General features: G+C 44.1%; 1 protein-coding gene and 1 long non-coding RNA gene across 5 annotated transcripts; both read right to left on the bottom strand.

Moving 5' to 3' along the window:
• Positions 1 to 9,599: 9,599 nt before the first annotated feature.
• Positions 9,600 to 13,124, bottom strand: LOC115598484. Its single transcript, XR_003987692.1, has 3 exons — positions 13,008 to 13,124; positions 9,948 to 10,113; positions 9,600 to 9,725 (listed from the first exon to the last, which is right to left on the bottom strand). It is a non-coding gene; the product is annotated as an uncharacterized LOC115598484 (long non-coding RNA).
• Positions 13,125 to 18,094: 4,970 nt separating this feature from the next.
• Positions 18,095 to 57,765, bottom strand: INF2 (inverted formin, FH2 and WH2 domain containing). 4 transcript variants are annotated; one of them, XM_030452005.1, is made up of 23 exons: positions 57,638 to 57,762; positions 38,668 to 39,076; positions 37,404 to 37,519; positions 36,734 to 36,893; positions 35,941 to 35,974; positions 34,770 to 34,911; positions 34,525 to 34,666; positions 33,160 to 34,005; positions 31,763 to 31,908; positions 31,616 to 31,677; positions 30,902 to 31,004; positions 30,732 to 30,817; positions 30,117 to 30,217; positions 28,738 to 28,808; positions 28,517 to 28,624; positions 27,464 to 27,534; positions 26,724 to 26,844; positions 26,045 to 26,209; positions 25,246 to 25,348; positions 24,277 to 24,429; positions 22,546 to 23,301; positions 21,032 to 21,088; positions 18,095 to 18,712 (listed from the first exon to the last, which is right to left on the bottom strand). In XM_030452005.1, exons 2-22 carry the CDS (start codon positions 39,059 to 39,061, stop codon positions 21,033 to 21,035), a joined length of 3,936 nt encoding a protein of 1,311 aa, XP_030307865.1. In that variant the 5' UTR covers positions 39,062 to 39,076; positions 57,638 to 57,762; the 3' UTR covers positions 18,095 to 18,712; position 21,032. The 4 variants fall into 4 exon arrangements, with proteins under 4 accessions (XP_030307865.1, XP_030307864.1, XP_030307866.1 ...); XM_030452004.1 differs by having other exon boundaries at positions 21,032 to 21,091; positions 57,638 to 57,743; XM_030452006.1 differs by lacking the exon at positions 21,032 to 21,088 and having other exon boundaries at positions 57,638 to 57,765.
• Between the last annotated feature and the right edge of the window lie 13,589 nt (positions 57,766 to 71,354).

Here is a 71,354-nt window from a genome sequence, read left to right as displayed (position 1 = left end):
GACAAAATATGTTTCTTTACATATAACTTTTAGGACATTCATTTCCTTTGCCCACACACAAAGCTAACTGGGCCTCAGGTTTCCTTGATAAGGATATGACATAATGTTAGAGAAGTGGAGGAAATCTTGGATGCTCCTTCCACCAGGGTGTGGGGGGAATGGAGTTAAGAACTCTTTCCCACAAAGCTCTATGTTCATCTGCAACCTGAGTTACAGTGTCTTTTAGAGTTTTAAAGAATTTAGGAAAAAGGATGGGAAGTGTGTCACAACCCATGTTACTTACTTGAACAGACTTTGCATGCTGTATTTTTAAATCCTCTGTCGCCAAAAATAAACGCTTCTCTATTTCCAAGAGTTTCTTCAAATTGGCACCTGCTTCAGCCCGCATAACATCAAAATGAATTCTGAAAGGTACATGAAAAGGACAGGACATTGAAGGGGAGAGTATTTTGTTTTCATTAAATTAAAAGATTATAATCTGTATTTTCTCTGCAAACGAATGTAGAATTAATCATCCAACCTGGACCCTGTTTTTGCAGGTAGCTCTCCATGTAAATCCTTTTCTTTATTCTCAAACCCTCATCTAAGAGAAAGTCTGTGCTTTTGCCCTTACAACCTCCCTGGAAGAACCACACTGGTCTAGTATTCAACAAACTCCTCCAAATTTTTTTATTCATAGGCAACACATGCTCATCTTCCCTGTGCCAATGCTGTCTTTACCATTCTTCTTACTCCTTGCCTTTCCTCCCTGATCTATTTTTAGTTTAAAATTATGTATTTTCTGAGAGTTCATTTAGTTCACTTGGAGATCCAAACATGTTACATGGCCCAACCAACATCTTCTATGGTTCTGCCCAGCTCTTTGTACCAGAGAAAACCCAAATTGAATCAGGAAAACCCAGTGAGTTGTTCCATGGTGCATGCAGAAATGAGAAGCATCAAGAGTTCCTTGCAGGATTTGCATTGCAAATGGCTCTCTGCAGCTTGATTAGTAAATCAACTTTGTAACTCTGAGAGTTTGACTAAACTAGAGAGCAATTACTTACTAAAAAGAACACATTTATATTGCTGTCCATCAAGATTTAGTTTCAGGTAACAAATATTTCTATTATGATGCAATGCAAAAATAAATTGATATTTCGGAATAACATCCAACTTAAATTCTGCCCAGTTAACTCACAAAACCCATAATATTTTCTGTTGCATTACTGAATAAAAATATTACTTAGTAGCTACTTAAAATATGTAAATCCTTCTCCAGATTTAAAACTTACTCCAGCTTCTTTTTGCAAGGAAATTAAAACACAGCAAAGTTCCTGTGAATTCATAACAGGATTAAAAAATGTTAATCCTGGTGTTATAAATGTATATTCTGATTAATATATTTTAACATATCTCTATGTGATTTTTCTGAGCTAAACAGAAAGAACTGGTGTTAGGCTCATGAATTTTTCAGACACATGGGTGAAAGTCTGCAGAAACAGATCATTTCTTTCTACCCACATATACTGGAAACTTGTGCTGACACTCAGCTTGGAGAATCCTGAGGTCCTGCAATGGCCATCACCCCAGTCCTTCCCTCCTTAAACCAGTTCTGTGCACGTGTCTCCTGATGTACTTGTATGTGAATATGAGAAATTTCAGGGAAGATACATTTCTGTTGCAATATGTGGAAAAAGCATCTGGTCCTTGAAAATGAGTGAATTCACTATTTACACAGTTTTACTTCTAAGTTATTACTGGAGTGGCTGAAAGAAAAATTACCCTGAGCTCCTCATAAAAAGTCTTAACCAAGTTGATTTACAAATCTCAACACTGTTTGGTGTTAGAAGGGAACCTCTTTCTCCCACAGCAGAAAAGTTCTGTGACCTTATTAAACCACTATAAAATGACTCAGCTCCTTGATGGCTTTAAAGAGGTTGGCAATTCATACATGACAAAAACAAACAATAACCTCCTACCCTGCTGCCTTGGAAACAAAGTCAAGATCTCTGGGAAGCTGCAACAGATCTGTATGGTTTTTTTCAACCTCCTAAAATTGAAGTGAAAAAATGGTTACCATACACAGTCAATCAAAGGGTATGATACTTTTTCAGCTGGACAATATCATGCCTGAAAATTTACCACTCCAGTTTCCATTCTTATAAAAGCAAGGGTAAATTTAGTCTTGTTCATTTTTTCTCTCAGGTTAAGACCCACAGAGAGTTAAAAAGAGAGAAAAAGACCCTTAACAGTTCAGACTTACATCCCACATGCTGCCACAGCACACAAGCTGACCTGAGATTCTGTCTTTGTACCGCTAAAATTAATTTAATTTCACAGATAAGTTTAGGAGCCATGTCAACACAAGAGAGCAATTGGAGAAGTGAAAGAAAACAGCAAGCAGACATGTTAAGTGAACTTGAGAAAGCAAACCTAGTGTTAACTCTCTGAACACTACTGCTTATGGATTTGATCTCATCTACACAGTGAACAGTGGAAAAAACTTAACCATATTTCAGGCAGAGAGGCTTACCCTCCAGATTTCTACAGTGGGATGCTACTGAGGTCAAAGCCCCTTAGTTTCTGAGGAATTAATATTTGAGAATAATGCATGCAGGAATAATTTCACAGTTTTGTTGTACCTCCAAAATATGATGCAGCAAGGTAATGTGGTTTTGGTTTGCTTTTGTTTCTGTTAGTTTGAGCAAGGCACTAATTTTAAAACCTCCAGCATCCCCAGCATGATGCCCCTAGAAGATACAGAAAAAAGTTCTTTTCTTCAGTTTCTGAGTCTTTTTTTTTAATTTTCTGTTATCTTTAGATTACAGCAATGAAAGAAATAATTTTACTTACATAGTTTAGAAAGTTTCCAACTTTAAGAATCAATTGGCAGAAAAGTGGCAGGCGGTGACTAGTAAGAAGTGCTGAAGAATAAAAAGAAAGACATTTTCAATAAATCACATTAAATGATCTGAAATAGGATTATCATTATCATTCCTAGCAAGAGTGAAACCAGAAGCTGAGCATTTTGGTGGGAGAATCTGGGGTAACAATGAAGGTGTTGGCAGCACTAGAGCAGAAACTGAGTCATGCAGTGGGCTGGAGGAAGGGACTGAGATGACAGGGTGGGACTGCAAAGAGATATTAATGGCAAGACAGTGAAGAGTAACTACAGCACTGACACCAGGCAGCCAGGTATAGTCAAGTGTTATGTACAAACATAACCCAAAGTTTTGCAGGTTAACTGTTCAACAGATCAGTGACTCTCTAAAACTACTGAACTGACTCTAGAATCCAAGAGCAACTTCAAGAAAGACAACTTCAAACTAAGACCAAGGCTAATTTTGTATGGAGTAGAGTCCTGAAACACTGGTGAACATCATCTGGGACCATGCATTTTGGAAGCCAAACCAGGTTCTGGTATAGCAGTGTGGCCTGATTAACTGCAGAGCTAAGCTGGACTGGAACCACTGTGCACTAGAGGAAAACCAGGAACCAATTCATTGTTATGGATAAAAAACTGCACACAAAAATTTAACTTCTATTCAAACAGAACCTGGTACTGACATAAAGGAAATTTCCTTTTTCTCTGCAGAACCACTGACAGGGACTAGTTCTGTGGTTTTGATGTCAACAGAAACTCTACTATAGAGTAGAGCAAAATGAATTCCAGAAGCAGGAATCTACAGAATAATTTTGACATTTGCTATGTATTCAGCAGTTAAGAAGTTTATTTTGATTAACCTATAGCATACACTACCACTGATGCTATTCAAGTAGAAGCTTCTTATGACTGACCCTGTGCATAGGCACAGCACAGATGTACTTACTTTCACAGGCTCTCCTCATGGCTTGTACTTTTGGCCACAGACACTCCAGCAGAATTTTTGTTTCCTCACAAATCAGCATACATTCAATCCTCAACTGGTAGCTAAAAGAAATCCGTGGGAAAAAGTCCAAAAAACAGCAGAAAAAACAAAGCCAAAAGGCCTCATTAATTGACTTGTGTTCAGCAAGAGAACTACCCGTTTTAGGCAAAGAGCAGTACTGACATTGTTATGTTCTCTTTAGTGCTCTGACATAAGCCCTGTATTATAAATAAATCAAACACTTAGATATTTCCAATGATGTCCTAGAAACAGTTGTCATATCCTCTTTCAGAAAGTAATGTTGCACTGGCATCTGGCAGTGACTTCCTTGCATAATGAGGCCATAATTTTTTATAATTCCTGGGCAGCAGTGGCCAGGATTTTTGTTCTTCCTTTTAACTTCCCAAACAGAAATTTGAAATATTTTTGCAGTGATGTCCTTGAATGATATTTATGCCTCACCATGGATACTTGTAGCTGAAGAGGCATGCAAACACTTTCTAAAGCACTTCTAAAGCTAGCTGTAAGTTTGAGGAAATTAAATCCACATTTTCACCATGGTTGTCTCTGGTTGTGGCAGGGCAACTCATCAGATTAATGGAGGGCTATTGCTATGAATTATAACATATCATCATGTTTTTATGAACAACATAAAGATTTCTCTGTGTGTGTGTGTCTCATCTGACTTGGCAAAGTGAGGGAGGTGGTGAAAGCACAGGCACTGCTGTGACTCACGCATGGATTTGTGGGCTCTCTTTGGCAGACTGGAATGCCTAAGCCAGGAGTGGAGTGAATCAGCAGCCTGGTGGCAGGATTCAGTCTGCAACTTCACACTATTCAAAGAAGAGTTGTGCCAGTCAAAAGTTTTCTTACACCAAGGTTAGTCATCTCTAGTTTGCCAAAAGGGCCTGAAAGCCTCTTTGGACTTTGGGAAGGAAACATATCTCAAAGCATCTCTACAAAAAGCTGTCAGATCATTTATCCTGAAGAAGGAACATCAGGAACATAGAACAGAAGCCTTAATTCTTATGGATAAATATTACAAGAACCATACTCATGGGTGGACGACAATGAACATTTTGCTTACCTTGGAATTTCCAAGAGATGGAGATAAAACTGATCCACATTTGTTAGCACTGATTTGTCTTTGCAAGATTTCAAGCTGTTTATCTAACAGGGAATAAAACAGTAAAATAACAGCATAAATATTTTGGGTGTCCATTGCTTCTTACAGGCATGAAAAAGTGGCTTTTCTGAACTCACTGGTCATGGGAATGGGGTCGATGAACCATAAATTCCATTTATGAACTGGTTTGCAAGGCAGCCACATAGGTTTTGTTTTGACTGGAATGTCATCTGCATTTGTACAGCATCTTGTAGGATGATCCCTGATCCACAGGCAGGAATTCAGCAAGCTATAGCACATGGAAGTCCAGCAACCCCTATAAAAGTTGGGTCCTTTCATTTCTCCTTATTGAAACCTGCTCTGAAGGGCTGTTCATTCACTTAAGTCCACAAATACTAATAAACTTCATCCCTCTAATTAAAATGATGGGAGTTCATCCCTCTAATTAAAATGGTGGGAGTAGAGAGCAGCACTTGTCCTACACTTGAGCATCCTAGTGTGCTGTTGCCTGACCTCCACTAATAGATCTTGTTTTAGCAGTGGAATGGTTCAGGAATGGTTATCCTGAACTCCATCAGGATAACACACTTAATAGATACCTCCTGGTCTTCAGGCAGCAGTTTAAGGAGCTGCTTCAGTATTTCAGCATCCAGCTTGGATTTATCCCCTTTCTGAATCATGGCAGCAATCTCTTCATTCGAGCTGTAGGAAATAGAGAAGTGCTGTGGAACAACAGCAGAGAGAGGAGCTGTGGGACATACAGAAGAAACCCCAGTCTCTCAGCTGGCATTGTAGGTATGCCTCCCATTGCATTTTGGATCTTAGCCTTTAGAAATACCATGAAATACCTTTCATAAAGGTATTAGAAATACCTTTAGAAATACCAGAAATATGAAAAAGTGAAGGTTTTTCTTTTTTTTTTCGTCTTTTCTTTAAGCCATAAATAAAACAATATTCCATACAATATTCCATAAAACAATATTCCATACAATAAAACAATTCCATACAATACAGGGCTTTGCTCTTCTTTACACAAGGAGCCCTGAAGGCTTTCCTTACTGTGAGTGTCCAGGGATGATATTTGCTTTTGAATTTCTCCACTGCTTGCAGCAAAGTCAGGGCTAAAACTAATGGGTCTTCTCCTGCTGAGAAGTATTTATATCCCAGAAGGTTTTACCCAAAATCTTTCCCTGAAACTTTGGCCGTCTTTGAAATGAGTTCAGACTGCTTTGGTTGGGGCTCTGGAAAGCTCAGCTCCCTGCAGCCACCAGCACTGACAGAGGCTGCACCCAGCTGCCAAGGGGCCTCATCCCTCAGGATTGCAACTGAGGGATTGCAACTTTGATCCCAGGGTCACTGCCTGCCCTCAGGAGAGCTCAACCACTGCCAAGAGAATCACAGAGAGAGGAAGCAGCAACCCAAGGAGGCTCTGCAGAGCTCTTCCCCACTGAGAAGCAGTTTGTTTTGTTTATTCTTTCCATCACAAAACAAATTCCTCTGATTTATTCTTAACACAAAGGAACTTCTAGGCTGGGTTTCTTTTTGAAGCCCTCATAACATAAGCCACTGCACAAAGGGCAGGGTGAGAGCAGAATATCTGTCTTCATCCTGCAGTAGTTTCAGGGAATATAAGAGTAAAGGTACTTTGCAAAAAAAAACTTTGCTTTTGTTTATTCCCTTCCCTGTGAGAACTGTGACTTGGTAAATTTCCCTTTGTTATTGAAACTCCTTCCTATTTATAGAAAAACTGTGAAAAAAACTATGTACAGTTTTGGGTGTGAACCCCTGGAGATGACTCTTTAAGATCAATTAAGTAAATCGAAACTTCCAGCCAGGAACTTCACTGCTTGCAGTTGATATTTTTATCAATAATACCAAAGAAAAACTTGTTTCCACATGATTCTGTTGTTATTTATAAATATTGTCTCTTCAGGGATTAGTTGTGCGTTTTAGGTTTAGTACCAGTTTGAGACATGATATTAATCATCTGGAAAGAGACTGACATATCTCATTAGTTTAAAAAAAAAACAAACAAACAGAAAATTCCTTGCTAAAGAAAGGTAGTGGTTGTAAAGTATTTCTGTTAATATGATTTAATTTAATGTCTGAATAAACACATCAAATAAGTAATTCAAATTATACTCTCCAAATCTTACCACTTCAATTGCTTCAGAACTATACTCAGAAGGAGACTTTTCTTTGGACCTATGAATGTGATCTGTGAAAAGGGAAAAAACCAATTAGAAATACATTTACCATGATTTTAGTAGAAATTTAAGAGCTTTTGTTTCTTTGTTGGGCAAGACTCATTCTTCTCTGGTAATAACATTATCAGCAGTTTTCACTGATCAAATTCAGAGCAATTTACAACAGTTCACATCATTAGTTTTACTTAAGAAAAAGTCAAAGGCACAGAGATTTGTCTAGAATAATCCAGTTTAAAAGAATTAATACTGAAATTCCCATGTCCTCCCTCTCTTAGACGTAGACCTTTCACTCAGCAGAGTTATTTCAACATGTTTAATTTTAAACCTCTTCTGTGTTTTTCTTTTAGGTAGTTTTAAGCAATGGATATCAAAATATCTCAAACTTTCTTACTATAAATGATGACTGCACAACAATAGCGAGTAAATAAGCCTTTCACTTCCAAGAATACTGCCAGGCTCTACAGAAAAGAAGCGGTCCAAGTACCTGGTTTTTTTTATTTAATTTTGTCACAACTTTCTCCTTAGGTACTGTTGGTTGGACAGAGAAAAGCTGCTCCAAGCTTTCATAGTCAGGCTCCACAAGCTTCTTGCTGCTGTTTGGCATCACAGCCCACATGGAGCCACTTTCTGGAAGAGAGTAACACTTCAAGATGGACCACAGAGGTAAAGGAGCTCTTTCAAGGCAGTGTGATTTGTGGAAGGGAAAATGCTTCAGAGGATGAATGAAATACATTGCTCATTAGTCCTGGACAAATGTTAATTATTTAAGGGTGGCAGCTTTCACAGACAGGATCCCAAGGGTTTGAAGGCTAATTAAACATGGAAAACTATGGCCACATTCTATTCACTGAACTGAAGGCAGCAGATGAACTTAATGGGCTGTTCCAAATTCTTTTTGCTATTGCTGAGCTGTTACACATCACAGAATTGTGGTCCCCAAATAGGGGATGTTGTGTCCAATTAGGCAAATATCTCATTTTGCAAAAGATAAGGGCTCCCAAGCCCAGCATTGTTACCATAATCACCAGGAGCCATCTGAATAACACATGGCACTTCAAAACATGAACTTGTCTATAACACGGGTATCTATGACAAAAGATCTCCCCTCCTTTTTCTCTAGGAGGGATTGCAACAGTGGCACTGAAGATATTAGAGCTGAAGCTGAATTTCAGGAAGGTACACGAGAGCTCCAACTAGGTTTTTACATGTGTGTATGTATTTTATTGTAACAGCAATTTCTTACCCCCCAATATCTTCCTTTCTTGATGATAAGAGCAATAGAGAACAACTGAGATCTGTGCTGTGTCAACTGAGTATTAAAAGCTGCAGCATAAATGGAAACGTGTTCACAGTCTCCTTGCTGAGGTTGAACAGGACTTGTAAACTCCTTTGGCAGAACACATCTTAACCACAGACCATAGTGTTATTTTTTTCTGGGGGAAGAAACCCACACAAATCACATGTGGTATGAAATTAAATTGGAGGCTACATCATACCCTGAGGATGTATGATCCCTAGGTCTATTGACATGGGTTTTCAGCCTTGGATCTTGGCTGATGTATTTTCTGGCTGTGCAAGAAAATGAACAAAAAAAAGAAAAGTAAAAGCTTCAGCTGAGAAGACACTCACCAGTGATGTGCCAGGAGCTCATTAGAAAGAGCCACAGAGAATGACTCCTCAACACATCCTTCCACGCAACACACTCAGGGTATTTTGCAAACCTTAATTAGTGCAGACTCACATCATCACTTTTAACAAGTAACAACTAGAGACTGAGAGATTAGAGAAGATAATTTTAGCAGCCACAAGAGCCTCAGTTCAGTGCTTTTCTGAACTACCATTTCCTTCATTTGCTAGTGAATGCCTGGCTTTCCATAATTTTAAGTGATTACCATTTTTTGTAGTATTAAGAGCAAGCAATGAGATGACCTGTGTGACCTGACTCATTGAGTCAAGGCCTAGCCCCCCCAACATAAGCATTTTTATTTGGATGTGAAGCAAATTAACCCATCAGCCCAGTGTTACAAACAAGCACGTACGTCTCACCACATCAGAGGACAGCTTCTGCCAGTGAAACACCTTCATCCTCAAGGTTGGAGTCTTCTTCAGTTGATGCTGCTCCACACATCCACAAGTATTATAATTGCACCCAGGATTACTGCAGGGCTGGGGGAGTGTTGGGGTGTTAATGCCAGGCATGGGAAGGGGGGGAGGAGGCACCTTGTACCCAGGGGGCAGTGGCGGAGGGGCTGGTAGCAGGGGTAGCAGAGCTGGCATGGCAGACTTTCCTTGGGAAGGTGAGGAAACACCCTGCTGAGAAGGTGATGTGTCCCTTGGAGAATGCTGAGGGTTCCCAGAAAGGCCAGTTGTTGTAGAAAAGGTCAGGTCTGTACTGGGGTTCTCCTCATCCAAGTCCATATGAACTTGAATGCCTTTGTTAAACCTTTCAACAGATTTTCTGGACACTGTTTTATTGTGACTTGGGCTCTGCATGCTTGATAGCAGGTTCTCCTTGGATTGCCTTGGTTCCATTTTCCTGTTCTACAACACAATGAGGAAGTGCATGGGTTAGCAAAGTTCCCCAGAGCAGAAACATTTCTATCTGTTTTCCAAGGGATATTTCTTGGTGGATTCAGCTCTGTGAGAAGCAAAGCTGTACTATCAGACATAAGGCTCCTTTTTGAGTTCTCTTGATCCTTTTACCATCTAATTATGACATATAAAGAAAGGAGGAGCAAATGCAATCAGATTAAAAAGCTCTACCTGGTTACTCTTCTCCCATTGTTGCTCAGCCATTCTGTGGAATTTCTCTTTCAAATGGGTAAATGGGTGCCTCCTATGGATCTTGATACAGGTACTCTATGCAGGGGACTTCTCAGACATCAAGAACAGTCACTTATTTCTGAGAAACCATGTTACCACAATTTACCTGGAGTGCAGAAGGGAGGGGATTTTGAGAGACACTCCCAAACAGCCTGATAAATTAAACAAGCTACAGCTGAGGACTCAGGCTGAGCTACCTGGGGAGCTGTGACCACAAAGGGAAAGGACTGGTAAGCATTAAAACAAGTAAGATAGCTTTACTTTGCATTTTAACCAAGTTTTCATCTGGAACAAATCTTTACTGTTGCCCTTAGACTATAGAGTTTATCTGGGAACCACTAGCAAAAACTATGAAGTTTGCACCTTGTACATATGCCCAGTTTTAATCATGGGAGTGGACTTACAAAAATGGCTGGGGTAGAGAAATTTTCCCCATTGTGGCCCTCAGTGCTGTGTTTCATACTGGAACCTAGGGGGTTGATAACACAGGAGTGTTTTGGCTACTGCTGAGCAGTTCTCTCAGAGCACCAAGGCTGTCTCCCCAACATCCAGGGGTTAGAGGGTACCAGGAGGCTAGGGTAGGAGGGGACATAGCCAGGACAGCTGACCCAAATTGACCAAAGGGATATTCCATACCAGATGAGGTTTACTCACCAATATATGATAAGAAAAAGGAGGAGAGAAAGGGGGAATAAGTTACTCCATTTGTTTTCCAGAGCAATCCCTATCCATAGGGAAGAGCTACTTCCTGGGAAGTGAATGGGCATCACCTAATGATGGGAAGCAGACATTAAATCTTTTGTTTTCCTTTCTCCTGTGTGAGGCCTTTGCTTTTGATTTATTAAATTGCCTTTACCTTGACCCATGACATTTTAGGACTGTAGGTCAACAAAGACCCTCCATCACCCCAGTCCTCATATAAGTCTTTAACAACACATTAGTAACACATTGGCTACTAACTGGCTACTAGTAGCACCATTGGCTTTAATGGAGTGAACTGGATAGAATACTTCCATTTTTATGTTTAGTGCAGAATCAGACTTATTTGGTGAATACAACACTTGTATGTTCCCTAAGGACTAGATTAATACTTATGAATGATCAAGTTCTACCAATTTTAAGTAATGACGTGCACAATCTCTCTAACTCTGTAAGGCAGATGGATGAAAACCTACAATTGATTCATTTCTAGTCCATAGTACACCTCTAAAGCACCTCCTAAAATCTGAAACATTTTGTCTTTGAAACCCAGCAGCTCATACTGATAATAGAGTGCAGCTTTTACAAGAGCCTCAGTGAAATTGTGAGCCTGTGGAGCCAAGGCTAAAGAAAGCAGTAAAACTGTTGATTGGTGTTTTTAATGTTAATTTAGTATGAATTACCTCCATTAAAAACATTAAATGTTATAACAACCAGAAAATAACACATGATTTACATACAAAATGGAAACTATTAAAATAGCCTAGCCAAAGGCCTAAGATAGAAGATTAGTATTAACTGTATTTGCTGTGTATTTGAATTAATTATTGGTTTCAATAAGCAGTTTTTTTCAACCATAAATACTCACGCTTTCCCAAAGGTAAAGCAGGCTTACATTTAATTTATGTCAACAACTTAATGCATCCCCTTTAGGACTTCACAATCTTTGTGCTAAACTTGTACAGATGTCTCTAATTACTCTAGCAGGACAAGAGAGGGATTCAGCACTATGGAAGAGTCTAATGAGAAATAAGCCACTTTCTGCTAGAAATATTAGAAGTAAAATGAGCTGATTAAAAAAAAAAACCTATTAGACACGATCATATTAAAATTCTGCTGCTTATTTTAATTAAGCTGTTGGAGGAATGAGTAAAAGAGTATTAATTAGGCAGCTCATTTTTTAAAAATCAAAGTGCTCTTCTAAATTGCTCCAGGGTTTGGGCAAAGGAAAGTCTTGTTTTTAAAAACCTTAATAAACCAGGAATACTACACAAGAAACAGCTAATATGCTTTGAATGATAAGCAGGCTTACATTAATGTATCTCCAAAGATTATACTTTTGAGACTGCCTAGAAAAATCATTGTTGTTAGCAAGATTAAAACTCTGATATTATTTCAGGGCAGCTGTAACTTACATTGCTGGTAATGTTCAAATAAGCTTGTGGGCAAATTTCTCCCTAAGTGCAAAAATACATCTCTGGTAAATACATACATACATACATACAAACACCTCTCAATGCAACCAGGCAAGGTCTAGCAGAAAGCTCCAGAAGCTTGGTAACTAGAAGCTGGTACCATTTAGGCAGGGCAGGGAACAGAGAGTGAGTCAATGCAGCAGCTCAACTCTGATGATCCACTTGAAATAAATTAACTTGCAATTAATGGTGAAGCTGTTCTCAGTGTTCTGCTACTCTGCCTTTTGTTTTATTGGAAAAGCTGCTGGTGTTTAAGAACTGCCACAATACAGGCTTTTGTTTTCCTCTACTAAATGACGTGCTAAAGATAGGCACACTTCTCATTAGCCTAGAAAGTACGCTTCAGAAAATCTGGTATTTCCCTTTGCGTGCTATTCCTAAGGTTTTTTTGTAATGAGGGAAGTGGTGGTACTTAAAACTGTACCCCATATGCTTCCAAGGTAACCATCAAACCAGTAAGCACAAGAGTCAATATCTGCAACATAAGATACTATTGAGGGTAAGAAGATGTACTGCTTACCAAATGGTTGGAAGTGAGCTACAGGATATGTAAACCAACCAGGGACCTGGTTAGTCACTTAGTTATGCAGATAAATGGCCCCCAACTAGTACAGCTCTTTTTCATTACCTCCCAATGGGCTACATTTGCTATGGTTTGGGTTCAGGCTCCAAGTGTGATGTTCTTCACTGTTGACTTTTCATCAGGTGTAATTTATTCTGGATGTTTATGATTTTTACAAGGATAAAAATCAGAAGTAGAAGAAATAAGACATCCTGACTCTTTCTTGCACAAGCAATTTTTTTCCCATAAGGGTCACCTTCTTACTTGGAGATGCATTCCTAGGCGTTTCCAAGGGTTTTCTTCAATCTGGGTTCATAGAGGTCTTAAGGGAACAGTAGTTCTTTGAAAGTTGCCCTCTTTCTTTTGTTTTAAGTCTGATATAGCTGCAATGTCTTTTAAGACATAAAAGAGAAAAAGAATGAGTTTGATTGGGGTTTTTTGTTTGTTTTTGTCTTTTGCTTATTACTAACAATATTTCTGTTGTATTTTTCATCAACAGTCATCAAAGTGTTTCAAAGGATACCATTACCCCCAGTTTATGGATGTGTGTTATCCCAGTAACTCAATCCCTGGCATTCCATTTCACTGCTTCAGCAGTCATAAAACCTGCCATTGTTTGCAGTCTATCAAGATCCCTTATTAAGCTCCAGCTACTGCTGTGCCTTAATAAGCAGTAGGAAACATAGCAAAAGTGCTCACTCTCCTCTCTCCATAATTGCCTCTGCTGCTTGCTAGAGCATGGCTGTGAAGTCTGCAAACTTAATGTTTGTGGCTCAGTGATGTGGCTAGTGATGGAAAGAATGAAAAATCCCTCTAAGGGAACTGGCTTCACTTTTTGGCAGTTAGCAGGAGGGAAGGAGCCTTGGGATCTGCTGCACCAGGGATCTGCTGGACCAGCACCAGGAGCTGTGGGTGGCAGATGCTGGGGAAGAAAACTTCACTGGTCTTAGTGCCCCGTGGCAGAGTGGGGAGGGAGTTCAACCAAGGAACTGAGTGAAGGTGTATGTAGAGTTCAGGGATGGGGTGTGAAAAGTAGGAGGCTGGGAGGAGGTGGGTTGTAGGCCTAGTGGAGGGCTTTGTAGAGAGTAGTCATGAAATCTTCAAAATGGAAAATAATTTTTAGCAGATACTTTAATCAGGGCTTGTATAGCATAAAGGATTAGTGATATGGTGTGATAGCATTAATATTTGGACTCTTGCTAGGTTTGAGATAGGTTGTGGTTTGGAAGAGATTACCACATTGGCTGTACTTTGATCTAAATGGTTATGCTGTGATCTGAACTCCATAGACAGCTCAGTGTGTTACAGAACTTACCTTGTGAAGGTCAGGATCTCTCTTCCATCTTCCAAGCCTTTACAGGTGAAGTAGAGCAGCTAAAAGCACTTGGATGGAGAAAAACTCTTCTGTCCTCCTATTCTCCCTGGAATCTCTCAAACTAAGGATATATTTTAGAAAAGCAAATCCTGTGATTCAGCATGGTTTTGTAGATTGCTATTATGGTGAATGTAGTCACTGCTCCTGGGGCATAGTCTTCTGAGTGTATGATATTGGTTCACCAAAGAGAACTAACATATAGACCTGAAAGGGTTTCTGAACTACTCCTCCTACATTTTCTGAACTACTCTGCTTCTCTTCTTGTATCTGGTTCTTGCTGAACAGAGAACCATAGTAATGTTGGCTGAGGGAGATCCTTGAATACATCTTGTCTAGTCTCCCACTACCACCATCCCCACCATAGATCAGCTCAGCTGTGGTTTTGTCAATCTATGAAAACCTTGAAGAATGGAGAAAACAAAACATGGAAAAATGTATATAGAAAGTCTGTTGGCCTCAAAGGATTGCTTCTGGAAATTGTGTGCTACTGAGGGTTTCATTTAAATTACAAAATCAAGTTGTGGATGTCCAAGGATCTCAGCAGCAGACATTTTAGATCTGTTACATTTTTTGCCTGTGCTGCCTCTTCTTTGGGTAAACCTTATCTCTCTGTGGGTAGCTCTGACTTTCTCCATCTATTCTGACTGATGGATTTGGTAATTAATTTTCACTAATTCATGACTGAACTCACTGCAAATTATGTTGTATGAAGCTGATTAGGTACTAAACAAGCACATCAGGTTCTGCATGCCCAGAGCAGGGCAAACCAACCGTAACCTCACTGTAGGTGTCATCAGCAAAGACTGCTGAGCCAAGAAAAAACTATTTTGACAGGCTGTGAGTGTATCTAATCTGACTTGACAGGATCTGACTGTCATAGAGTGATTTTTGTCTTTTGATTTTGAGTAATGCAAGCTGAGCCTGCTTAAAGTCTGCATCAGCAAAGAGCAGAGCTCCTGTTAATTCATACTGACACCAGGCTCCGTATGAATTGTCACAAGGGTTCTTGCAAGATTTGCTCATGCTGCAGCAAAGGCAACATAAGTCACCCATTGGTGTGCAGGGATCAAATTCTCCACTGGTATTTAAGGGCTGGTACCCAGAAACCTTTTTCTTTACTGTGGACCTGCACTGCCATTGCAAAAGCTGGAAGCAATGCAGCTATTTTTCAAGAATGTCACTGTGTGTTAATTGCCAGCATTTAGTGATGTCCAGTCACTACCACTGTCTCATTTTTAACCCCCTGTAGTCAAGTTTGTAGACATGGCAAAGCAGTTTTTCATTTCCACAGCTTGATTGTGAGGTGACCAAAGAAAACATGCTTCCTGATGGAGTTGGTTCATGACTCTATTTGTTTTCAGATACATTAGGTGAACATAACTCCATGACCAATATGTTCACCCATATTTCATGACTGTGACCATTACCTTGCTATACAGAGTGAGCTAGAATTGGTACAGTTCTGACTTTTAGTATTAATAAAATTGTATGTTGTACTCAGCTGACCACTGCGTACAGAAAACCAGAAATATGAAGCTATAGATCCAGGCTTTATGTTTAGACAGAATGAAAACTGGTTTATGTTGCTGAAACAGGCTCATGCATTTTTCTTTTATTTAAATGTATTCACTCTCTTTCAAACAAGAACAGAAGGGATTTATCATCCCCCTTTTCTCTACTGAACATAGGAGAGGACCAAATGTTTCATTCAAATGGAAAGACACTGGCATAACTGGACACTGAGATTTCAGCCATACTCCCAGTACAGTGCAATGCTGTGGTGCTGTGCTGTGGTGCTCATGTACTATATATAGGTCCATTTATACATCTCTGTTTCTTTGAAACAAAACAATGGATAATTAATTTTAAGCATATACAACAAAGATATGCTTAGGTGCTTTTGAACTATGGGGAGAATATAGGACTTTGATGGACAAAGCCTGGTGGATCATAGGCTCTCCTCATCCTCACAAAAGAAAGGAAACTTGTTAAATACTTATTTTCTTCTAAACTTTGAAATCTTTTCAGTGTTATAATTAAAAACAAAACAAAGGGAAACCTGAAAATCCATCCAATTAAACATATCTGAATTCTGATGTGGAATACTTGGAAAAGGCTTCTGCTAATTTCCTCCATAGATTTATTTTACCATATGGTCAATCCTTAATTAAGGAATATGCAATTGTTTGGCAGCTATAAACTTGTGGTGTTCACAGACTGGTTTATGTACTGGAGTCCATGTGCAGGCACTGTCATATACTACAAGAACTGTTTTTGAGGTCCAAAACCACTGTTGATTTTAAATGACCACAGATGCATTGAAATAGCAGCAAGTGGCATTGTTTTTACCAGCAATTAATTTGGTCTTGCATCCACTGAAAAATCTTCAGGATCATAAGCTTTATTTTGAATTCACAAAAGGAGCAAAACTGCACATTCCAGCTGAACAACTTTCTTTGACATGCTCTGATTCTGTCCCCCTCTTCTTCTTAAATAATCACCGTAATGGAAGCAGAGCTGCTCTGGAGTAATAAATTATAAATATTGTGCTGCAGCTCTGCTCATTGGGATGTGATTGAATAAATAATTTAATATAGTTTTCACAGACAACTATGGAACAAAAACAGGCAGTAATTCGAAATAACCCATTCTCCATAAATTCTGGAGGGAAGTGGAAAGATAATGTCAAATACCCCCTCTTTGAAGAACAAGGTAAGAATGCAGAGCCATAAAACCTCTGGCTGTGTGAAAAGAGCTGCTTTTGGTGGGAAGGGGGGGTAACTGAAAGACCCAGACAGAGAAGTGGACTCTTGTTGCCACATCTGAAGAGAACAGCCTGTGGAGCTTCAGCAAGTAAAGTTCTCTAGAACACCCAGAAAGCCTGTTTGTTCTTAAGTCCTGGATCTCCAAATGTGGCTGCTCCTATTGCTAGAACAGTGGGGTGGGGAGGAGCTCATTACTAGCCTGGGCTGCAGCCTCTTGCTGGAAACACTGCAAAACATGTTTGATACTCAGATTTTTTTTGGAGCCTGGAATCTAATGTGAGAGAAGATGAATTAAAGAGAAGAAGCACTGATGCTTGGGGGATGTGCTCTGAGACTGGAAAAGAGGGAAAAAATAAGGGAAACCTGCAAATCAAACCTAGGGTGGGTTATGGGATTCTGCAGGAACCAGCGGGACTCTGCCAAGTGAGGATGGGATTTCAGCACTGCAGGGTCTCCTGAACTGAAGCTGCCCATGCATCTGCTCTCAGATGATCTTTGCTTTTGTTAAAGGACTCAATCTGCTCATAGTGATGTTTTGGTTAAAATAAACCAGTGATTTAATTCTTGGTTTAACTTCTAACTTAGCCCAGCAATGCTTTCAGTATTACAAGGACATTGCAAGTCCCATTAAGCAAAGCAAAATAAGATTTAGCCTGAACGTGGGTCTGGCCACAGTGAGTTACCATATAAAGGCATCGTTCTAAAATGCACCCAGCTCTTCCACTCGATTCACGTTTCAGTTTTACACCAGAGATTCCACAAACATAGATCATTTTAAATGGACAGCTATGTACAAAACTATGATACAATGTTATTACAAAACTCGAGAAATAAAGCTCTGAATTTTGAAAACACAATACTGCACATGCCCAGTTTTAAAACAAAACTTGAATCTACACCTTCTGCAGCTTGAATGCAAGGACTTTTGAGTACAAGCAGCTGACAGTGGCATTCCAAGCCAGAGATTTACTAAAGGATGAGATGAAAAATATGTCCAATAGAGCACTCTGGATAAAATCTTTCTGGTGCTTTAATTGCAGGAACTGGGACCCTGTCTTTCCAAAAGTTGATGGCCTCATCTGTGAGTGTGAGAAGACTACTGCAAGACTACTGATGAGTTTCAACTTTATTGCACATAAGCATCATGTAGGAACCAGACACTGTTCATATGGCAGTGTGTTTACTAAAATACATACTTTTTTTTTTAAAAAAAAAAAACAAACACTTTTTTTCCCCTGTAACCGATTTTCCTTGCATCAAATGACTAGGAGTAAAAATACATTTGTCTGATCTGGGTCTTGGACCTGGTCCAATATAAATCATCAGTGGGTGATGAGAGGAGGGAGCAACATGCTTCCACCTGTGATGGTACAGCCACTGCTTAATTTATACCCTTAATTTAGTTGAGGCACTGCTAAAAATTTCTCCGAGGGCTAAATGCTGTGGCCCTTTCTTGGGCCACACTCAGCTGTCATTTTGAGAAGAGTTTGGCCCAAGAGTAGGTTGAAAGAGTTGGCTTTCAGGACAGCAGGTGAGAGGTCTGACCCTTTCACACTGCCAGTAGTCACACTCAGGACCAGCCCTCGTCCCTGTGGCCACTTGGCATCAGGCAGGGGCCAAGGGTGCCAAAGTCTCAAGGGAGGCTCTTTGGGTCTTGGGGAGGGGAGCAAAAGGCTGTGGGAGGAGAAGCAGCGGGTCCTGATGGGGCAGAGGTGACCACGGTGGCGTTTCAGGAATGCAGAACTCTGCTTCTGAGAAGCTGGCAGCACTCAGGGGATGTGTGAGAGGTTCTCTGGGGCTCCATTATTTCTTTTGCCTTGCTGTGACACCTGCAGGAGAAGGGGGAAATGTGAACTCTTTGCGGCTGTAAAATCAAAGTGGTGTGTTTTTCCGCATGTGTGTAACTAATGGGAAACCAGTTTCATATTCCTCAAATAAACTAAAACCATGTAGAGGTAAAAAACCCTAATGTACTTAATTGCCCCTCTTTCCAGACCTTGGGCTACTTTGCTTTTATGCTGGGTGTTAATTCAGTCCAGCAACATGAGTCTTTTCCTAGCAGAATATTGGAATATGCTTCTAGATATTAAATTGTTGAAATTACTAAACCTAGAGAACTTAGAAGGACTGCAAGAAGGATGGGATGGCACACAGTTTTTAACAGCCTTTTACAGAAGCTCTAAAAACTGGTTAAGGGGTTGAGTCTTGATGCCAGCAGCTGGATCTATACAAGAAGAGAGAAGATTCTTGTGGCTTCCTTGAGAACAACAAACTTCCACATCCAGCAAATCCACCAGAGGGAGAAATATCCTGTATCAAGACCACGTGCACTTGGGAAAATAAATAAAAGAAGAAAAAGAAAAAAGAAAAAAAAAGGGGGGGGGAGGGGGGGAGAGCATCCTAGGAAGAAATATTGATGGGTTGGTAATACTCTTGGTTTGTCACATGAAAAGGGACAGACTTGAGCTCCATTTGGGTGAGTAAGTGCTTCAGCTGGACACTAAGAAGCAAACAGATTTTTGTTTCAAAGCGCTGCTCAGCTCTGCCCTCCCGGCACCAAAGCTCAGCTGGGTGCTGCCAGCAGGACCTGGCTGTGCCAGGAGCTGCATTTCAGGGATGAGCTGGAATTCTGTCCTGACTCGCTCACTTCATATTCTCCTTCTAAGGAGAATTCAAAGCTGTCTGTGCCTATTTTTTTCGAATACAGCTTTTCTTAAGCCTGCATGCAGGAAAACATGCTTAAAACATACATACTCATAACACACATATGCTTAACTCTGTTTCAGCTGTCCTCTCTCTGCAGCATGACCACTGCTTCTGAAATATTTCTTACCTGTGCCTTGCTGCTACTATTTTCTGCTCTTGCTGCAAATCTTCCTTGGGATTTTTAAACCAACAGAGCTACTTCCCTTTCCCCCTTTGATGTAATCCTGCATTACAGCAGGGAAAGGGCCAAGAGGAGGGCAACAGTCAGGGCTGTGACTACCTAATTTATAGCTTATTTTCTCTTGTGAGCAACTGATGCTTCAGATGCAGAAACAAAAACAAACTCCTGCAGAGATTCCTCTACTCCACCTCTGTCATGGCTGGGAAGGGCCTGGGGCTGGAAGGCTGTGCAGGAGCAGAGCTCCCGGCCGGGCTCCCAGCTCCTGGTACTGGGGATGTTAGAGACTAAAACCATTCCTTTCACAAAATGAGACAGCAAGGGATTTGACATTATTGATTCAGTTCACAGGAAGTGCTCATCAGCATGGAAAGGACAAAGTGTAACTATGCAGTTTCAGTACGGTGGATGTTTCAATTGTTTCTTTTTCGTGCTATTCTTTCCACTTGCCCTAAAACCGGGCAGTTTTGCAACAGAATAATCAGAATCATCCTCAGACTCCTTAGGCTTTCTTTTAAGGGGCAACTGTAAGTTGCCAGCACCAATGAAGAATGAAGGGAACTTGGTATGCAGTATCACCAGACACTGGGTTTACCTGTGGTATTTTTTTTGTGGGGACAAAAGCCAAATTACACCACCCCTTACCCTCACCTCAGAAACCTCCATGAATGCACATGAAAGTATGCGCAGTCTGTTTGCTCCAACTGACTACTTTGTGTGAAACTCTGCAATTGAATATGGGTTTGAGTTGGAGCTTTTATCTTTCCTAAACATGTACATCTCACTGGGTTCACTATTTTATTATCTTTTCCAGATTCCTGTATTTAAACAGTGTTACAGGCAGTGGCTGCCCACAAGCAAAGCAAACATTCTTTGCAGAAAAGGTACTGAAATTGCATTTTTACAGTTTTTGAGAAAAAAATGGGATCAAAGCAAGGACTTTGTTTATCACATGAAGCTGGATTCACTTGGTTAGGATAATGACTTTTAATAATCTGCAGGGAAAGGAGGTTTGGCTGCTGCTGACACAGAGGACAGACATGTGGGCTGCAACCCTGTGTCGAGGGGAGGTCAGCACTGACTCCACTCAACCCAAGATCAACACCCTGAAGAGTAAAAATCAAAGCAACAAATTTATTTTACATGTATTTGTGATTAGCCACAAAGACAAAAAGCTTAGCTGATATGCTAAGTACTGATTAGATCTGTAAAGTCCCAGCGCTGTTGTTAGTTCACATAGAAACACCTTTATGAGTTTACATACCTCATTGTACCACACAACCTTTTTTTGTTTTAATATCTCCAGTATCAGTCTCAACCTCTGCTTTTAAACAAAAGAGAGATACTAAATATAGCTGATCATGGCAAGGCAAATGTAAAAACAGGGAGCTTTTTATGATGAAAATACTGTCTAGTAGCAGAGAAGTTCCTAAGATGCCATCCCTGAATGCCCAGGGAGCCCCATGCCTTTTGGGGGATCAGCTCCTTAGGCCAGACATACAAATTTCAGATGTCAGGACATCATCACTGCAGCTGGGAGCATGGAGTTGCTCCTGCAGCTGCAGCTCCTCCTGCTGCCTCCTGGGAAGCAAGTGTGAGAGCCATGGCTCCAGCAAACTACTTCTGGTTTGTGCCTTGCTTTTTAACTGGGGGAAAGTGGCATGTTTAGGACTCTAAGTACCTACAGCCCTGGGGCATGCTGGCATTATAAGGGCAAGTCCTGATGCCCAACCCACACTGTCTTGCTCAGTGGGTATTCAAATCCTCCTTTCCTTTCTCCTCCACCTTCCTTGGAAAGAAAAACATTAAACATTGATAAAAAAAGACTTCCACCACATTCCTGTCCATTGGTTTGACCCCAAGATCTTGCAGAAAACAGGCTTTGGACAGTATATATCATCTTTCTAAAGGCTGACAGACGTGTCTTCCCTATAAGGCACCTCTTATTTAGGATTAAAGTTCTCACCCAAGGGCAGCTTCAGCTTGGTAGAGTCTGAGGGAACTTAATCTCAGTTCCCAGGTTTAAGACCTGCTGTGGATGCTCACCAGGATGAGACCTAGGTGGCAGCAAGCTTTCAGCAGCCAAGCTCTTTCTGGGCACCAACAGGGCAGCCCAGTGCTAGGAATCTATCCAACCAGCCAAATAGGAACCTCTGCACAAGCATCAGCAAGATCCTTTTTTTAATAGTTGGCTTTCTCCCTTCACCCTGCAGCTTGAGGGCCTGATGTTCAGGAGCCACCTGAAGTACCCCTGGGACAGGTTTTCAAGCCACTGCAGGTAAAGTGCTTTTGCTATGAGGCTTTGGTGAGGAAAAAACAATCCCAAGGCAGTGCTGATGTTGATGGGTTTATGTGTTTGTAAGTAGTTGAGAGGCGGTGATCACTGATTAAGTACCCAATATTAACTGTTCTTAATCACTGCTCTGCAGTCTAATGGAGCTCTTGTTTGCACAGAACTGTGCTTTGTAGATGTCTTTAGCACACTTGACAGATGTGCTTATTGCCATCTTTACTGCATATGTGTAATGGGCTTTTTAATTATTGATTCATAATTACCCCTTTAGAAACTACTTATACATGTCAAGAGAATGAACAATGCTTGGTTTTTTCTTTTTACATCTCTTTCAGCTCTAAAAAAGTAACAGCTCCAGGGACATGCATGGCTCTAGGGGCAGGGGGCATTGGGCCTCCAAGTGAGGAGAACCTGGTATATACAAATATTCCGGGAAGCCCCCCCAGTTCAACTCAGTCCCCAGGGTTATATCTGAAATAGGCTACCTGAGTAGCTTTTGCTGTGCCTCTTCTTCTTCCTCCGTTTTCCAGATGTCCTCTGCTTTTCCCTATCAGTGTGAGGTTGCCCTGGGGGGAGGGTTGCTGAACAAGAAGAGTCGGTGGCTGGCTCCTCTGAGAAGGACTTCTCTTGTGAGGTGTCCAACAGTGAGTCTGTACCAGGGTCTTCATTCTCCTTCACCATCTCTTTTGACTCTGCCTCATCACAGGGAGTGGGCTGAGTTCTGCCAGGGTCAAACCCAGTCTTGCTCAGCTGAGTTTCTGGCCCTTGTGCCAGCTGGTAGCTCTCCAAGCCATCAGCTGGGCATTCCTTGTCCTGGCCTTCAGAGATGGATCCATTGAGTTGGTCTCTCAGAGCAGAGTCCAAACTGCTGCTTGCAAACCTTATCCCTGTGCCTATGCTAGCAGCAGAGAAGGCAACTGAACTGTTCTTTGTGCTTGGCTGGAGGCTTGCCCAGCTCTCTGCTTGCTTCATTCCAGCATTCAGCATGGGCTGATCAACCCCATCAGCTTCCACCAGGCTTACAGAGGGGCTTTCCATCCAGGACTCCGGTGGCAAATTTCCTTCAGTATTGTTTTTAGATACCTCCTGGTTTGAGGCAGAGGCATCTGTAACATCTCCACCCATCTCCATCATGGCAGCGGTTGAGAGGGGTGTGCTTTCTGAGGGATGGCCATTGTTGTTCTGACTGGTCTTATCATTGAGCTGCTTTCCTGCTCCTTGTGGATCCTTAACACTCTTTCCTTTAAACAAAAAAACATGCAATCAGCCACAGCTTCAGAGCTGCACCCAGGAACAGCCAAGGTGTTTCTACCACTGGGAGAGGTTACAATCAAGCAGCTGCCTGTGGAGGGTGCACTGACTCTAAAGCAGCTATCCAGAGGCAGCACCATTTTATACTCCCTGTCCCTTCAAATGTTATACAAATGTGGTCATGGACTCCAAGGCTCTAGCTCAGCAAAGCCCCTGCTCTGTTTCAGCAGGGGTTTATGTGTCTTTGCTGCCTGATTTCCATGGAAGCCCCTGGACTCACAAGGTAGCCTGAAAACCCAAAGCAGGAAGATGAAACCTTGGTCCTGAACGAAGTGGGACTGCTGGCCTGGCTGCATGAGGACTTCAAAACATCAGCTAGCCTAACCCTGCCCTTGCAGAGCAGGTTCAGGAAAGCCACAGTGCACAAATCAGGCTTTATGGTAGGCCAATGTCCTTGGACTTACCTAACATGACACGAAGGTCAAGAGACCAAAAAAGAGTAAACCCTTGGGCTGTCTCCTAAAAAGCATCTAAAGGACTTGGGTCTTTCTGCCAATGGGGTTTTCTCATCTTTTTTTAAGGGCTGCTTTAGAGTCCCATATGCAGACTAAAACAGGGCACAGTGGTCTCCAAGGCACTAATGAGCTCTGCTACTGAGACTAAATAGGATGGAGGGGACTCAGAACCATGGCCCATCAACACGGTTCTGTGGCCATGCCACTCAAAGGATTTATCACTGTGGTTGCAAGGCCACGGTGCTCCAAACTGCTGCTAATTCTGGGACTGACCTGGCTGGAAACAGCTCAGGGCTCTCTGCTCCTCTTCTCCACAGCACTGGCTGCAGAGTGACTTTAAATAAAATGTCCCAGATTCAAACGTGAAGGCTTCTTGCTTGTGTGCTTGGCTCAGGCTGAGGGGCAGATGGGAATGAATAGCTGCAGGTATAGCAGGATCTGGGCCCTTACCAGGCTGGGTCTCCTCCAGGCTCTCCACAGGCTTGGGAAATGCATCCAAATCGTGCCTGTTCTTTGTCTTTCTCAGAGCGAACCCTTTCCTTATGTCGGCCAGGAGGGCATCGATGACACACACCTCCTCCTGCTTTGCCACCCCCTTCTTAACTGGGATAGAGAGAAAGACAAGTGTTAAATGTGCCCAGGAGATGGGGCAGAAGGACACTTTGCAGTGATGCTCTTGCTTGGGACGGGTACTGCTGTCCCGGTACAAGTGACTGTGCCAATGCCAGGCCTGGGAGCATCCCATGCTCCATGTCCCCACAGCAGCGTGGCATGGCTGAAGCCAAAGGGTCTACCCCAAAGCCTGGTTGCTTCAGACTGGCACCAGTGTCACCAGCTCTGCCCATCCTTGTGCCTGGTTGCACCATGACCTTGAAACACCTCTTGTTTCCAGTCTGTCTGTGGGGCCTTTTCTTTGGGGTGGAGGCAGAGAGAAAATAATCTTGATTTTTCTTTCCTCTTTTTTTGCAATTCTACTTTTCAGTTGTGCCTCTTTTTTTCATTCAGAGGAAGGCAGATTTAAGTTCTTTGCAAAATTTTTGGAACATCAATACGTATCTGAAGTAAAGATAGACCAATCAAATGTACATGGGGATTTTGGAGAGGAAGAAGTCAAGTGTTTCTTGTTAGATTTGGGATCCAAGTTATGTTTAGAAACTGAAAAAGATAACTGAAATGTTTCGATTTGTTGTGGATTTTTTTCTGCTGTGTAGTCAGCAAACCTAAAATTAACTTTTCTGCCCAGCTGCAACTGTGAAAAGTCAATTCTTAGCTATGGCTATAAGAAACCTAAAAGCTTTCAGTCAGCCAGTACCTGGAAACCCACAAAATAAGTTACCACTACTGGTCCATTAAAACAGGACCAGCAAAGAGCTTGTGTCAGCTCCATTTCTCTTTTTTGAAGCCCTTTCAGATACTCACCAACTTTTCCATTTTCTCCCTTCTGTCTCTTCCCCTCTTCTTCTTCCAGCTGCTTCTTTCTCTTCTCTGCTTTGGCAGCTTGCTCCTTTCTGTCCTTGTTTTCCTGCAGTGAGGTAACAGGGGCATGAGAAGGTTGGCTAAATCTTTTCTAGAAAAGCCGATGAAGAGAAAGATGATCTGCAGGCAGATGCAAAGGTGAAACAGAAATTCTGTTCTTAGCCTGTGCAATAAATAAAGTGTGCATGTGGAGTAAGGGCTGTCCTGCCAAGGAGAGAAGGAAACCTCTGGCTTGGCCAGGACTCTGCCACATCCCAGTAGGAGGTGTCAGTGGTGATTTGCCTAACACATTATTCCTGTGTGTAGATCTGCTCATCCTTCAGTCGAGGCAAAAGTAGAAGGTACTGAAGCTACAATTTCCTTCAGACTGCTGTCTTTTTTACTACACATCCCCTGAGTATGTTTGCTCTGGTTGGAGCAAATGGTTAAGCTTTATAAACCCATGACTCTAAAGCTTATGCACTTGACTTCAAAGCATTTTTTCAATTCTGTAGCTGAAGCTGCACCAAAATCACACATCACAAGAGGGCCAGGCCAGGAGCACCAGCACTGCATGAGGATGCAGCACAGCTGGGATGAGACTACCCTTTCCTAGGTGACCCCATGACAAGTGCTGAAAGGACAAGGTTTTAACCAGCACCCTGCCCCCAGTAGATCTGGGTACCTGTCCCACCCTAGGCTGCTGGAGCAGAGGCATGCACCAGAACCAGGACTGCTCAGCATCCTGTGCATAGACACTGACCTTCAGGGCTCGGATGAAGAGATCTCTGAAGGTCTTCATGGTGCTAAATATGTCCTCTAAGGACAACTTGCTTGGATCTTCACAAAGATAATTTGCAAGTTCTTCTCTCTTCCTTTCAATGCTGTCAAATTCTTCTTCCAGCTTCTGGGAGGCATCAATGCTATCCTGAAATGCATTTAATATACACAGTAAAACACCATCCAGAGGACAATGAGTGAAGTGCAATTAAAGAAAACGATGACAGCATAAAAGCTCCAAGCAGGGCCCTTTGGAGGGTCTGCCTCCAGCAGACTTTATGGGGTGGGAAGAGACACGTCTGCAGATGATCTTCACTCCTAGTGACTGCTGTGTCAGTTTAGGGGTGACTGGAACAAGACAGGGAAAGTTCAATGCAAACCTTAATTCCAAGAGAAGAGTTTTACTCTGGTGATTCCCACAAAGTGAGGAGTCTTCACTCAAAGTGAGGAGCCACACAACAGAGTGGAGAGCAGATGGGACAGGGGCTCAGGTATCTAGGCTTGGGGTGGCAAATAAACACCAATGCTGTGACACAGCAGCCTATTTCCAAATCTGAGCAGCAATATTTTCCACCCTTCCATGAGCTTCCTTGGCTGCATGTGCACCATGCACTGCCTCTATGTGTGTTATGGGGAAGATATGAGGGTGCTTCACTACTGACCTGGATAGGTTTCTCATACTGTTGTTTCACATCATCGTTTGACGATAAGACTTTTCGCTGAAGCTCCAGCAACTTCTTTAAATTGGTACCAGACTCGGTGCGTATAATATCAAGATTAATTCTGAAATCACAGAGAACCCTCCCATTAGTTGTCACTCCAGCATCTTGCACTGACCAGAGAGTGGGCATGTCCGAGCTGGTGGTTTGGTTATCCTTCTGCTTTCCACTACTTCACTGAAATGAAACCTGAGCTCTGAACTTCCTGTGCAGTCCAGGCTCATGGAAAACCCCATCCACAGCACTTATGAAAAGGCTGCCAGATCTACCTGAAATTTGTGTACTGAGATGATGAATGCCAAAAAAGTCCATCCATTCAAAGGGCTGTTCTTGACCCTCAGAGCCTGGCATTAGCTCGCTTTCCCTGCTTGAAATGCTTCTCAATAGTTGGCCTTCAGAAGCTCCTGCTACCACAGTGGCAGTGCAGATTTCGGAAGAGCCTGAGGGGGAGCATTCACTGAACACTCTGCAAATTATAGCCCTAAGTGTTGCCAGCTGTAGTAGGACTATCATATATTAAAGGGGTTTCAACATTCATCAGCCACATCTTTCAGTTAAAACTAAGTAAAATGCCATCTTGTTAATGTGCTACACCAGCTGTGTGTGCACTGATTTCTGGCACATTGTTGATGGGGATTTTTTTTTTTTTGTTTTAATTTGAAGGAAATGAGACACAATTTTACCCGGCTGCTTTTGAAACATATTCAAGATCCTTTGGCAATTCCAATAGGTCCACGTGTCTGTTTTCTACTTCCTGAAGTGGAAAAGAGAAAGACATGTTATTTGCTGTGTGGTAGGAGCCAAAATGAAGCTGGAAGGAAAGACATGGGCAGAAATTCCCGGAAAGGATGACTATGCCATGTCCTGTTGCTGCCCCTCCTCTGCAGTTTGCTTTGCCTTGCAGAACTGAGCCACATGCAGAACAGGATGGGGCATTCAGAGAGGGAAGGCATTGCTCCTGGCTAGAAAAACACAGAAGAGGGTTGAATGTTGATAAGTACTCATGGTTCAAAGCAAAGCTGACCTGCTGCTGAGCTCTTCATCTACCCTCTTCTGAGACACCTACACTTGGTTGTGGGAGGATGCAGCAGGACTTGGGTTTGATGTAGCCTGACACTTCCTACAGACCCAGAAGGGTATTAAATAGGCATGCATTGTATTTCTATGATTTACTTTCATAGCTGTGTTTGCTCAGGCTACTGCCAGCTAAAGAAGGGCTTGAACATGCACAAGTGGAAGGAAGGGACCTTGAGAAATGAGGAATGAAGGTGGCACAGCAGATCATGGAGAAAAAAGAAAAAAAACCCAGCAATGCAGGGAATAAGAAAGCCATGAGAGTTGGAGGGGAGCATGACAAGCTTGAGCACAGGATGGTGGAAAAGGGGGAGGCCATGGAAAGGCTGTAGAGGTGAAGGGGTACAGACCAGCCATGTGCTCTGTGATTTGTGGCTGATGATATGCAGGTTGCACAAATATGAAAAAGGAAGCCCCAGCCATTGCAGGAAAGTTGCTGGAGGAAAGCAGAACAAGTCTTAAAGTGCCCTCTCAGTAGAGTCCACAAGCAGCCTCCATCAGCCTAAGTGAATTAAACACTCCCAACTTGTGACACTCCATGGCTACATGGGAAGGATACTAATACATTAACTGTGGCATTAAGTGAAAGCAGAATAGGAGAAATAGTTCATTCTTGATAAAGTCATTTCCCTCCCCTATTGCCCAGGACTTGGCAGTGGTACCTCCAGAATATGGTGGAGCAGCGTAATGCGGGTTTGGTTTGCTTTGGTTTCTGTGAGTTTGAGCAAAGTGCTGATTTTAAACCCATCGGCATCGCCTGTGTGACTTCCCTGCAAGGCAGAACAAAAGCAGTTTTAAATCCTGTGTCCATCCAAATTACATCCCTAAAGGGGATCATCCAGAAGCCGTAATGGGGAGATGACAAGAAAAAAGAAGTCCTTACGTAGTTCAGAAAGTTTCCAACTTTGAGAATCAGTTGACAAAAGAGCGGCAGGCGATGGCTGTTAAGAAGATCTGAAAAACAAAAAATGCTTTTAAACAAAAGCCTCTGTTACATCAGTACATTTCCTAAACTGCACTGAAATTGTGATTCTCAATACCACCAAAGCAAATCTGATATTTCAACTTTGCAGACAAATGACCCAACGTGCAGAGAAATTCATTCTACATTGATTCATTTCCATGAGTTGTACAAGTTTTGTTGACTTAGGTTTCTTTCTTTCTTTACTTCTGGTCTTCCATTCCTATTGGAAAACAAGCTGGAGTCGGATCCTCCTTACTAATAGCCATCAACTCACTGCCCTTCCTGGAAGTACTCAGATTCACTGTGGGGTAGGTGAGGGTAACTGGGCTGGAATTTTACTCTTGCAGACCTCATGTAGCTGTGCAGTTTTTGACATCCCTGAGATTAGTGACCAGCTGCTAAAACCAGACACGCTTGCTCTGTTCTTGGTCTCGCATGGTGGAGGTGACTACCAGGGCATGAAGGAGACAGCCTCTGTCCTTGCTCTTACAAAGGGGGGGGGGGGTGTGCAGTGGTGTGCTTTCTGAAGCACTCAGCTTTGAGGCAGAAACAGCTCCAAAAGGACAACTGGGCTGCTGCAAAGACACTTTCTGGTGGAAGCTTCAATATATCCCAGCAGTCAGCAGGAGAAACTCCCAGTAGGACGTTTGGAGACTGGCTCTATAGGACGGGCAGCACTTGAAAGTGCCCAGAAGAGCATCATACTCTTAGCAGAGAGAAACCTTAAAAGTTTAAGCCACCAGAAGACAAAACCTATTGTGCAACCTCTCCAAGTACTCACAAAATTGGAACAGCAGCAGTTTCTAGTCCAAAATAACTAACTTTTTCTTCTGGTTCCATCTGTAGGCAGGAAAAAACTAAAGTATCACCACTTTCTGGGGGAAGTTTGAGGTGTGCTTTTCTGGCAGCAGGGGAAATTGGTGTGAGAAGGTCTGGATGTGGCAAACAATGCTGGATGAATTAGCTGTAATGGGGTCAGCTCTGCTAACTTCAGCTCCTTTCAAAGGACTGAGAAGTTTCCAATGCTCCACTGTTGAGAGTGTTTCAGAGGAATACAGCTGCTGCAGAAAAAGAGGCCTGAGGGTGAGGGAAAATGATCAGTCCTACTAAGGACTATGACCATGAGTGGAGATACCTAAGCAGCATCTTGTATTCTGCAGTGAACCCATGAATAGACCACAGGGGAGTTTTTTGTGGGGCTAGAAAAAATCTTTGCAGAACTCTAGGAGAGTTTCTGGGAATTTTCCGGCTTCCTGTCATAAAAAAAATAAATCCAGAAATCAGGTCAGGCCATTTACCTTCACAGGCTCTCCGGATAGCTTGAGTTTTGGGCTGAATCATATCCAGCACAACGGTGGTCTCCTCGCAGATCAGCATGCATTCAATGCGCAGCTGGTAGCTAAAGACAGAGATTAATTGCAAGCTTGAAGGCACCAGCACAGCAGCCTTCTTCCCACATCACTGTAAGCCTGGCAACCCCTGTCGACCACAGCCACATCAAACCTGGGTCTGTGGCTTGTGGAGAGAGACAAGGGGCTGTTGCTTGCCTTGGGGACCAGTGGGGATGCAGTTTCTGCTGACACGCTGTGATCAGTAAAGAGAAAACCATGCTTGGGTTTGCCCTCCTTGGCACTGCATTTGGTACTGACTTTCAGCAATTTATGTGTATTGCTTGGGCAGGTCTCACCTGGGTCTGGGACAGCTTCTGCTACTTCAGAGGGAGAGGAGATGCTGGAACAGCAACTGCCCTTCCCCTAAGGGTAAAGGTGAAAGGGCTGGCTCTACATTGGAAGGAGGAATACACCAGCTATGTCCATGAGTATCTGTCTGAGAGGTTCCTATACAGGAACTTAAGCTTTCCAGAGGGAAACTCAGAAAAAGACTGGGCTGAAGCTCATGACCAAACCCCTTACCTTGGAATCTGAAGGAGGAGAAGATAAAACTGATCTGCGTTTGCAAGTTTTGATTTCTCTTCTTTGAAGGCCTTCAGATTTTCTATCTAATGAAAAATAAAGAATCAAGATTGCAGAACTGCACTGCATGTTGAGCTCTGTGAACTACGGGTACAATTTTTCCTCCTGACCTCATGCTTTTCAGGCAGCAGCTTCAGCAACTGCTTCAGAACCTCAACATCAAACTTGGTCCGGTCCCCATTCTGGACCATGGCAGCCACCTCTTCATTGGAGCTGCAGAGAGGAGGAGCAGAGTTACCATCACCCAAAGACTCCTCTTTCATAATCACATGCCACTGAGACATGTAGCTGTGCAAATGCTCCATGCTTTCTTTAGTGAGAGCCACAAAAATCCATAAGGAAAGATACGTCCCTGTGATTAACTCAGTATGAGTCCCCACGATTAACTCATGATTTTGTTTCTGAGCCGCCTCTAGTGAGGCCAGAAATCAATCCTGCAACTCACAAGATTGTCTTTGGCATCTGATTACCTAAAAAACCAAGTTATTCTTAACTTCTCCATTAGCCCTGTTTTGACGTACTCTGACCTCCAGAGGTGTCTCATAGCCTAAGTCACCATAGGAGTTTGTGCCACAACTTTATAGTAACGTGGAGATGTAACACCTTTTCCAGCTTACAGGATTTTCTAGCTAAGAATGCGATTAAACCCCATAAACCCAGTATTTTATAGATAGTATAGGAGAAACTGGGAAATGTTGAGATGTTTCAGTAACACAGACCACAAAAGCACATTGTCTAGAATAGATTTCTTGAGGACCTTCCAGATACTATGCAAAACCTGCTCAAACTTTCATCAACTGTCATGAAAATTGGCCATATCTTACCATTTAAATTGCTTCAAAAATATGTTCAAATTGAGACTTTTCTTGGAGTCCAAAAATGTGATCTTCATTAAAGAAAAAGAAGATATCTCATATTAGATGAGAGTGTGCAGTGATCTTTATGCTAAAGAACGAGAGGGACCTTCTCACCTCCTTCGGTTCTGCCTTCACCGGTGCAGACGTTTTCTCCTTGGGGGTTGTTTGTGGAAAGCAGAAGAGCTGCTCTATGCTTGTGTAATTGGGCTCTATGGTTTCCTCGCTGCTGCTGCTCACTGAAGCCCATATTGAGTGACTTTCTGGAAGAAGACAAGGTGTTCAGACTGGCTACAAAGGCAGCTGAGAGTTTCTGGATTTTGGAGCTATGTGAGTTGCTAGAAGGGGCACTTCTCAGAAGATGAATATGTAAGAAAAGATGTATTAGTCCTGGACAAACACTAAATATTGAGGAGGAAAAACTGCTATAGGCAGGATACAAAAGGACCTGAAGGGTATTTAAACCTGATGCTTGACCCCAAGATGTGCTGGTAAGGGGCTGGAGCACCTGGCACGCAGAGACTGTACAACCCCATCTCTCCCCTGTACAATTCATTCTCTTCCATAGCAGGCAGACCAGATCAGCATGAGAAGGACCTCATCCATTTCTTTCCTAGTCCCATGGCTGATGTAATTTTTGCTTCCTTGCATGCTTGCTGAGGAACTGTCCACAACCTTGACATTTCCTGATTGTGACATTCCTCTATTTTTCATTTTATAACTGATCTTCTTGTATAATGCTGGCTATAGGACTGCTTGAATTAATTCCCACTGCACTTTCTTAAACATCTTTTTTTTTTTAAAAAAAGAAAACATCACACAAATGTGCCTGTAGAAGTCTCTACTGAAGTAATGCAAATTAACTGTGCTTCTGGTTGAAAATACACCTTATTTAGACTTCCCCTTCAAACTTCCATGCAGTGGGTATCTTACTTGTCTAAGACAAAGCTGACCTTGCCTGTTCTGGTTTCTTCTCACATTTCATTATGCTCTTTGGATACATCAGGAGAGGGAAATGTGACCCAAAAATCAAGAGACAAGTCAATGATTCTCGCAGCTCTCCAACTCTTTCAATGTCCTTCTCAAACTGTGATATGATCCTTATCTGCACTCTTACTCATGACCTTAATATACCCAAGTGCCAGAACAGATGAACTGGGAATGAGAGGCTGGGGAGCCCAGATCAAGGTCAGTTCTGAACTCAAGCCTAACGTGTGTCGTCATAAACTAGGGAAATGGGAAAGGAGGAAAAGGGAAAACCCTCTTCCTTCTTTTAACTTCAAAGGTTTTTAGTTATAAACGAGCTATTTCCAACTACAAATTTGGTTGGAATTATGATTATATTCTATTAGCTATTTCAAGCTACTTTTATTTGCTTAAGCTCTGCAGGTTGGATGTAATAGAAATCAGGGAAGTTCTGTATCAGCTCTGTCACACTTGGAAAACTCAAAGACAGTGTTTTCTCCCCTTGGTTGACACTAAAGCAGCAGTGACTTTATGACAGAAGCACCCACCTCTCACCACGTTAGAGGGCAGCTTCTGCCAGTTCAGCTTCTTCATTCTCAACGTTGGTGTCTTCACTGTCTTGTGGGGAGGCCTGCCCGAGCCCAGAGGGAAGCTGAACTGGGAGGCCACCACGGCTTCTATATGGTCTCCTGTCATGCCAGGAAGGAGGGGTGGAGGAGGAGGGATGCCACCCATGCCAGGCAATGGGGGTGGGGGTGGAGGGATGCCACACATGCCAGGTAGTGGGGGTGGAGGGGGAGGGATGCCACCCATGCCAGGCAATGGGGGCGGAGGGGGAGGGATGTTACCCATGCCAGGCAATGGGGGCGGAGGGGGAGGGATGTTACCCATGCCAGGCAATGGGGGTGGAGGGGGAGGAATGCCACCCATGCCAGGTAATGGGGGTGGAGGGGGAGGGCTGTTACCCATGCCAGGCAATGGGGGTGGAGGGGGAGGGATACCAGGGAGTGGAGGTGCTGGAGGTGCATTCATCATGGGAGATGTGGAGGGCACAGATACTGTGCCAGGGGGTGGAGGTGGTGGGGGTGGAGGTGGTGGGGTGGGAGTGGTGTTGGGGGCAGGGTTGGATGTCTCAATTGAAGCAGAGCAGGCTGTGAGCTGGGAAGATGAGAGATTCTTTTGGTTGGCAGGTGGCCCTGACAGAGTTGCTGGAGTCTTGGAGGGGTTTGATGGTCCAGTTGGGCTCTGGGCTGGCTGTGCACATGGTTCTAGCTCAGCTTGTGTGGCTCTATTCACACGCCCATGCGGACGGTTTTCAGCTCGCTTTTGCTTGTTTGGATGTTTCTTGATAGATAGCAGCCTCTCGATGACTTCTTCAACTGTGTTACCTTGGACTAGAGAAATGAGTCAGGATCAGAGAGAGGATGGGGCCCAATGGTTGGTTCAGGCTATTCAACCCTCACCAAGAAGCAAATCCACTTCCTGGTGTCACTTTACACAACAACTGCACTTTTAGCTTCCAGACAATTCCCTTCCCATGGTCCTGGCCAGCAAACACTGTTCTGAACACACCAGTCAGCAAGACGAGCTGGCACCAGTAGCAGGATGCCAATGGGCACAGGTTCCCCCTGACTCCTACAACCCAAAGCTCAGGGTTTAACCATCAAAGCAAGACTGTGAATCTTGAGCCCAGTGCTGAATGTGGTCAGCTGTCACTGGGATCTGCAGGGTTATGGTTTCACATCAAGATGTGACCCTGTGCAGGAGGTGTAGCTTTATTCCAGCTTCTGTTCAGCTCTTAGTAATTCCCACAGATTATTTCCTATGCATTTGGGAAGGACTTCTGTGGGCAGTGGGTGGGACAAGGGAAAGCAAGAAGAAAGTGCAAAGCTAGATGGATGTGCCATTCTTACTGTCATTTGCCAGCAAAAGGGCTCTGTTCACTACTGCATCCAATGACTCCCACAGCAAGAGGCTGGAGTGGTGAGATGGTTCCAAGTGCAGCAAGCTCTGGAGTATGGATAGCAGCTGGATGGAGACTGGAGAGCGGCTCACCTGGAAGACAGGGCAGCTTTCCATCACAGCAAGGCTGGTTCCAAGCAAAGTGTGTTAACTTTGCCACTGCACAACTTTGTGTCCCACGTGAGGGCCTACTTACTTTATTGAACAGAGAAGAAAAGACCTCATGATGGTCGTTCATGTTTATCCCATCACATATCTTTAATAATTCCTCATCATCTTCTATTTTGAACTCCTCAAATGTATCACACTGGATAAGCAGATCCTCCTCCTCTATGTCTCTGCAATATTACAGCATTAATTTTCACTGGAGAGCCCTTCAATGAGTTTCATAAAATCAGTTTTGGATTCTATCTCTTTGTTTCTCAGATTCAGCTGGTTGATGTTGAAAGTAACCAACTCTATCTTCTATAAAGGATAAAATGCCATCAGTGCATCCTTTCTTGAACTGAATGTGCCTCTTTCTACAGTCAACACATATAAAAAATAGGGACTTTTAATGGCATAACCTGGCCCAATGTATACTTTGTATGGACTTCTCCTAGGAGCTGTAACAAGAATGGCACTGTCAACTTTTTAAAACTGGGCTGCCTTCTTTTCTTTTTTTTAAAGTAATTGAAAATATTGCAGTGATATTTCTGTTTGCAAAACTTCCTTCACTGTCATTCAAAATTTGATTTTAAAAAAACATCAAAGACTCTATAGTCAACTTTTGCAGCCTTCTTGAAACTACTCAGTTCAGGAACTCCAACCCTGCTTGGTGGCAATATTGAAAGATCTTCTATTCTCTGACTTTTATGGGGTTGAATGGAGCAATTCTATTTACCAGCCCATGTATAATGCATTCTAGAATTTATCATGGGTGTTTCTGACAGAACATAATTTTAAAATTAAGAAGCTGTGAAGACAAGTATGTCCAGATGTACATTAACAAACTGTTTCAGCTGGATGGTTCTGGGACCAACACCAGGAGTGAAGGGTTTTTGAATACAGCAAGATTCTCAGGGAGCCCACAGCATCACTTCAGGCTCAATCTGAAACACAGCCTCAACAAGGATGTCACTGAGCTGTGCTCCAACTTTGCCCAGAGCCTCTGTCAATGCCATCTGCACCAACAGCTGTCCCCTTGATACTGTGGTTGGCAAGAGCATCTTAACTCTGGCCTAATGCCTCTCGTTCCCATGTAAAGGGAGCACACAAGCATGGTCCTGGGTACACTTCAGACAAATAAAGGCTGGTAAGTATTAAGTTTCCACAGTGACATTACTGTGACTCATTTATAAAAAGAAAATTTAAACAGTGATCCTTACCTCAGCTTGTCTAAAATATCCAACAGCTGAAGCCCTGGGGAAAAAAACAACAAACAAAAGGATATATTTGCATTATAACCTACTTGACACTGATCTGTTAGGATCTTTACATGAAGTTATGCTTATAAACACTTTAAATAAATATTTTCAGATTAATCTGTCAAAGCAGGTAGGGTCATATGGTAGATGAAGAGACCTGGGGTATACATATCTGCAGCTGCATGAATCACTGCAGCATCCCCATGGAGTTACTGAGGGACACGGGCACTTCTGGAGCATGATTCACCTCAGTCCAACTCAGACATCAAAACTCAGTCAGATGAGCAGTGTGGTCAAATGTCCCTTGGTCCTCATGGAGAGAAACAGAGCCCAGGCTCACCAGCTCAGATGTGCACATTACGTGAGGTGAATCCTAACAATGGTACATAGGATCCCAGTATTCAAGACATTGAAAGTATTTCTGAATCACAGGGCAGCCTCTGTGGCTCAGCTGAGTAGACATGGGGCGAAGAGACCTCATCTCGTCTTATGGGGAGTTTTAAAATATAGAAATGTGACCAGCTCAAGGGATGCAGTGCTGCTTGGGTGCCAGAAAAGATCAAAGCCGTAGGAAAGCATCAAAGTTAAAGAAAAGTTGTTGAAGAGAATGGAGACTGAGAAAAGGACTCTACCTTTAACATTTTTGCAGTTTTGCTTCCCACCCCTCTTTAGTCACCTTATGGATACATCTGAATATAAAACTGCCCTGTGCTTGGCAACTTTCTCCAAAGTTAGGTGCAATAAACGTCCTTACCGATGAACTCATTTCTAATCTGTGTCCTTGTTCTTAGCTCTTCTTTACCCAGTATGATGGCATTGATAGCACTCAGCAGTGTCACCATGTATGGCACATTATCTGTGTTGGAGAGCTCATTCATGATGACACTGAATCGATACTGCTGGTTCTTCACACTCTGTCAAAAACACGAGTGATATTTCTGTTTACACAGTTCAGGAACGTCTACCACTTCGGTGCATGCTCTTAGATACAAATTAGCATCTTAAAACCTCTCAGTTTATCCCATTGTAGCTACAAGTAAAAGCAGCACTCCTCTATGATGGAGCAGAGGCTGGTTAGCAAAGAAAGTCAGTGAAACTCCTATTAGATCCCTTTATGCTTTCTGCAAAATGATGCAACTACCTAAGCTTGTGGCCAGTGAAACCCATGGCCAGTGAAACCCTCCATCCATTTTGGTAATCTTGGAGTGCTTTTCCTGGCAGAAAGGACTTTGTGGTTGTCAGTCATCTGTCTAGATAAGTCAGACAGCACTCCTGTGGATTAGACCAAATTTCCTACAGATTTCACCTTGTAAATCCCTGCCTCTCTTATCAAAATCATAAGAAATGACCTTAATTTTCATCCCTTTTCTTTGGGACATGGATCTACTTGCATGGAGACCCTCCTGCTACAGCCCAGCACTTGCCTTGTAATGGTCCAGGGCATCCAAAGCCAAAGCATGTCCATCTGATGAGTAAATGCACAGTGCAGCCAGGAGCTCAAAGACTTGCTTTTTGACCATGACATTAGTTGTGTCAAGTGCTGGAGGAAAAACAGAACAGTTTAAGGCAGAGTTTCTAATGACACATCAATGTGCTGAATTTCAGTGTCTTCTGCTACCTGGCTTATGACCAATGGTAAAAAAAAAAAAAAGAAGATTGAAGGAATGGATCCAGTATATGGAACATGGGAAAGACCTCTATAAAAAGATCTCTTTTTCTGTTTCTCCTAGCCCTATAGCCATATGTGGTAGTAACATCTAGTGGGAACAGTAAATGCTAATTCAGGTATGCTATTGGCATTCTGGTGCTGCCTGTAGTTGGTTCATCTTTTCCACATACCAGTGGTGCACTGTAACCGTAGCCAAAGTCTCAGCATTTGCATCCACACATTTTATTTCCCATTTTCACACATGGGTGTTTTCTAGAACAGCAGATGAACAATATTCCTCAGTTAATGAGTCTTATTTTTAGTGCAGAAACACACAATGTGCATACCAAGGAAGAAAGAGGACTTCAGAACTGAAGAGGGGGGCAAGCTAGCTTTCTCACTAAATGCATTTTAAAGAGCTATTAATAGGGGTTTCTGGACACAGCTGTGACCTTGGCTTGGTGGAGCAGCATAGAAGCTATTCTCCCAGCACCAACATCATTACGTGCTGTACAGTAAGTCCTAGGAGATGCCCTGATGAGTTTCATACCTAACTATGAGACAAGAGAATGGCAGGAGAAAGTCCATAGTATTACCTACCGTCTTCTAAAAGCAATCGGCTGAGCAGCAGAGAGAATGGGCTCTCCTGAATCTAAACCATGCCACCTTCCCTCCTCTTTACAGGCTACAAGTCTCCAAGCCCTTTTAGTTCCTCTCCCTCTGCCCTTGGGGCTCAGAAAGACTGAACAGCAAATGTCTCCTGACTTCTCATGGCCACACACATCTGAGACTGGGTTTTACCCCTGGCTTCTCTGGGAACTATAAAGACATCTGCATGGAACTGAGCCCACCTAAACAGCATGGGGTGGCAAAGGCAATGCCATTTCTAAGAAATATTATTTTAAAGAAGAAAACTACCTCTTTCATTAATCAGTTGTGATCAACAACTTGCCTGGTGCATGGCAGGTGGGTAAGCAAGAGAAAAGTCATATCCCCAACATGCTGCATGTGATGGGTGAAGCAGAAGGATGCTTTCTCACCTTGAAAAAGTTTTCTGACGTAGCCCTCGTTGCTCACAATGTATTTGATGCCTTTGTGGGAGTTCATGACTGCTCGCACACAGTTAATGCAGGTGAGCTGAAGCAAGGCATCAGAGATCCTGGCCACTCCTCGCCCAGACAGCCTGTCCAGGGCCTCTAGGAGGAGGTCAAGACCACACAGCTCCAGGAATTGGACCATCCAGGCATCGTCACTGTTCTCCAGCCTCTTCTTCAGCCCAGAGTAGTTCACCACCGATGGCATTTGCAGGAGACGGATGCAGAGTTCTGGTTCTGCATTTTCCAGGTTGGCCTCTGACTGGTCGGTCTCCTGGGGTCCGAGTTTCTCTTTCAGGGCAGCCCACTTCTTGTGGGCACCTTCCTTTTTGACTGACATCTTGAATGCTTTATCCTGAAAGGCAGAAAAAAGACAGAGTGAGAAGTTTGTCTGAGCTGCCCCTCCAGTCCTGGTTTTCCTCCTAGAAATCAGGATGTAAAGCTGATCTGCAGCAGGTCTCCAGCTCTGAAGCACACAGGGCACACACTGGAACCAGTCCTCTGTTGAAGAAACTCAATATATCCCCTCCTTAACCACACACATTACATTCAGGCCCTGAAAACTCTGTAGAGAGACTTTTACCACATTTAAGCCAGCAAATACAACTTTAACAGTAACCAATTTACATCAGTCAATAGCCACTACCTGTTTTCATGCAGTGAAAGGATAAGGTTGGAAGTGGCATTATCAGCTCTGAACTCCCTGTGCCCATTAAACCACTTCAAAATCTCACTGTGCTGAGAGGCTTTGCAGTTTCTAAGCATTTGTAATGGGATGGAGAAGTAATTTTGAGCCTATCCTGCTCATAAGAACATCCTATCACCCACTTATTTTTTGGTTGGTTTTTTTTTTCTTTCAACTGATGTGGAGGTTAGTTTTGCAGCCCTCAATCTCTTCCTGTCTGCTGTAATAGCAAATAGATTTGCAAAAGTAGTGATTGTGCGTGATAATGTGAAAGCCTGGCAGGTTGCAAGCAGAAGGAGGCCATAAAAAAAGCCAAAAAACCCCAAAACCTGTGTCTTTTTGAAGATGGGGAGCATCTCTTCAAGGCCCATCTTCCTAGAGGACATGGCACACCATGGCCATGCTGTTAGCAGCAAGGAAGGTGACGAGCTGCTTCAGCAAAGCCAAGTCTAATTAACCCTGGGTGACAAATTTTATGTTTTAGGCAGGATCCTTATTATTCAGACACAGAGTAGGTTATACAATACGAGTCCTTTTCAAAGCTGAATGCCATCATTTTAAAGCTGAATTGCTCCCAGTGAGGACAGCTGCCCCCTGGAAGGGGGACAAACCTGGAGCTGGCTGCTGGACCCAAAGCCAGCTGTTAACACTTTCTCCCCTCCCTGTTGTCCCACTGCTTCCCAGGTTGGTGATGTCCCACAGAGCTCAATACAACCAGTTGGCCCCCAAATCCCAGCACCTGAAGAACTGAAGGGATTATAGGAGAGTCTGCTTCCCCTTTACCAGCTCCCACACAAAGGTTTCTAGACCTGCAGTGTGTAGGAAAAGGCTTGAAAAATCTAAACTGAAAGTTTCTGAAAGGTTTTATTTGGTAGAAAGCAAAGATAAAGGGTGCAGCATTTACAAATACTGGAAATAATCTTATTAGTTTAAAGCCTGTCATGTGATGTTTTCCCTGGGAACTGCAGTGTTGAGAAAGGTCCTGGCTGATTCATCACAGCAGACCTGTGGGTCATTTTGGTAGTCACCCCTTAGGAAATAAGATGCCAATAAGTTTGCATACTAATTTATGGTAGGGATTTAGGGCATGATATTATGGACCTCAACATGCCTCTTGGAAAGATGTCAAGTGCAGTGGTATGGGATATTTGAGAGGGCTTGAACCACACCCCTGGGGCAAGCTGATGGTGGAACCTGACAGAAGCACTCGGCTCACAGAATCACAAACTGTGTTGGGTAGGGGTCTGGGGAGGGGTGGAGTTTGCTGGATATGGTGACTGAAAATCTCTTTAGAGAGCTCTGGTGAAACCCTCTTGCAGAGTTTCCCTTTGCTCTCATAAGGAAAGAATCAACCAAACACCCAGTTGTTCACAATTCTGTTCTCTGAGAAAATGATGGTCATGTTAGAAAAACTTAAAGCTGTCAATCTATCACCTGAGAACACACAGTACAGCTGAAAAGTAGCAAAAAGGACCACATAGAAAAGAAAACCCAAGCAACAAACCCTCTTGCCAAAGTACAGACTTGAATTTCTAAGATTTGTCATCACTGTCTGCAGCCCAGAGCCCTTACTCACTCCTGGGAAAATCCTCGGTGGAATTAGTCACCCCTAAACAATCCTCTGCACCCAAGCTCAGGAATTTGGGTTAGGCTTAGTGCAAAGGAGAAGAGAAATCCTCCCTCCCTGGAGGGAAAGAAGTGAAACTGTCCTGCCCCACGGTAACAGCCCTGGCACTGGGGCAGTGTCCTACACTTCCCACCACAGTAAATTTCCAGTTGTAGAGCTGGTGAGTTTTAGAGCTGCAGACTGGGCTGTGTATGGAACCCAGGGTCCTCTTCCAGTACCTGGGGTCAAGGCAAGACCTCCAGCACGTAGCAGTGCTGAGTGAAGCAGCACTCATCCTGCCCAGCCCTGTTCTTTGTTGGTTTCCCCAAAGACCCAAGATCCCTCAGTCTCCTGTCTGGAAAGAGGAATTGACTGTCTTGGATTTTTCCACCACTGCACAGGGGATGGGCTCAAACTCAAGGGCTGGTAGCAAGGTCCAATCTCTGCTCACTGGGTGGGATTCATCCCTCCTCTTGGCTCTGCTGGTAACCCAGGCTCTTTCCTCTCCCAAAGTGAATGTGTGTGCTGAGCAGAGAATCTGGTTTGGGGCCTTTTTGTGTGCTGAGGAGCCTTGTGGTCCTGCCAGGTGAGAAAGCCTGCAGGAGCAGCTGCTGGAGGAGGACAATTCTCTCAGCTCATGGCCAGGCTCTGCCCTGCCCGGAGCTGTGCCAGCAGCTCATGCCACTCAGCCAAGGGGCTGCAGAAGGGGCTGCTGACAGCAAGCTCCCTCTCTCTCTGTGTGACTTCTTATACTCAGAAAACAACTTCTTTTATTTGCATTTGACTAAACATTTCTTATCGAAGCAGATAACAAAATGGGCTGGCTTTCTGCTCCCAGTTGTACAAATTATTTCATTGTATCTTGTATCAGCTACAGAAAGTTAGAGAGATTATAAGAGCATTATTGACTTTAGGTTTAGCTGATTTCTGAGAGTTAAGATCAGGCAGTGCAACAGGAGACAGGAAATACTGACAGAGCATCCTGTTTACCACTGGATGTGCTCTAAATTATCCTTTCCTCCTCACCTGCTCTGCACAGATATGGAGAGATGAGATACTAACTCAAGCAGGTACTCCTCCAAATGGCACTGGTTTGTGTTTTTATGCACAAAGCTGTACAAACTGGATTGATTAAATATTCTTTCACACAGAGAGTGTGCTCTTTTTGTAGAGAAGAAAAAGAGATCTGGCTAATGTATCTGATTGTAAAAAGGGAACAAATAGGCACTGTCCTATATAAACGGAAAGGAAATAAACATGGAGGAGATCGCAGTACATCTCTGCAGATGGTGTGATAAATTTGTTTACAAACACAGATATGAGTAATATATTATGAACGCAATATCTTTCCATCCTTTCCATGAGGCACAGTGTTGCAAAGCCACTCAGATACATCCCTAAAGGGCTGGTATTTTGCCTTTTAGCTGTGTCCTATTAGTAGGTAAATGATCTCAGCAGAGAGAGAGAAGAGATTAAAATGGAATGCATCTACCTGGCTGTCTCACAGAGGTCATTTAGACTATGATGGCTGAGGGAAAGCAAGTCCCCTAACAAGAAGAGACAAGGCACTAGACTTAAAAGGCTGAATTCATCTTGCCTGCTTGCCAGCAGAAGGCCATGGAAGAAGATGCAGTGGTGGAAGCAATGTCCCCAGCCTCTGTGTCCAACCATGCTTGCAGCACCCATGGTCTGCCCTCTTCTAGCATTGGTGCTGGGTGCTGCTCCCTAGGCAGCATCTTCATGATTTGTCTGTGCTTGCTGCTACTTGGACACCCACACCCCACAGCATTCACTGATAAATGCAACCCTCTCCTCATCTTGCTTCTCACCCTCAAGAGGTTGTTAGGTCTGATAGGGAATTACAAGTAAAGAAGCATTAATGCAAAAAATACTCTTCATTTTAAGAGAGTCCCCTAGGAAAACATAAAGGCATCATAAAGGCTCATGCTCTTGTACATAGCCACAGCAACACTGAGGTTCATGGTGCTAACTTTTTGGATCACTGAGTCTGCAAAGCTGTGATGTCCCCTGCATCCGTCCAACCTGGCTGATAAAATTTCCCTCTTCTTTCTTTCTGAAGCAGGTGCTTCCCAGATACAGTTTTCTGTGCCCCTCTGTCCTTCAAGTCAGCTCCTAGGGAGATGACATCTGTGGGAGATGAATCAGGGCACATCAATAACTTCTCCATCCTATGAAGCTGTGAGGAACAGAGCTGCATAGCACAGCTTTCAGTCTAAATTACTACACGCCTCCAGGATGACATGGATCACAGCAAGGACCTGGGAGGACACGTAAAAAGAGATTTCTGAAGCTAAGTATAATTGAATGGGGGAAAAAAAAGAAAAATTACAGGTCAAAACCATTCTGACTTTTTGGGAGCAGCCCCACTTCTCATGCTGCAGGATGAGGGTCAGATGGGGGAACTGCTGCTGTTCCTTGTTGCCCTTTGAAGAAGTCTGGGGGCACCCTGACCCTCCCATGCTGCCTTTGCAGCCCTCTAATCCCCTCTGCAAGGCTGCTGGCTCACACCACATGCCCCAAGGAAAAAATCTTTTTTTCTGCACAGCCCCTCCTTCCTTCCATGCCTGTTCTTGGCACACGGCAGCACGTTCTGCCTGGCTGACTGCTAATGATAGGTTTTGCTTCTGGGTAGTTCCAGTTTTCACTCTGCCACTGGGAATATGCCGAGCCATTGTGTTTTGCAACATGTCAGACTACTCAGTCACTAAAAAGAAACAACATCCTGGCTCTCTGCTTTCCAAACCCACTTCAAGAAGTGTGATGGCTTTGTTCCTCCTCTAATCTTGCTTTCACTTGTGGTATTGTGTTTTCCTGTGCAGCATCTGAGCAGCTCACGTACTTACAGGATAATGAAATCACCCTCCCACGCACCAACAGAAGCAGGGGGGACCACAAATCTCTCTTTTAGAAGCCAACCTGACCACTTGGTGTGGGCACATTCGCATCACCAGGCACTGGCAGAGTACTCAGTCTCCCAGGGGAGGTGACAGTAAGGGCACGGTGGGAAACTGAGGTGTGCAAACAAAAGGCACGATTTGCCCAAGAGATCCTTCCTCATCATGGAACCAACTGCTGCTCCATCCTTTTCCTACCATGGCCAGTAGGCTCAGCAAGCTCCAAATCTTGTTATTTTTGACCCTCAGCTCTATCAGAGGTCAGGATGAACTGTATCAGGATGATCATTTTATGATCAAAAAATTAAAATGTCTTAGAATGAGTGCCCAATCTTGCTCTGTGTTACTGAAGAAGTTAATGAAGAAGTGAGGCAAACAGGTGCTCCCATGAAGCAGCCCAAGCCACCTGTTTCCTCAGAGACATGGAAACATCACATCTTTATGGGGAGTGTTTTGTTCTCAGCAAACAAGGGAGCAGGGACACAGAGCCCACTGTTGAGTACTGCCCACAGCACAAGCTGTGCCATCCATGCATTGCCTGGGAGGGGCATGGGGCTGGCAATGTTTTTTTCTGGCACCACATTCCCAGGAAAGGACTTAAGTGCACTGACAAGAAAGAACATGACTATATTGGTATAAATGTGCATGAATTATGCCAGAATAGCTTATTCTTTTGCAAAGAAAGGAAAAACATGCTGTCCTGATTCATTCCCATCCACCACTCTCAGGATGCTGTGTGCTAGCACAGCTTCTCTCTCCTGTGCAAATACAAGCTGTGATACCGAGTGATATCTTGCACAAGAGGTAAATGTGTCCATTCCATAGGTACTGGTGGGGTTACACTGGTAAAACAAATCACCAGAACTTTCTTCCTCAGCAGTAAATAAACAAATAAATAAATCATCAGGCTGCTAAAGATACCACATACAAATGAAGCTCAGCTGTGATGCTCAGGGATGTTTATGTTATGATCTTCAGTGGCATGTAAAGCCTTATTTGTATCTAGAGGTTGCATTACCTTAGCTTCAAAGGGGTTTAAAAACACTCTCCATTACAATAGGAACCCAGTCTGAGACACTTGACAACCGATCGACCTTAATCCAGGTTTAAATCAGGTCAGTGCAGCTGTCAGACCTTTGCTTCAGAAACAGCCACTGCCACCAGGAAGACCTGGCCAGAAGCAAGGTGCCAGCTTTCCCCATCTGTTCAAGTGCCAAGTCAGCTGGAGCAATTCTAAAAGCTTTCCATGGTGGATGTGAGACCTACAGCATCCTCACACACTCTCACAGGCCTTCGGAGGCAAGGCAGAATATGGGCTGGAGGAATGCCAGGTAGTAGCCAGCACCTGCCCCAGGCAGAGCTGTCAGCTCCCAGCTGTGCTACAGCTAAAGGGGCTGCAAAGGCTTCACCCTGGTCTCACCAAGGCTTCCTCCCTGCTGCTGGCAGCAGAGCCACAAGAGCCAGAGAGGTGTCCTGAGCCCAGCTGGAAAGGAACAGGACTTGGGGCCAGATTCCCACAGAAATCCTAAGAGCATCTGCAGAGCTCCCCTGTTCCCTGCTCCAGTGCCTGCATGCTCTGGCAGAGGCAACACGTACCCACAGCAGTGACTGCAGCATCATACAGCATTTTGGGATGCAGTTTATTATTATGGGCTAGGGGTCATGGGAGAAGAAGAAGCAGTTACCCAGCAACACAGACAGTGCAGTGGTAACTTTCTAAGACTCTTCTGGTTCCCTCTCAGTGAGAAGCTGTCACACAAACAGATAATATGAGAGCCAGAACCTTTTTCTGTTTTTGTTTGTTTGTTTGTTTTTAAACACTGCCACAAGATGCCACATGGACAGAGAAAATGGACAGAGGAAAGACTTCCTACCTTGGAGCTGTGGTCAAGTTATTCTCTTCTCTCTCTCACATGATGGATCCTTCTCAACTGGCTCCCCAGCCACCTCATTTTCTCTTACTCTGCCAAGCAACCTCCAGTCAATAAAGTCCAAATCCCCTGAATGAGCATGTCTGCAAATCACACACTCTAGGAAAGTTCAACAGGATATCAGTGTCTAATAGAATGTAAACAACACTCTTCAGAAAGGTGCAAGCAAGTCACTCTTCTGTAGCCTCCAGGGAAGGCATTTGCATGTCATTTGTCACCCCTCTCATTCACTCTGTGCTGGCTGCGGGGAAGGTAACACTTCCGAACACTTCCCCATGGGCTGGGAAGGAGGAAGCCTTGCACCACTCGTCCATCTGCCAGCATGAGAAAGCAGTCCTGGCACAGGGTGACTCAGAACAGGGAAATGATCTGGCAAAGGAAAGGGGGGAAAAATAGAGAGAAAAGAAAGAAGAAAGAAAAAAAAAAAAGGGAAGAAGTATGTCTGGAGTGGGTGGGATGGAGAGCATCAGGGTGGCAGGCAGTGAGGGCAGCCCCTTGCACCTCGCAACAACCACATGGGGCTTTTTGAGTTAGTGGTACTGGGACTTTAAACACTGCAACATCTCAGAGGTTTTTGAAATGCTGAGATAGCCAGGACAGCTTAAAATAATGAGGATGTCTGACCCAGTGCTGCCTGCCCCAGGATCGATAGCTACGAGAGGGCAGCACAGCAAAGGTTGGAGGCTCAGGCAGTGTCCCCCTGGGCTGGATGACAAGATCCTATTCCTACTGAGGCACTCTGAAGGTCCTGCTGAGCCTTGGTCCAGCCTGGTTTTTATGGGTTGAGCAGGCTCTTCAGAGCTCTTTTAAACAGAAAAGATCTCTCCACCTTTCTGGTCAAGATTTCACATGGAAACAAGTTTGTGAGCCACAGCTGTAAAATGCATCCATTCTGCCTCTCAAGAGGTGTTAACAGAAAGACAGTTACCACAAAATTGTGAATATTACAACGTGGGCCATTTGAGCAGAGGCCTCCTGCCTGGCTCAGTGTAGCACTTGGACTTCAAATACATTTATTTTTTTTCTTATTCTGTCAGGTCTCTGCCCCGAACTGAACCTCCTAGATCAAAAATAGGAGCCCATAGGAAGATCTTTCCCACTTCAGTGGGAAACTCAACTCATGTACAGGAGAGCACAGCTCCACCAATACTAGAAATACACTCATCTCTCTGCTCTTTGGTCCAAATCCAGCTAGCCTTTAAGAGACAAACTTCCCCATGTGCTTTCTAATTCAGGCAGTTTTATCATAACAATTCAATGTCCAGGGAAATGACTTTGCACAGCTCCCCATCCTGCTGTAGGAAGCACTCTGAGGGCGTGTTTATCCAGTCCAAGATAAACATTAATCCATGATGGGTTTTACATCAGTGAATGCATTTTATTTTACATTACGTGTGCTCCTAGCTCCTGGTGTGTAATCCTCAAGTCCTCAAAAACTTAGTCACTACTCTGGTTCTTGGGAACATGATGGGGCTCACAGCAGGTTTTAGGGTAAAAAAAGAGAGAGAGAGAAAAAAAAAAAAGAAAGGATTGCTGCTGTTGTAAATTCCTGCCCTTGCAATCATGGAAGAAATCTAAATGGCTGTCAGCTCCCATCAGGTTTCATCTGAAGCCTGGACCTATGAGATACTCCAGAAACGTTTGTGTTCTTAGAAAGGCTGCATCATCTCCCACATAAAAATAAGAAGCAGAGAAATTGGGCTGAGGAGCAGAAAACTCATCACAGAGGCTGTAGTGCTTCTCTGTGGGCCCCACAGCACATCAACAGCCACAGCAATGGGCAGTAGCTGAGAAAAACAACAGGTTTGGCTCCCACTTTCTGTACCCAGCTCCTGTATTGCTTGTGCTACTTCCAGGTTTTGGCAGCCCTGCCTGGCTGCTGCTGGCAGCTGCCTGCACCCTCACCACACTCTAACACAGCCTGTGCAGGAGCAGCTCAGGGACCCAGAGATGCTCCTGCACCCCACTGAGCTAAGCCCCCAGCCAAGGTCCATCAACCTGTCTATCCATAGCATGGCCCTAGCAAAAGCATTTGCTTTCCAAGGCAAGACCATAAAGAGCCCATGCATGGGGCTGCTGTGTCTGCCTGAATGCTCTGGTCATTGCTTGAGTTTCCTTCCTGCCCTCTTCCTCTGGAGGAAGCAGCTGCAGCCCCATGCAGATGTGCTTGGAGAGAGGTACCAGTGGGGAGTCCTGAGGCTCATCTCCCAGGAGAGCAGAGTGCTGCCCTGGGGAGCAAAGATCTGCTCCCATACCACAAGGATGTAGGGTGTTAAGGGCAGAAATCCTTTTATGGATCCAACTCTTCATGTCTGAGCTTCTGCCCCAGCAACTTTGGTTTCAGATGGCTCAGAGGGGCTAGTGGTTTTCCCCCAGCAAATCAGCCCAATTTAACCTAATTTTCTAGTGGATGGTTCCATCGCCCTCTGAACAGTAATTACATCAAAACCAGGGAGATCAAATCAAGAAATGAAAGTTTAGTCCCACGTTAGGCAAAGGAGAGCTAAGACCCTCTAAGCTCCAGCATCACTCCAGTGCCTCTGGATTGCAGTGCAGTGGCTTCCCTGCCCACACAACACGTCTGTGAAATGCAGGAACCTGATTAAACACACAAAAATATACCCCACTTGCCCTTAGGAATTAGATTGTTCTTAATTACAGCAATCAGTGTCTTCTCACTGCTCCATGTTTATGTGACAAATCAGCTCCTGTGCCAGAGGCTTTTCTTGTAAACTGTGTCAAGGATTTTGGAAAGGAGACACCGAGCTCATTTCTGGCTGACAGAGAGAGGTGCCAGCCAGAGGTCTTCTGTGATGGTTCTTTTTAGGTGATTCTGCCCAGAGTTTATCATCCACTGCTAAATTACTAAACATGAGCACAGGCAGTATTCAAGAATTACAGGTTATTTGCCTCTGCATCTCTTGTTACCAGCTTATTGGTTTGTGCTGCTGCTATGGAGCCAGTAAAGGCAACCATGCCTTTGCAGAGGAAAAATTAAGGTATTGGGAAGAAATCTGAAAAAATCAAGCTTCTTCCATTCATCTGGGGATAGAACTCTGCATTAAGCAACTAGAAGGCTCAGTGTCAAAGGGATTAAAGTCATTGCAAGGAAGTTTGGCCAGATGAAAACATACAAATCTCTGGGGAATAGGCCAGCCCTCCCCCTGCCCTCATGCATGGGAAGGTGCCTGACCTTTTCAGGAGGACCCTGTGCTGAGGGGATGTCAGGAGATGCCAGAGGGGCTGCTGGGGAGCAGACAGGATTGGGCCAGTGATGACCTTCTCAGTCACTGAGAGTGCAGAGTGAAAGCAGCTGGCTTGCTCTCTCCTTGGGGAACAGAGACATCTGAACATCCTCAAGAGGCTGTGGGAGCAAGACAGGAGCTGCAAAGCTGACTGCTGACTCTTCTGCTTACTGAATTTTGCTACCCTCCTTGGAGACTGAACCCCCTCCAGCTCTCCTGTCACAGACCAGCTCTCTGGCTGCTTTTCTGCTGGAAATTCACTTTAGATGATGCTATCAGGATGGAAAAAAAAAATTTAAAAAAAAAAGGCTTCTGAAGTAGTCGTTATCTAATGGATTCTTCAGATAATGAAATGAAAGGACCCTGCTGCTGCTAGCATATTTCAGTATTTCTGGAAACTTTGTATTTAATAATGTCAATCTGCTTTAAACATCCAAAGCATTCACTCCACAAGTCTCTTCTACTAGGAAGCTTCTGCAACAAAATCATCCTGTTTTGGGGAGGGTGCTTCCAGTTGGAGAGATTAAACCATTAGCTGTGGGGAACTCAGTGTTTTCTTTGGACAGGTGACAATAAAATTTTCTGCCAAAATCTCTGTGCCAGCAGTTCTACCCAGAGCAAAGGGCACAGACCTGTGCATGGGTTTCTAAAGATCTATGTGCTCCTAAGCACAGGCTGAGTGAAGAGCCCAATATTTATTCAGTTTATCCTGCATACAGGTATTACACCCATGCTAGGGCTACAGGGGAACCACTGAGGCACTGCCAGGATGAGGGCTGCAGAGGCAGCTGAACTCTGCTCCCTTGCACACCCACAAGTAGTGAGAAGATGTGATTATAGAAAAAAGACTTTCTGAGCCCTGCCCTAAAGGGAGAGGCAGGCAGGTCCTATGCAGGTTTTAGCCATACTGCTCTAGCACATCCACAAACCCTCCTCACTTGAAAAAAGGTGAAAATCTTCAACCAGGGGATAGCTCTTCCCTAAAAACCAGTATGATGCAGGAGGTCCTTAGGGGAAAGGGTTGTAGGCATGACTAAGCCAAAGAGCTGCCCAGATCCATATTAATGTATATGGATGTCCCTACTGAAAAAGAGCCACTGAGACACCAAAATGGTACATAAGAGCCAGTATTTTTCCAGCTGTTCTCCAAACAGGCTGCAAACACAACTCACTCCTATCAAGATCAGTTTTCCATCCAACCACTGATGAATCACAGTGGCTGGTATCTCACCTGGTCAACAGCCCAAGAGCAAACATCCTGAACATTTTTGTTCAGATAAGGGCAAGTATAGCCAGGATTCCAAATGGCATAGGCAAAGTATATATTGCACACTCTAAGGTGAGCAGACCCAGATACTGCTAGGTACTTTTCTGTGAGTTTGAATATAAAGAAGAACTGGAGACCACGCTCAGCAGCTAATTCAAGAAATTAAGCATTTGAGCCATTTAAAATAAATTCTTTCAGAAGAGTGGCTTAGCATGATTTCAAAACTAATCCACTCTAATGATGCCTTCAGACTATTTTCTCTGCTTCTGGGTGAAAGATTTTAAGTCCTTATTTATAATGCAGTAACTGAAGAACAATGGCTGGCTTAACCTTGCACTTTGCTACAGTACTTGGTCCAGCAGTTTCAAGAGGATCTAAAGTTGTCCTCTTAGATACTATCGTTCCTGTTCAACATCAGTTTTGGAATTCATCTGGAAGGATTTAAATATGGTCCAACCAGCCAGAGGTTTCTGATGGGAAAGACTCATGCTGGGACAAAATAAATTTACTATACATAGGTCTAACTTACATTCAGGGTTTCTTATACCAATACTTTGATCTCTTTTGGTTTTTCCTGCAAAGTAATTTAAATTACTTTAAAAATGAGTGGTTGATACTGGGTTTTTTTCTTTGCAAATAAATCAATTCTTCAGTCACATCCTCAGGTCTGTGCAGTCCAAACAGCTGCACTGCTTTATGCCTGCTGAGCATGTGGCTGTCACTGATTTTCAAGAGGAAAATCACTATATTTATCTGATAAATAAACATACAACTAATATTAGGATATAATTTAATAAATGTTTCATCTCTACACATATGGCTTTCTTTAACACTTTCTTCCAGGTGTTATCAGAACAGGGTTTTGGGATATACAAGCTTGTAAATCCATTTAACTATGTGATAGTCCCTCCACCTTTCTTCTAGGTAAATAGAGGTCATATTTAAGGCTTGGTAATGGTTGCTAGGGTCCAGTCCATTTCCAGTAATGGAAATAAGAGAACTCAAAATTTATCCCCAGGCTTATACAAGAAACCTCGGGACTAAATACAAAATAACTCATGAATATTGGACAGCTTGTTCTGAAATGTGGAACTACAGTCAGTGCATAAACAAGCAAGCAGAGCCAAGCAGGCTGGAAAGCAGCTTTCCAATGAAGAAATGGGAGTAGCTCAGCCAGGCTTTGGATGCAAGCTACCAGGGAGCCCGGTGCCACATAAACATGATGGAAACCAGAAAGGAAACAAGTTATAAAATGTATCAGGGAATGTAAATACTTGTTCCCCAGTGCACCTTCAGGGTGGGCTCAAATTTGCATCACTTGTCATATAAGTCAACAAGACACATTCACAAATACTTCCTAAAACTGCAGAGCCCACTACTGAAGTGCCAGGTAAATACCATAACCCACTGATTCTTTTTCCATTTGAACTTTTTTGCTCTTGCTCAGAGCACATTTGATTAACTGCATTGTACATGCAGCTGAAAGTAAAGCCTAACAAATCCAAAGGGTTTCATTGTTTCAGCTTGTTTTGGGGTTTTCTTTTTTTTGGTTGCTTTTTTTTTGTTTTGGTTTTGGGTTTTTGTTTGTTTATTTGTTTGTTTGCTTTGTGTTTTTTTGTTTTGGGTGTTTTCTTGTTTGTTTGTTTTTTGTTTTAATAGCAGAAGCGATTAATCTGCTTCAGAGAATGAATCAGCCTTTTCTGAGCTAGAAATGCACAAAGGAGGAGATTGTGGCTGTTTCTGGGGCAGGAGGAAGTTTTACTCGCAGAGCCAAGGCAGCAGGGGCAGCTGCCCAGGGTCCACAGCCATAGGCAGCAAAAGGAGTGAAGCCCCAAAGCTGATGGAAGAGACCTGATTTGCCACCACTTGGTTTTTTAGCAGGCTTGGGAAGAAAACCACAGCTCACAAAAAGCTGCTACCTGGTACTCCGGGAACTTCTGTTTCCACCTGGGATCTCTGTTGGAAAATAATGCTGTGGCTTACCTGCTGCTTTCAGGAAAGGCCATGCAAGGGCTTGGCAGAAAAGCAGGATGGAGGAGAAGCAGACAGCCAGGGGAAACCAGCACAACAGAAGGACCAGAGAGATAGCTGCCTCATTAAAAATAATGCAATTTAACTGACAGAGTGGAGGGTAACAAAGTTACTTTAGCTACATTTATACTCAGCCGTTCATCAGTTTGTAAATGCATAGATGTGATGCCATCCTCATTCACTGAACTGGAGAAGGGGAAGAGGCTCTGCTGAAGCCTGGGGCTCCTGCTGCTTCCCACTTTTGTCCCCTTCGTCTGCCAGGGCAGGTTGCAGAGGGGATGTGTCCCCAGCAAGGACCAACCTTGCCAGGCAGCCCCTGGTACAGGGACAGGGCTGAAGAGCAGATGGGGAAGGAGCAGACCTGTGACTCTCTAAATTCATCTGACCTCCATCAGGGCAAAATCACCAACATTTTCCATTTTAAACTAGAACTAAATTTAGAGGTTTTATGGTTCCAGGGTGCCTCCTTTCCCACACTTTCCTGGAGTGATCTCCAAATTCCTCTGCTGTCCTTGCTTGTTAAAATGTGACTCAGCTCTCCCAGCTGGAAAAGTGGAGACCAACGCAGTCTTGAGGAGGCTTGCTGTCCTTAGTGGTGCTGCCCTTTCAGCATTAACCATCAACTTGGGAGCAGCAGGGGCAGAAGGCTTGGCAAGTCAGAAGTGGGAAGAAATCAGTGTTTCTGAACCTGCAGGTACTACATGAGCACCTATGCAACGTATCAACTGGAGTTTCTCTCTTGTCCCTTTTGGGCAAGTCCTCCTAGCACCAAGGGGTGATGGAGGGCAACTGTACAACAGACTCTTATGGAACAGACTCTAATGGTCAAGAGAAAATTCATCCCAGGCCCTTAGATTCCACCAAATTAACACCATGTATCCCTGAGCTGAGGCAAAATAATGGTCATGGTAAGAAAACCAGACGGGGAGTGAAAAAAAATAGCACCACCTGGTGACACCTACCATAACCACTGCACCCCACTAACCACAACATTTGACAGCTCTTTATTACCTTTTTTTTTTTATTTATTTATTGGATGTAGAGCTGGATTAATATCCCTTCTGAATAAAGGTGTTTAAACATTCTGGGTGTTTAAACGTTCTGAAGTCAGTTGAGTGACTTTCATCCACTGGCCTTCAATCCTCCTCCTCCTGGCTTTGCCCAGTCTCTTTTATCAGCTCAGCAAGTTCCCCAGAGAACCTTGAAATACACCTTAAACTGCTACAAAGCTTCTTGCAAACACCACTGCTTGCTTAAGAAGTTCATTGATCTGTGGCTTCAGCATTCCCAGCACTTTGAAATGTCAACTCAGGTATCAAACTAGTAGAAACGTCTGAATCTGTGAACAATACTTGTTCTTTATATCAAATGGAAAAACTGTCATGCTGTTAGACCCTCTCCTGCCTTCTGCAGATGTGAAGAGAAAGGTTGACAAAAAGGCAACAAATGTTCATCTGCCACTGTACAATCACTCACTTTTAACTACAGCCATTCTTGTAGATGCCAGCCTATGACTCAGGGGCTCATGAGCTCCACACACCCTCTTCTTATTTGTGCAACATTCAGTTGCATAAAATTGGCTCCTCATCTACCACTGACAACATCTGGTAGCAGTCATAAAGCTGGGGCATTGCTCACCAGTTATTTTTTGCTAGGAAAAAGGAACCAGATGAAACTTCCCCTTGACAAGGATCCTCAGCAGCACTGAGATGCTGTCCTTTTTTTGAAGCATTCCCATCTTGCATTCAGTTTGTATGCCTGTAGAACTGGAACAACTGGGATGCTGTGACAGTGCCCCATGAGATCTACCACAATGCCATCCTCTGTTACAAGGAGAAAGCCAAGGCTCAAAATCTGAACTTTTTTCCCCTTCCAGATTTGCTCTTAGCACCTTGTTTGACAGCACGGGACCCCAGGGCTCTCTGTGTAATTACAATCCAGGTTGTTCTCTCACCCCTACTGTAGCACTAGGATCTCTCAGAGCTTTTTCTGTCCACTGGGAGATGAAGGCAGCCTCTGCAGCACAACACTCACAAGCACTGTATGATAAGCTGCTGCACATACGACACTGAGAAATACTGGAATAAACCTGAGTTTGGTTGATAATACCAAGGGGATTATAATATATTAGGTCAGGAGCACGTAGTCATTCTTGAGCCTCCCTCCTGCACCAAACACCAGGGGTTTCACACTACAGGGCTCTATCTACCTTCTGCAAAACATGTAGGTATTTTTCACCTAGTTAGATAAAATGCCACGTACAACATTAACAAATGGAACAGGGATAACCCCTTGGGATGTGTTTGACTGCAGTTACCAACTGCAGTATTTTGCACCAAAAAGAGCTGGATTTGTTCAATACCACTGGCTGATCTTAGGAGCTGATTTTGTTGATTCAGCGGGTGGTACTTCCTCTGAATCACCATTGATAGACCTTACTGCAAATATTAAGAGCAAGGATATTCAACTGGGAGTTAAATCTGAACTCAGATATGAGCAGTGAGTTTGACTGAAGTTCCCCCAACCATTTCAGCTCTATAAATATTGTTCACTCCCTAATCTATGGCATTGTGTTGCCACCCGCTGCCAAATTACTCTCATCTTCTACTCATGGCTGGTTATGGTACAATGGTGGGATTAAAAATCTCTCATCAACAGAATAATTGTTGCAGGGGAAAAAAAAATAGAAGACATGGAAGTAAACGGGGGGAAAGAGGAACAAAATGCATTTTAGTTTGCCTTGATAAGAACAATTTTCTACCCAGTTGCTCTGGGAAACCTATCCAGCATACCTGGCACATAAGAAAGGGGTAGAGTTCAGCTTTTGATATATTTGAAGTGCAGCCACTTGCTCAGCAACTCACAGTGAAGCCGTGAGTTAAGTCACTAAAGATGAAAATTCAAAATAACCAGGGGACAGACCCAAAAAGACAGGACAGCCAGTAGCACAGAAGGGGAAGGTTTGGCAGGGGTCAGTAATAAAAGTGAGGGAGACCTCACCATACTTGACATCTCTCTTCACAACAAAGAAAGTGGGAGAAAGCTCAGAGAATACCACACAACCCCAGAGCATGGGGATAGATGAGAAAAATGGGACCTAATAAGACATTTAGAGTAAAATCAGATCCGACAGCAGAAAACAGAAGTCAGGCACAAACCTGGGGATGAAAATCCCAATTTCCCACTCTCACCATAGGACAGAGGGAGTCCCAGGAGGGGGCTAATGTGTAATACCTATCAGGTGAGGTATTTATTTCCAGGTGAGGTGTCAAAGGAGGCACCAGTCAGACCTCAGAGCTCTGCTCATCCAGAGGGAATTCAGAGAATGAGAAGCCCAGTGCAGGACTGCTGGGGACCAGCAGAAGCTGGAGTCTGCTTCATGAAAGCAGATGGCAAGTCCCAGTTTGTTTGGCATTGCATAGAGATGAGAGAAGCATGCAACTGCTATGTCATACTGATTAGAGAGAAAAGCATCAAACCAGGACTACTAAGCAATCATAGTGCAAACACAAAGTAAGATAAAGCTCTATATTGGGGAAAAAAATAATATCAGTTTAGTAAAGTTCTGAAACTTCCTCTTCCCAAGAGACTGGGAACAAATGAATTACAGCGGTGTGCAATAAGGCATAATATCATTCAGTGCTCAGATTTGCTGACCTGCCAGGTCCCTTCCTGTCCTACATTTAGATTATCTTTTACACAATGGGTCTTGTACACTGCTTGCATTTTTGTAGCAAAATTCTTGGACAACAGCCTAGAATGGGATTATTAACTTATAACAGGACAAAAAAAAAAAAAAAATCCCATATGCTCATAGATTCCTGCGATCCCCACTCTGCCCACAAAATTGGCAGCTACGGCTCCTGTCTGTAGTGGAAAAACAAGCTGAAGTGGATGGAAGAGAAATGAGATTAACGACCAGACAGTTCAAATTCTGAACAAGTTCTGTAAAACCACTGCAACCTTACTGTAACTCTGCTCACTTCAGCTTCTATTTCTAACTGACTTAGGCCAAAAGTTTCCCCACCAGGGAGCCTGATGTGTTTTGCAGCCAGTAAGTTTAGCCAGAAAAACTCCCCAGCCTTAGGAATCCAAGGAAAATGATGTAGAGTTCACAGCGTGGGGAGGGAGGACCATGAGCACTGTTTTAGGCTATTTCTCTTTAGATTAGTGTATTTGAGCACTCCTTCCCCACCCCCAAGCTCTGGAATTCAGCTCCGGGTGCTGATTTTGCAAGAAGCCACTTCATCGTTGCAGAACTATTGAGCAAAAGGGAGGATGAGGCACGAGACAAGTATGTGAGTAAACCCAGGCAGGACTTGGGAGACTTCATGCAGAATACACTGGTTAACAGGATCTGTCAAAATAAAAGCCTGAAACTGGCCCAACCCCTGGAGCAGATACAGCTGCCCTAAGCTATATCCTGTTTGATTCAGGGTCACACTCAGGCACAGCAGGAGCACATCCCGCCTGCCCATCACACTGTCACACCTGCAATCTGGACGACATCGTCCCTACATATCATAACATGGCAACCGCAGTCAGGAACGTGTCACACCTAAACACCGCGTGGTAGCACCTGAGATCCAAAAACCACATCCAGCCTCTAGGTGGTAGCTTCACAACTGCCATCGGGACCAGCTCCCTCCTGTATCTTCTATCTTTGCAGTTGCAGTCAGGACCTCATCCCACCGATTTGCTGCTTCGTTGCATCTGCAATCCGGACTGACCCGCCGCCACCCTACCTCATCCTCCCCCCGGCAATGTGCTGTCACACCGGCAGCGGGGACCGCGTCCCAGCCATGGGCTGTACTGTCACACCTGCTGTCCAGCCAAGGTCCCACCCACCTCCCCCGACCGTCGCACCTGCAGTCATACAATCACAGAATGGTTTGGGCTGGAAGCGACCTTAAAGATAAACCCAGTTCGAACCCCCCCGCATGAGCAAGGATACTTCCCACTACACCAGGTTACCCCAAGTCCCATCCAACCTGGCCTTGAGCACTTATCGTTCCTGCCGCTCACTGCAGCGCCGAGCAACACCTCCGAGCAGCCTGCGGGGGACCTCCCTCCCGTGATACCCACCAGGTCTCGTCTCACCGGCTGGGACCGGGGCTGAGCCGGAGGGAGGATGCCCACCTCTGCTGCAACCCCAGATGGCTGGGGATTCAGCCCAACTTCTCCCTACCGAGAGCACCCCGCTCCCGCCATCTCCCCCGGCGGGGCTCAGCCTTACCGCAGCGGCTTCCTAAGGAGTGGGGGGCGGCGAGGCTTGGCGAGGCTTGGCCAGGCGAGGCACGGCGGGCACCCACCCTCCGCCGCCGCCACCGCCAGCAGCCGCCGGGCTCTGCCCGCCCGCGGCAGCCGCGCCCCGGTTCCGGGGCGGAGCGCGGGCGGTGCGGCGGGGCGGGGGGTCCGGGCCGGACCGGCCCTGCCAGGGAAGTTTCTCTCGCCCCAGGTCCAGCCCCTGTCCTGCCACCCCCGCCCCGGCGCCCTGCTCGGGGATATCCGCGAAGGCAGCCCCGATCCACCTCCCCCGGGATCACCCTGGCAGAGCCTCGGCGGAGGAAGGGCCCTCCCCAGACCCAACGTGATGCTTCCTCCTCGCCGTTCCCGAGGGTCCTGACCCCCCTCTCCGGGACTGATCCTCCTTCCTCCTGTCGGCAGTGGGCATCCTGGAGGCAAGCGCTGCCGCCTGCCCTGGCAAGAGGGGTCTTACAGCCCCGGCGTGTGGCCCCCGAGCCCGGCCTGGGGTTCCCCTCTGTCCAGCAACGGGGCTTGAACCCACAGACCGGTGCTGGGAGGTGGGAGGAGAATCACGAACTTGGGGAGAAGCTGCCCAGGCGATCAGAGACTGCAACCTGGTTTCTGAGTTTAAAGTGCTTCACTTTATCTGTGAAAAGAGGGAAAGGATGCCTTTACCTTCACCAAAATGCAACAGCTCTGCAGATGAGCAGTGAAATGGTGGAATTAAGCCCAAATAATAGCAGCCAAGTGGGGAGAGTTTGGTGGAGAAGTTTGTTTCCCCTCTTGGGTCAGGAGTGCCGTCATCGATAGGTATGAGGGGCCAGATTCGATTCGGGTTTCAGGAAGAGCCACTCAGTTTCACCATCCGGAGAGAAAATATGGCAGGGAGAATCGTGGGTGGGGGAGAGGGGGAAAGCTGACGTAAAAGCCATGCTAAAGTGTCTTGCAATGGGCTGCTGCAAGGCAGTGAGAGCCAAGCTGAAACCAGAGTGTGACTGTAGGAAACTGGAGGATAGTTACAGGGTATGAACACAAGACTAAACATCTCTGAGGCTTCAAATTGGAAAATAAGATCCGAGGTTTTACTGTTTGCTCGTAAAATACTCCTCTGTTTTTAGTGGAAGAGGAGAGAAATGGCAAGACTGCATCTCCCCGGGATGGCAGTTACCCAGAATGGCTCAGTTATTCTTTTACTCAAAATAAATGTTTGTGTTCGGTGTGTTATGTAATACTCAGGTGGGTACATAATTTGTTTTACAAATCTACCCAACACGAAAAAATGAATGTGTACCCTGGAATCTTTCTTCTTTGAAAGCACTCTGTTATTTAGGAAATAGTAACTGTCTCTTGCTGCTGCTGCTGGTTTTGCTTTAGCCTTTATCCCTTTAGTACATTTTTTTGCTACTTTGGTGCATGAAGAAGAAGAGGGAACTCAAGTCTCACTTGATTCTGCTTTTCTTCTCCTTTTGTCTGTTCCCTTTTCATCCTGGGGTAGCCCTGGTACATGAGCAGAGTTGGTTTATGGAAGATAAATTATAACTGCTGGTCTATGAAGGCTCTCACCATCATGTGGGAGTGAGGAGCAAAGCTCAGCTAAGACAAGGCAAAGAGAAAATGAAACACTGTATAAATTCCCAGCGTTTCCACTAAAATCCCTTTTGACCAAAGCAGAAATAAGTGCGGGGGTGAACAGTGAACACACAAGTGCCCCTTTGTTGGAATAAAGCCACATTGTGCATGTGTGTCCAGAGCTGTATGCACACATGATGTGGCCAAGGGCATGCAGGAGCTGGTTTGCTTCCCTGAACCTTCATCTGCACTGCTTTTGCACCCAAAGACCTTGCACCCTCTAAAATCAGGCTCAGATCTCCCTAGGCTTTTCATCTGCCTGCCTGGAGGGGACCACTGAAGCTGCTGTTGAGTGTCTATCCATATTGCTATGTCTGTTTGGTCCTATCACTGCCAATTATATAAAAAACGTGTGAACAGAAGTCCACCACACAGGCCAAACGTTACATCATGAGAAACTTTTGCTCTTCTAACCCACAGCTCGCCACTTTTTTTGCTTTAGTTCATGGAAAAGAGTTGGTGGCAAATTTATTTTTGTTCAGCAGCACCCTCGTGCTGGCCCTTGGTTGCTTGATCCTACAGTGAAAGGAATGTAAAGGTACTTCAGGACATGCTCTAGTGGGCAATAAAGCTATTGATAAATGTATTTTATTTGGGGCAGGAGGGGTGTTGACAGTTGGACACGATGATTTTAGAGGTCCTGTGACAATTCTGTGATTCTGTGAAAGAAACAAGTGCAGCTGGAAGATGAGGTTTTGACAAGAGATTGTTGCCTTGGCTGGACTGAGCCCTTACAAAGCCACTTTTTCAGTGGAACAAGCTGCTTCTAAATCACCTGTAACTCATATTGCTCTGTGCTCTCACTACCTACACTAAAATGTGGATCGGTTTTTTTCTTCTGAACCTTTTCTTTTTGTTGTCCTGGGATCCACATCCAGGTTCCTGATATTTTATCTGCAGTTGTGCCCGACCCCTCAGGAGGGCTGAAACATTTATTCCGGGCTTATGACAGCAAGGCAGGGCTGCAGTAGAGCTCAGGAATGTCCAAGACATGAATGTTAGTGCAGGCATTCCTCTTCCTACCAATTAGTTGGGTTTTAGATAGAGATCTTCCATTACTGCACAGCTGCAGGAAAGCCACACTTGCTGCACTTGCCATGGATAAGGGAACCGGTTACAAACTCTGAGCATTCATCCAGGTGTCCCATTCACTGGTGGAATGCACGTCAGACAAACTGGGGTTACAGTGATGTGTGGCTCTCTGCCCCTATTACATGTCCAGACAGTGTAAAGATTTCTCATTCTGCCAGAGCTTGGAACCATTTCCAGCTCTGGCAGAAAAGCCTTCTGCTTGTATGTCTGGCTTGCTTGAGTTCAGGTCCCCACAGATACTAATTGATCTGGGAGCATCCTTTGAAATGCTGTGAGTAATTCCTGATAGTTCTCAGAATGGTGAATTTAAAGTGGAAGGGGAATGCTACTGGTGCTTTACAGCATTAGAAGACTTGGGCTGATATATAAGACAACAAAATGAGGGTCAAGAGGGGATGGTATCATCTCTGAGTATTTCAAGAAAGATGTCAGTATTTCAAGAAAGATGCCAGTGCCACTTAGGAACAAAATCATCTCTCCTATTCTAATGTGTGAACAATACTGGCAGAAGAACAAATGGGTGTTAATAAGAAATGAACACATTTACACCGGCATTGGGGACAGGTTTTTAATGGTTGTATATGTGATATCTCTGCCAGGAGATGAAAGGCCAGAAATTCTAGTCTGATTTTAAAGGAAGCTTCATTGCTTTATGAAAAGCATTTGAGGAAAGGTTTGTCTGCAATAGAAAAAGACAATTTAATTGATCACAAAGGGATTTGATCCTTAATTCTCTTTCCTTTTTACTTAATCTTTCTGTAGCCTGAAGGAACAAAGACAGACTGTGATGTACATACAGCCTTGCCCTCCCATTCTGTGTTGTGCTCAGGGACAGTTGCCCTCATAACATGGGGATGGGTACATTTGGAGAGGTCACCTCTCCTTTGGTTCCCTGCTACTCCCTTGGATACATCAGGCTCATGCCTTGGTTGGGGGCCACTGGAATCTTCCTTTCTCCCTTCACATCCTGTGTGCCTGGTGCATTTCATACACTTTGAGAAAGAAGGTGATGGTTCATGGGCTATGTAGGTTTGACTGTCTCTTATAATGGAAACTCCCTCGATTACCCTTTGGGTGACCATTCCACAGGAAGGAAGACCAACCAACTTAAGATGCATATTACAGGGAACGTTTATAGCAAAATTACTATATTAACATCACAGTTTTTACCTTTTTGCCCTCCCCAGAATACGGGACACACAGATATGGCAAAAATAACATTAGGTTTCTGGGAAAGGATTTTTGCAAAGGCTTATGTAGCAAGACAAACCTCTCTTAGGGCATGGCGCTCCAAGGTCCGACAGGTGTTCCAGCAGAGGTGCACAAAAAGTGCCCTAAGTCTGTTGCCTCAGGATTGGGCAGCCTGGCTCAGTGCTATTGCTCCAGAAGCAACTGACCTCTCTACTGGCTTGCTCAGGAATGAGCTGAGCCCGTGTTTGGAAGCTCACCTTTTATTGGCCCCCAGTCCTGCTCATGCACAGGTGGGGCCCGCCCTAATCAGGCACAGGTGGGCTTAACACAAGCTCATGCGCACTACCTGGTAATTAGTGGCACCTCGTTGCCTCATTTCACTACAGGCTTGGGCCCTACAAGTTTTTGGACATTGTGGTTAGATCCAGCAAAACACAATGCAGTTATTTAGTGCCTTTTTCCAAGAAAAGAATTGAGAACCTCTGGGAAAAGATGTAGAAGAAAGGTTCAAGGCAAATAACAAGAGAAGGTTCCTCACACAACATGACACCAAGCTGTGAAACTCCTTGATGCAGGAAGTTATGAACATTAAAGATCACTGAAGACACATTAATGGAAGAAAAATAGACCAAGGGCTACTTAGCTAAAACTTGCAGCTTTAGAAGTTCCTAAGCTGAAAAATGCTGAGGAGGTGTTGTGGGAGGGTATCATCATATGCTGTACTTAAACAGGACTAGCAAGTGTGAGGCCTCTGGTTTTATCACTTACAGTGACTAAATGTAGGGCCAGTTGGGTGGAACTTCACTGTAGTGCAGTACAGCTTGTCTTATGTTTTTGGACTTTCTTCCAGCCTCTTCCTCACAGGTAGCTCTCCACCACCAGCCTGGTGGTCACTATCCATTCTTGGAAACAAAATCTGCAAAATCTTAACTCAGTGACTTAGCAAAAGACTGGTTAAAATGATGTGTCTGCAAAAGACTATCTCAGTTCTTCTCCAGATCTTCTGTCTTTGGGCAAGACATGGATTTTTTTGTTTCCAGAGACAGTTTGGTTCTAAGCCAGCACTGACTTGGCTAGGTTACCTGAGTTGGTGGAAGAGTGAAAGGACCATGTCAGGGCAAGGCATGGTTCCTTCTCTTTTAGGATCATCACTATTCCCCCCATCCTAGCTTGCCAAGAAGCAGCACGTTCTGCATGTTAAGTATCAACATGTCCACAAATTTCATGCACAGTTTTGATAAATAAAATCTGTGTTCTAAGCAAAGGCACCCAGACAGAGAGCCTTTGTGAGAGAGAGACTTAGACCTAGTGTGTCTTTTGGAGAAATTTGGGGGAGGGGAACTGATACAAACAGCAGGCCATTTTCCCATACAAAGGCTCTCTTTCACAGCTGGTAAATACAGCAGAACAAAGGCTGACTCCATAATCTCTACTCAACAATAGCTTGGAATATTTGATAATTTGGCTATTGTACATGAATACATCATGCTTGGCCGTGAATAACTAAGGCCATGGTTGATCCACTGTTAGGATATTGTCAGCCTGTTTCTCATTACCATTCTGGTTTCAAGGAAATGCTTGTTTTGTGTCTCTGCCTTCTCCTGGTCAAACTTGCCACTTGCCACTGAGACCAAAGAGTTTTAATTTCAAGTCAAATATCAAAGACCCAAAAGATTTCACCACCTGTTAGAGGAAAATTCTTTATTGATGCTGAACTGCTTCATCACTTCTCTCTTCTAACCCTGTAACTTCTGTTTCTTCTCAGGACTTTTTCTTGGCTGTATTCCTGGCCAGCACATGAACAGCCCAGGAAGAATTTGGGTCTTACAGGTAACTTGAGGTCCATGCTATGATAAATGTATATACTAACCCCCTGCACTTTTGTTTCTCATGTGACAAAGGAGGAAGATACTCCTTCTCAAACCTATCCTTAAATGCCAGAGATGCTCCAACATTTGAATAGTAGCATTTGCTTAAGCATGTGAAGCAGTGGCAATGTGCAGATTAATGCCAAATTTTTGTAAGCTGTTCATAAAGTATTGTGGGGTTGTAACATATTTGCTCAGTTCATTTTGTGTTTGCATCAGTTCATGCTCCTAATGAAAGGAAAATTTGGGTTATTGTACTGGAAACAGAAAACCACTGGCTCAAGACACAGCATGTTTGCAATGTAAACATTTGAGTCTTTGCTAATAAAATTGGTTGTAACTGTAGAACACAGCAACCAGAGTGAAAGTCTGGGGGAAACAATTTTTACTTGGATATTTTGAGCTCACTGACTACATCAATCAGCATTAGGAGTGACCTCATCAATGTTTATAAATATGTAAGGGGTGAGTGCCAGGAAGATGGAGTCAAGCTTTTCTCAGGGGTGACTGATAATGGGGCAATGGTTATAAACTGGAGCACAGGTGGTTCCATATAAATATGAGGAAGAATTTTTTCACTGTGACGGTGACAGAGCACTGGCACAGGCTGCCCAAGGGGGTTGTGGAGCCTCCTTCCCTGGAGACATTCAAAGCCCACCTGGACACATTCCTGTGTGACCACCTATAGATGACCCTGCTCTGGCAGGGGGGTTGGACAAAGTTATTTTTAGAGGTCCCTTCCAGCCCCTAACTTTCTGTGATTCTATGATTAAGCAAGATTTTTTGCAATGGTAGTTGTCACAGCTTAGCATGAATGACTTGCCTCTTATGCACATCACATGGCATCACAACAGATAAACATTTTCTAATAATGCAAAAAATCTTTGTTTGTCTTTCAGTATTAAGGCCAAGAACACAGAGATCTGTTCCAGCAGGAGAGCTGATGACATATGTGACTCAGTACATGGCATTGCCTCTAAATGCTTCAACAGTTGCCTACTGTCAGCATCTATTCTTATAAGTTGACTTAAAAAAATGATTATTATTTTTAGTATTTGCATTCCTCAAATATTGTGAAGAAACACGGTGATGAAGGGTCAGGTATTCTGGAGAACTCAACAGCCAATTCCCTCTGTATGGGTGTAGAGGAGATATGGGAGAACTACATGAAAAACTTCTGACTGTCCTTGAAAAACTGTTTGAAAGGAATAATAGAGGATTAAATTAGTTGTCAAAGGGGCAAATATAAAAGTATCCATCAACCAGGCTATAAGGGAAAGCCACTTCCATGGATTAATAACTGGTTAAAGCATATGAAGAAAAAAGTTTTCACAACTGAGGACGAATGGAATAGACTGCTAAAGTGATACATCTTGGGTTGCTTTTCTGCGTATTGATAGATCTAGAAGATAAGTGAATAAGGAAGTGACAACAGTTCCTGATGACACAGTTTACTGGGAACAATAAAAATTAAACCTGAAAGTAAAGATTAGCAGAGGGATCTTGAAATGGTAATTGGCTGAATGGTGGAATAATGGATGCAATTTGTGTACTTAGGAAAACAACAGGCATAGCACTGAGGTCTAAAATTAGCTATTGCCACTAAGAAGGAAGAGCTTAGACTCTATAACTCAATTTTCTATAACTCAATGAAAATATCAGCACGATGTTCAGCAGTGGAAAATGTCAAATCAGATGTTAGGTATTGTTGAAAAAGGAAAAGAGCACAAAAGAAAAAACCTTAAAAAACTACTATGTTTTGCACTCATGTCTTGGATGCTGCACACCCAGAGCAGTGTAACTAGTTCTTAGCTCCCTTGCTCATAAGCAAAAATTAAGCTGAAGTGGAAAGAATGTGGAGAAAGATGACAAGACTAGTGAAAGGAATGGGACCACTTCTAATGAGAAGACTCTTTACTAACTAGGATGAGAGATGATGGGAAAGGTCTGTGGATGATGCTACAGAGTCATAAGTGTAATAGAGAATGTGATCAGAGAAAAAAATTATTCAGTTTTTTCCCCAAAATGAGAACTCAGGGTCATAAAATGAATTTTTTTCCTTCCTCAATATTCCAGTTTTTTGGTTTTTTTTTTAAAAGAAAGTATTTCTTTACACAGTCTGGCATGTAGAGATCACTGTTCTGGTATAGACGCAGAAGAATAAAGGGCTTCAGAAATGGTTAGAGAAGTTCAAGGGAGAAAATTCCACAGGAGCTATTAGTCACAAAGATCCAATACAAGCTGTAGATCAGAAAGTCTGTAAACTGCATGAGGATTAGAAAAGTATTGGAATTAGAAGGCCATGTCCTTACTGCCTGAGCATGCTGTCTAAAACAGGATATTTGTGGTCCCACAGTAAATGTTCTCCTCTGCAAACTGTGAAGAGCTGTAAAGCTGTAAGATGGGTGCCAAGCTTCTTTTAAAAAATGACCTTCACGTTGGTGCCAGACCTTGAAATTCTGACTTTTCCGAGGTTACAGAGAAAGATGGCAACAGAGTCTGCAAGAGAACTCAGATCTCCATGGGATTATGTACCACAGGATGAGGCAAACCAGTCCGCCTCCCTGTGTGCAGTTCTTCTGTTCTTTGCAATTAAAGTACCATTTAATCACTTGTTAACATTTTCAAAACATTTATCCCCTGCTACTGGCAGGTTTTGAGCTAATTGTGCTACTGAGAGTCTCCTTTTTTTGGAAACATCTGAAGACAGCAGTCACAAAGCTGATGTGACAGGGAGTTTCCATAGCTTGTTCTCCACACACAAAGATTTGTTGCTTCTGACTCAGTCACATCACTCGGTTACTCATCAGAAAACTGCTTGAAGAAAAAAGTAGTTTCAAGTTTAATTTAATTAAGATCTGAATGGTGGAGCTGGGGCTGAGGCTCAGAGCCAGGTTTAGCAGTAGGATGGAGTAAGAAGGACCAAAAGCTCTCTGCATCTCATTGAGATGAGCTTCTGCTTTCAGAATAAACTTTTCCCTCCTTCCAGCCACACAGCAGCTGCACTGAGCCCCAGGTTAGCCCCAGGGGTTGTGCTAACCTCAGAAAGCAGCATATTTAGCCCCAGGACCCTTCTCGAAGGACCTGCCTGCCTGTGTTCCTGGCCGTGTGTGGACTGCTGTGTCCCCTCCGGCAGCGAGGTGGGACTTTGCCACCTCTCCATCCCGTGTTTGTGGGACGGGGCAGCCGAGCCAGCACGGGGCAGGCTGTTACTTAACATTGCCGTCAGCCGGCAGCAAATTCTGCTTTCGGTTTCAGGAGGAAACCAGAATGGGAGCGGTGATTCACCGGGAACCTCTGAGTCACAAGGCTTGTGAGGGTTGCATCAAGACAGGGCAGGGCATACCCTACCCCTTACTTGATGGCAAACCTTCAATGCCCTGCCTGGCAGCTATTTCCCTGCTAGGAGCAGGCTGTGCTGCCTCCTGCTTGCTTCATTCACAGTAAATCGCCTTTCTCTTTGCCTGTTTTGATAAAGGGTGAAAATCATGCTGGTGGCCTTGGCACTGTGCAGTAAATTGCTTCAGGCTGGACAAATCGGTGCTCTGCCCAAAAGGCCAGGCTCAGGATGAAGGCTGAGTCCTTGCACATGGCTTTTATCTAAGCCAAAGCAGCGCTGGTGCTCATGTGCCCAATTTAGTGCAGATGCAATGAAGATCTATGGGTCTGGCTCTCCTGATATTTTCATAAAATATTACGTGCTCTCTGAGTAGCAGACAGGGACCAGAGAGGACTTGAAGCTGGTGGAAACAGGAGGGAGAAGTGTGTCTTTAGAGACTGGGGAACTTTGCCCCTTGTCTTGTTTGCAGCACAAGTTGGCCCAAGAGGGAAAGCTGGAAAGGCATTTCCAGTGGTGCCTTTCTGCAACTGGCTCTCACACAGGTTTCAGAGGGCCCACACTTGCTAAGGGACTGCAAGTGGGCTGGCAGCACTGGATCTTGCTTCTCCCAACAAGACTTCTTGGAGTGGTGGGAATAAACACTAAAGGTGGCTCATTTCAGGCTGACAAATCTTAAGGAGTGGCAGTCCATGTTGTAGCTCTTAGTCACACAGTGCAGATCCTACAAACCACAGCAGTGCTGGCTGTTCTTGGCTGCAGACCCGTAACTCTTTCCTAGAGCAGAAGACCTGAATCCTAAAGGCCATCCTGTAAAAGTCAGGCAAAGATCCTGTCTGTGCTGCTAAAAGCTGCTGTGGACTCCCTAAATATTCATGTGGCCAAGTACTGCTGTGGATGTAATGCTCTAATGATGTAAGCAGTGTGACACATGCAGGGACAGAGATCTTTTATTATACTCACTATAGTTTTCTTTCATTTCTTAAGAAACCTGTGCAGGGCTTAAGAAAACTGGTCTTTAAATCTGTCATTAGCTTTTGAAAAGATGAGCCCAAAAGCTTCAGCTTGGCATTATCTGACAAATTTGTAAGACAAAAGCTGGGGAAGTGTGTAGGTGCTGAGCTCCATTTTCCAGCTCTATGAATGAAGCTGGAAATGAATGGGGAAGGGATGGTTCAATTTCCAACCTGAATCAACAGCTTTGCTAGAAGAGGGCCTCTTTCCACTGAACCAGTACAAGACACTACCAAGTCTGGACAGCAGATCTGTCCTACCTCACATGCTGGGTATGAGATTTACTTGTTTGACTTCTTTCCATGTCCTCCCTGTAGATGCAGTGTGTAGATGCAGGGCTGGACCATGGTAGCTCCTCTGCATTGGGATCACACAGCTCTGGTGCAGCTGTTTCACTTGGTCTGTGAATTTCCCATCAAATGTATAGAGGAGCTCCCAGATGGGAGGATGGAGATAGAGACCCTTATGAAAAGCCTTACACTCATCTTTCACTACAGAAAGTCCAGACAAGTAAACATCAGCCTTGAAGTGGTTTCTTATAGAACCAGCATGTTTTTTGCCCTGCAAATGAAGAACCTTTTCTCATTTCTGGAAGCTGTATGGTAAATATTTTCATTTCAGTACGTATTTTTGTTGGAAATCACTTTCATTTAGCTTTCTATCACAGTGGCTTGAGGGCTAAGAATAACTAGAGTCTAGCAGCTCCTAGCTGGTAAAACATGTGTTCTGAGAACTGAGTTCAAACTTGCATTACTCATAAGTGAAGAAGTAAAAGCTGCTCCTGCACTGAGCTCAGCTTCCTACAGACTTCAGAGAAGGAAGGCAAAGATCAATTTTCTTTTACCTCATCAAAATTAAAACAATTAGGGGCATGCAGCTACCACAGTCTCTTTGTGCTGAAGGAGCTTGATAATAAGCAGGATGGCAATAGCTGCCTTCAGCCCTCTGGCTGGAAATATTTCTATTTCCAGCTGCTATTTTACAGATAGCTCCTGCTGGAGATACCCATGCAAAGCTTATTAGTTGGGTGCTGGGTTTTGTTCTGAAGGTCTGCAAAGATGCTTTGTGCACCATCCTTTCTGTATCTGAGTGCAGAGAAGCCCTTTGCAGCTGGCAGGTTTGCAGCTCACTGGGGGTATGGTCTGATCCCTGATCAAGCAAGGCAGCTGAAGCCTCCCCCCTGCAAGGGGGCTGCCTTGGACCCTTGGGGAGCCACCATACACCCATACAGCAGTGTGTGGATATGTGTGTCCACACTGGTCAGCTTTCATCATCTAACACTGGCCAAGTGAGCTGCAAAGACCACAGCAGGGCACTGCCCACAGAACACAGGCCTGATAAAGTGTGTGATCTGGTGGCTTGGCTATGGGGCGGTCTGCTTACTGAGAGAGGTAGATTAAAGCTGGTGCAGGTCCCTGTGTGGATGTCTTACCTCTGTTTTAAAAGGATGATCTCCAAACTTGTACGCTTGATAGGTCTTGGGTGTGGGTTTTTTTGAGGAAAACTTCTGATGGTTAGAGGGAGATGAGGTAAATGATTTTTGATTAGAGGAGGTCAGAAGAATTCTGTATGCCCTGGATGCTCGGAGTACCCAGTCTGGAGACCGTGGTGTTCTGCATGCCCTGGAGCTCCAGGGCTTGGCTCTTTGCAGACCATCAGGACTGGAGGTGGAGGCTTTGCTTTCTGAAGGGGAAAGGAGAGTCTTGCCTTTTTCCTGGGAGCAGATGAGGACAGTGTGGAAAGGTCGGGGTCGCCTGTAATGTGGGAGTTGGGCAGAAATGCCGGAGGAGTCAGGCACTTGGAATGGGAGGGGGCAGATAAAGCCCGGGAGGAGCAGTGTGGGAGGTTTTGCTGTTGTGCCAGGGCAGGGGAATTGTGGAGGGCTGCAGTTTTCTACTTGGTGATGGAATTGTGAACCTCAACCATTTTTTGTCTTTTCAGGCCAAACACAGTTAATTTTTAATTTTTTTTCCCGAAATCCACATTTTAGTGTAGAAAAGAGATGTACTTGTGTCACGTGAAAAAAAAAAAAAAAAAGGAGAATTAGCAATGTGTGCTGAAGTGTCAGAAACATGGTATGAAATGAATGGCCAATTCCTGTTTGGAGCTACAGCTGGGTAAAGGCAGTGTCATAACACTGAGGCTGAGGAGGTTTATTAGTTTTTCTCAGCCATGGATAAGATTATACCTCCAAGAAGCCTAAAGGGAAGCTGTGAATCTTGGCTAATTTTAGAATCACAAATCAGTATAAGGGGGAGGAAATTGGACATCATTGAAAACACAGAATCACAGAGACTCTGGGAGCGGGAACTCGTGCAAAACAACACTGAGCCGTGCACTGTGGGAGTGACCAGAGATACAGGTAGCACAGGATGGTCTTGAAAGGGGAGCACTGCCAGCAAGCTGTGGGGTCTATGAGAGGGTGCAGGAAGATGCTGATAGTGATCAAAATCAGAGGTCTAAGAAGTTTTCAAGGTTTTCACCTTGCATGGAGGAAGCGTTATCACACTCCCTCAGTAGCAGGGATTAGTGGGTTACAGCCACTGAGGAAATGACGTGTAACCAGGAGGCAACAAGGACAGCCAACATCTGGCCTCACTTCTGTAGCTGGGTAGTGGTGTGGCTCTGGTTTCAGAGCCCATTAGGTACCTGAAGGCCTTTGGAGGTGTGTATCTTCGTCCCCATGCCCTTCCATCAAACAGAGACATCCTATTTGCCTGAGTTGATTGCTTTGAGATCTGCTGGGCTGCTAAGCTCTGGCTTGTGATCCTTGACAGATTCTCTGAGGGATGTGTAAGGGGCTTGTTCATGGACTGGGTCATCACTCCACTCGAGCTATCACTGGTCCTGGGAGGGTCTGGGCATCAATCCCTGACAAACCAGGCACCAGGCACTGATGCAAAGATCACAGAAGGTGAAGCACTTTGTCTGAACAAATAATTGACTATGGTTTCCAGGAAGGTATAAGAAGGTTGCTGGCAATAACAAAATAAACAGCTATGAGCTGTGGTATCAGGAGAGGCCTGAGAGGATGCCTGTGCAATTTTTTATTTTTCAGTAAATACTAGCTAGGGAGAGATTAGGCAATACCTTCAGCCTTTGCACTATGGAGGTCAGGTATGAAATCCATGGGATCAGCAGACACTTCACTAAATTCCCCTCTGAGGATCAATCTGAAATCTGCAGTAACTGCAGTGCTGCTTAGGCACAGGCCAGGTGGGAGTTCCTTGCCACAGATGTAAAAGTGACCTTGGGAACAGCTGGGCCATCATTCCTAGCAGAGGTTCAAGCACATGTGCTTATTGTCCCTTAAGCTGGATGTGAACTCCTTTGCTGATTTAGAGGAAAAAAGCCCCTCTTCCATCTGTCCTTGATGAACAAGGTGAAAAGATGCCCTGCCAGAACAGGTAGACCTGGTTTCAGGCTCAGAAACCTCCAGGCAGGGACATGCAGGTGCTCATTCCCCTCTCTCATACCCATCTGTGCTGTAGTGACCACAGACCAAGTTCTTGTTTTCTACTTCCCATTTTTTCACCTGTGATTTGATTTCTCATGCAGGACTGACCTTGCTGGGG

The sequence above is a fragment of the Calypte anna genome, chromosome 5A (genome assembly GCF_003957555.1).
Source record: "Calypte anna isolate BGI_N300 chromosome 5A, bCalAnn1_v1.p, whole genome shotgun sequence".
NCBI lineage: Eukaryota > Metazoa > Chordata > Aves > Apodiformes > Trochilidae > Calypte > Calypte anna.
Note: the sequence above shows the minus strand (reverse complement) of the source record. Positions and strands in the feature narration are given on the sequence as shown.

Coding starts and splice junctions, on each gene's coding strand:
- INF2 (XM_030452004.1), bottom strand. CDS start 39,061: ATGTCAGTCAAAAAGGAAGGTGCCCACAAGAAGTGGGCTGCCCTGAAA. Junction 34,667..34,769: donor TTTCTTCTCTGTTCAATAAA/GTAAGTAGGCCC, acceptor CCTGTCTTCCAG/GTGAGCCGCTCTCCAGTCTC. Junction 26,845..27,463: donor TATGTTTCAAAAGCAGCCGG/GTAAAATTGTGT, acceptor CTGTGATTTCAG/AATTAATCTTGATATTATAC.